This window comes from Panthera pardus, unplaced genomic scaffold (genome assembly GCF_024362965.1).
Source record: "Panthera pardus isolate Hobbes unplaced genomic scaffold, ASM2436296v1 HiC_scaffold_24, whole genome shotgun sequence".
Classification (NCBI taxonomy): Eukaryota; Metazoa; Chordata; class Mammalia; order Carnivora; family Felidae; genus Panthera; species Panthera pardus.
The window spans coordinates 24,791,608-24,860,940 of record NW_026526810.1 but is presented as its reverse complement, the minus strand read 5'-3'; the positions used below and the strand labels follow the sequence as shown (position 1 = coordinate 24,860,940).

At 54.1% G+C, this 69,333-nt stretch overlaps 2 protein-coding genes across 5 annotated transcripts in view; both read left to right on the top strand.

Moving 5' to 3' along the window:
• Nucleotides 1-12,277, top strand: part of TBC1D21 (TBC1 domain family member 21) — a 12,826-nt gene extending 549 nt beyond the window's left edge. The window contains exons 2-11 of one of the 4 annotated variants that reach the window (XM_019441515.2): nucleotides 5,927-6,034; nucleotides 6,166-6,269; nucleotides 7,500-7,594; nucleotides 8,137-8,247; nucleotides 8,358-8,458; nucleotides 9,412-9,508; nucleotides 9,886-9,986; nucleotides 10,990-11,106; nucleotides 11,697-11,780; nucleotides 12,128-12,277. In XM_019441515.2, the coding sequence (XP_019297060.1) occupies nucleotides 5,927-6,034; nucleotides 6,166-6,269; nucleotides 7,500-7,594; nucleotides 8,137-8,247; nucleotides 8,358-8,458; nucleotides 9,412-9,508; nucleotides 9,886-9,986; nucleotides 10,990-11,106; nucleotides 11,697-11,780; nucleotides 12,128-12,160 (951 nt within the window). In that variant the 3' untranslated portion in view covers nucleotides 12,161-12,277. The other 3 variants (XM_053888700.1, XM_019441516.2, XM_053888701.1) reach the window with 3 other exon arrangements.
• A 31,913-nt stretch (nucleotides 12,278-44,190) lies between these two features.
• Nucleotides 44,191-68,280, top strand: LOXL1 (lysyl oxidase like 1). The gene is made up of 7 exons (XM_019441514.2): nucleotides 44,191-45,674; nucleotides 59,441-59,549; nucleotides 62,432-62,569; nucleotides 63,043-63,199; nucleotides 64,007-64,102; nucleotides 65,760-65,875; nucleotides 67,940-68,280. The coding sequence occupies exons 1-7, from the start codon at nucleotides 44,528-44,530 to the stop codon at nucleotides 67,944-67,946; spliced, it is 1,770 nt and encodes a 589-aa protein (XP_019297059.2). The 5' UTR covers nucleotides 44,191-44,527; the 3' UTR covers nucleotides 67,947-68,280.
• The last annotated feature ends 1,053 nt before the right edge of the window (nucleotides 68,281-69,333 follow it).

The following is a 69,333-nucleotide window of genomic DNA, read 5'->3' as shown; positions in this document are numbered from 1 at the left end:
GTTAGTAGGTGGTTTCAAGTCCACTTAATAAAATGTATCTATTCATTAAAAGGCAGCCTCAGTCATGAAAATTTTCCACACAGTGTATTTTTTAAAATCATAATAACTGATTATAATGACCTTAACCAGTCTTGAGTTTCGTTAATCATACGGATTAAGAGAATGATACATTAAAAAAAGCAGACCTGCAAAATGAGCACCTTTCTCCCTGAGTTGTATTTTATTTTTTTATATTCCTTTTTTTGTTCCAAGTTTTTGTTTTAAATTCTAGTTAGCTAACACATAGGGTAATATCGGTCTCTCCCTGAGTTTTAAATGTTATTGCTTTATTGCAGATTACTACCAGGTCTTGATTTGGATTTTCTTTATATCTCTATTCATTTCTCTGAATGTAGAGAGTGATAATTATAAAATAACAAACTGCCACATAGCCTTTATTATGTACAATGGCTGTTCTAAATGCTTTACTTAGAGTCCCTTATTCTCACCATAACCATAATAGGAGGTGTAGGATGCTATTGTCTTCATTTTATGAAAAAGTTGCAGCACAGAGACTAAGCAACTTGCCTAAAGTCACACTGTTGTGTAAAGTCACACTGTTAAGTGGCAGAGGTGGCATTCTACATCGGTGACTCTCCAAATGTGGTGCCCAGAACTGCAGCATCAGCATCAATGGGGAACTTGTAAGAAATGCAGACTCTTGATCCCCAGGTGACCTGAACCAAAAACTCTGGAGGTGAGGGCCAATGATCCGTGTTTTGACAAGCACTCCGGGGAGTGTGATCCGGAGCTAACTTTGGGAACCAGTGTTTTAAACCATTCATTTAATCGTTCTGCTATATGGATGATCCACCCCCACACCTGGGTTGCTAATAATCACCCAGGTAACTTTCAAGTTGCATATATGCTTCCCCCCACCCCAATTTTAACATTCCTTCCCTCCTTGGGCCACCCTGCTCTCCCCTGGGTGAGAATCACTGACATGATGAGCCACTCTTACTGTTGAGAGCGTGTCTTGTCCCTCAAGGGAACTGGAGTGGAAGCGGCTGGGAACCATAAGTAGCCTGTGACCCTTCCGAGGCCTACTGGGGGCTCTGTCCCTATGAGTTTTCAGAGCAACATGGCATCAGGAACCCTCCTGGAAAGTTTGCTTTATCCTCCAGTAGCTTTCGTATTTTGTAAGAATGCTAGAGAAAATCTTCAACCCAATGAAGCAGAATAGAAGGAGGGTGGGGAGATGTATGCCTACAGCCCGGGCCTCTGGCAGGAGGAGGATGTTAGAGAAACGGAGCCACTTAGGACTCCTACTTCTGGCCCCCCTCTCTAGAGGAAACGTGGCCAAGGTGTCCCCAGGTTTGCTGGTGGGGAGTTTTAACCTACTTAAGCACACCATGGGGGTGGGAGATTTTCACAACGGCTCCGTCTAGCAGTCCTCTTCCTAAGAGACCAGGAAAAAAAGCTACTGCAGAGCTAAAGGGTATCCAGCACCTCATGGACTATGTATCTCCCCTCCTGGATCACCAGGTAATTGTACCCAGATGGTGGTGCAGGGTGTTACCAGTAAGCGGAGCCGGGAATGGGCGAATGTGGGAGTAGGAAGATGAATTTGAGAGATTATTGAGTTGACAGTCTCTATTACTTCGAAGGACCCCAGATACAGATTCTGGTCTCTGATTTCCGGCATAGACAGGTGGTGTGAATATACTGGAGAAGAGAGGGAGGGGCCCTCTGTGTGGAAATTTTCCCTTTAGGCCTCTGCAGGTCAACAAGCTTCTTGTGTTTGTCCTTGGCTTGCTAGCAAATGTCTTAGATGTTCTTGTGGTTGGCCTGTAGTTTGTTTAAGTTTTGCCCACAGAAGTGGTGGACATAGAGAAATTGAGCTTCCTGGAAGGAGAAGTCAGCGACTTTTTCTTTTCTTTTTTCTTTTTTTAATGAGAGAGTGAGGGCGGGGGAGAGGGGCTAGAGAGAGAGAGAGAGAGAGAGAGAGAGAGAGAATCTTAAGCAGGCTCCGTGCTCAGCATGGAGACCTACGCAGGGCTCAATCCCACAACCCTAGGATCATGGCCTGAGCCAAAATCAAGAGTTGGACACTCAACTGACTGAGCCGCCCAGGCACCCCACAAGTCAGTGGCTTTTTGTAAGCAAATTCAGCCATGGCAAAGCAGGAGGATGGCCAATTGTTGCAGGTAGAGGTTTAGTAATATAAATTCACTGAGCACTCGGCAAACACCTTCTTGTGACATTTCTAATTATCTCTGCCTTATTGTGCTGATGCCATACCTCTTATTATGGTTTCTGTGCACATTACTTACTTTGCCACCCTTTCATCACATTTGACCCTTTTTTCATATCTTTGTTCATCATTTATTTTTTAATCTTTCTACGACATTAGATTTTAAGGTATGCCTTTTGTTAACAGCTTGTATCAGGTATCAGGTATGTATTTTCCATTCAAATGGAAAATCCTTGCTTTTTACTCTCCCTGGTAGCATGGGATTGGGGTTCAACTCCCTGATTCTTGCACCAAACAGCTCTGGATTCAAATCTCAGCCCCAATATTTACTGTATGACTTCAGATATACTAATCAACCCTCCTCCAGCCTCAATTCCCTGATCTGTAAAACAGTGTTATAACCACACCTACCTCACGGGTGGTTGCAAAGATTAAGTGATAAATATAAAGTGCTTAGAACAGTGCCTGGCACCTCATCAATGCTTCGTAGATGTTTACAACTAACCAGAGAATTTAATGCATTTATTTTCATAATTGATTTCTTTGGGTTTGTATCATTTTTTACATTTATGCTTTTCTTAATTCCTTGTTGTTTCCTGTATTACTTACTTTTATTTTTAAAGGGGATTAGAAGGGAAATGCCTTGTTCCTATAAATCTCTAATTTTTTGAGTAAAAAATAAAACAAACTCTTCTGACTCTATCCTTCAATCTAATAAAAAAATTAAATTTATAGTTAAAAATCTTCCTACAAAAAAATACCCTAGGCCTAGATGGCTTCATGGGTAAGTTATACCAAATATTGAAGAAAGAAATAATATCAATTCTATCCAAACTATTCTAAAAAATTTTTAAGTGAGAATACATCCCTGCTCATTCTATGAACCCAACATTACCCTGGTACCAAAATCAATGAAATTATAAGAGAAGAAACTTGTCTATATCAGGGCTGGTAAACTTTTTCTGCAGAGGTCTAGATAGTAAGTATGTTAGTCTTTGTGTATCAAATGTTTCCGTCACAACTACTTAACTCTGCTATTTTAGCATGAAAGCAGCCACAGACAATACATGAATGAATGGGCATGACTGTGTGCCAATAAAGCTTTATTTAAAAAAAAAAAAACAGGTTGCAGGCCATATTTGGTCCATGGGTTGTAGTTTACTGATTGTTGACCTCTATAATAAATCCCATGGAATCCCACAAAAGCCACTAGGACTAATAAGGGGGCAGAATACAAGATCAATATACAAAAATCCATTGTATTTCTATATATAGCAATGAATAGTTGGGAAGTTGAAAAACACCAACTTTTAAAATAACATCCCCCCCAAACCAAAATAGTTAGGGATAAATCTGACAAAATATACGAATAGCCTATATACCGAAAATTATGAAACAATGCTTAGAGACATTAAAGAAGATCTTAATAGAAGAAATATACCATGTTCATGGATCAGAAAGCTCAATATTATTATCATTGCTCCCCAAATTGACCTTTAAATTCAGCGCAATCCCCATCAAAATCATAGCTGTCTTTACTGTAGAAATTGACAAGTTGACTAAGATTTATATGGAAATGCATTGCTAAAGTCCATGCATTCCTTTTTATAATTAAGGATCCCAGGACACAGCCCAACTTTGCCTATTCCCTCCTGCTTCCTGCCACAGTTCATGCTGAGTGTTGCAGTCTGAGTACAGGTTTGGAGAACATGATGGCAGTTGGAGGGATGGAACCCTGGCTTTGGTCTGCCCAGACAACAGTGTCTGTGCACTTGGGACATGACATCAGGACAGACCCCGCTCCCCAAGGTTAGGCCATCTCCAATGAGGGTGGGATTTTTCTGATATCTTCTTGGGCCCACATGTCCTATTTTGGTTCAGAAGACAGAGCATGTTTGAGTTAAAAAAGGTGCTCAATCCATCCCTATCGAATGTGGAGTCGGTAGAAATTATCCCAAATCTGGGCCTGTGGGCTCTTATTGTTTCATTTCCAGTGCTGAAGGGATTTCTAATAGCTTGCCTCTCTCTCGTGATCAGAGGACCAGTAGCATCAGAAACCTCCTGGGGGCGGGGCGCCTGGGTGGCTCAGTCGGTTAAGCTTCGGACTTTGGCTCAGGTCATGATCTCGCGGTCCGTGAGTTCGAGCCCCGCGTCGGGCTCTGTGCTGACCGCTTGGAGCCTGGAGCCTGTTTCGGATTCTGTGTCTCCCTCTCTCTGACCCTCCCCCGTTCATGCTCTGTCTCTGTCTCAAAAATAAATAAATGTTAAAAAAAAAAATTAAAAAAAAAAAAAGAAATCTCCTGGGGGCTTGTTAGAAATGCATCACCCTGGGCCCCAACACCCGACCTTCTGAGTCAGAATCTGCATATTATGAAGATCCTCAGGTGACTCATATGCAAATTTGAATTTGAGTCACACATGTGCATATTCAGGTGTACTCAGGAAGTTGGGAGTGTATATATCAGGCAAGTCTAGTCACCTGCCAAGCTCTGTCCATTAACATGTCTTCATGTCTGCAGTGTGGCATTTCAAGACACGCTTCTCTCCAATAGAAGATTCCTGACAGGAGCTCTTACCTCCTGGTTACTGTCTTATGAGCATTTTTAATTACTTTGCATGCAGCACACTCTTTTCCCCCCATATCACACACACACGCGCGCGCGCGCACACACACACACATGCACACACGCACACACACACACACACACACACACATCTCTTATGTAAACCAGAAACCACTCCTTATGATGAATTGTTTTACTCTTCCAAGAAAGGCAAAATGGAGCCCATGGGTGTGTTTAATTTGTGCTTATTTTATATTTTTCCATTGTCAAAGCAGTAGACATTGTTGCAGAAAAGTTCAAAAATACAAGAAAAAGGAAAAAAATTATGTAGAATCCTATTTCTCGAAGACAATCACTCTTGCTTTTAGTGGGGATTTTTGGTATTGGTGGGGCTTTCTTTTCAGTTTTTTTTCTACCAGAATCTTAATCAGGTTAATTCACTCTATATTAGAGTATATGAGGTGTAGTTTTTATAATATATGACATAGGTATACAAGGAGGATAGCACATAGAGAAGATAGAGGATAGATACGGAATGTGTAATTTTGTATTCTGCTTTTTCTGTTAACATTTAAATTTTTCCAGATTATTATTCATTCCCTGTCAGCATCATTTTTTTTATGCCTCACAATATTCCATTGAGTATATAAACTATAGTTTATTTAACTATTCCCTTATTGCATAATGTTTAGAGCACGTGCGTTTTTCATTTTGGTAAGTAATGTGCAATGAAAATTATTGTGCTTTCAGCATTTTTGTATAACTTTGCAGTAATTTCTTCAGGATAGATTTCCAGAAGTGAGTCAGAGACTGGGAACTTGACTCATATTACAAACTCCAGAGTATAACATTGAAAAAAGCACACTTAGGGACACTTGGCTGGCTCAGTTGTTTGAGCATCCGACTTCGGCTCGGGTCATGATCTCATGGTTCGTGAGTTTGAGCCCCACCTTGGGCTCGCTGCTGTTAGTACAGAGCCCGCTTCAGATCCTCTGTCCCCCTCTCTTTGCCCCTTCCCTGCTTACACGCTCTCAGAAATAAATAAAACATTAAAAGAAAGGGGAAAAAAGCACACTTAAAAGAAAAGCCAAAGCTTCTTAACTAAGGCTGAAGTGATTGTCCTTGCCAGGTGAAGAGAAAACCACCCATTGACAAGACGGAATGGGATGCCTTCTTTGATGAGAACGGTCTGTTGGCCAAATCACGAGACTCCATTTGTGTTAACATCCTGGAAAGGGTACAATCCCCAAGGCCTTGCCCTGGCACTGGGGGGCATGGGTGGGCAAGAGGGCAGGCAGGTGTTCGGAGAGGCCCTTTCAGCAGGCACCCCAAGGGCCTGTGACCTCTCACCTCTCACCCACACCTCAGGGTCTGCACCCCTTCGTGAGGACAGAAGCCTGGAAGTTCCTCACGGGCTACTACTCATGGCAGAGTTCCCAGGATGAGCGGCTCACGGTGGACAGCACAAGGAGGTAGAACATTCCAGATCCTGTCAGGGGAGGGTGGATGGCAGTGCAGGTGGGATGGAGTGCCCACCCCAGCCTGGCAAGTTCAGTCTTCTTCCCTCCGATGGATTTCTTATTCTGAGAGACAAAACCCCCACGTGCTCCCGACCCAGGGCCTGAACACGGGAGGTGCCAGCACATTCCCACCCAGCTCCATTTAGCAGCCCACACACTGCCCTGCATGGGCTTCACTCCAGCAACTCCTCTGGCCCACCACCATCCCATCCCATCCTTCCCTAGAGCCTGTGAGCCTCTCTGAGCTGAAGATTCACACACAAGAGGCCAGTGGAGAATGATCCAGGGCCGTAGGGGAACTGAGGCTCCACCTGGAATGCTCTATTCCTGACAGCCCTGACAAGGCCCGTATTAGTTTCCTGAGGCTGCTGAAACAAGGCACCACAAACCGGGGGCTTTGCAACAGCAGAAATGTATTTTCTCGGTTCCAGAGGTCGGAGGCCCAAAAGCAAGGTGCCAGCACAGCCACGTTCCCTGATGTCTCCAGGGGACAACCCTTCCATGCCTCCTCCTGCTGACTCTGGGTGTTCTTCCAGTCTCTGCCTCCATGGTCGCATGGCCTACTCGCCTTCTCTCTGTCTCTCCTTTGTGTGTTTCTGTGTGTCCTTGGAAGGACGCTCATCATTGGATTTAGGGTCCACCTGGATAATCTAGATTGATCTCATCTCGAGATCCTTAATTACATCTGCAAAGGCCCTTTTAAAAATAAGTTCATAAGCACAAGTTTCGGTGGCTAAGGCGTAGACATATCTTTTGGAGGGCCACCATTCAGCCTCCCACGTGCCCTGAGCACGTTCTGGTAATGGACACTAGACACTGCCTCATCCAATCCTTCCGATTCTAAGGCGGAAGTGCCAGTATTCTCCCCATTCTACAGAGGAGGAAACTGAGGCTTAGGTATAGTGATGTCCACAAGGCCTGACCCTAGTTGCAAACACCCAGTTATTAATTTGTGGAGCCAGGATTCAGGAGCAGCCATGGGACCCCAGAGCCACAAGATCGAACCTGCCTCCGTGCTGCCCTCCAGGAGCACATTAGAGTGTGGTTAGGGCTGGCACCGGTGGGGATGAGAGGGGGCATCACAGCGAGAGGGTGCAGCCTCCTGGAGAGTGCTCCGCAGAGTTCCCTTGATTTGCCAGGAGGGGGAGGCTGCCTCTTTCAGCCTCAGCTCTGTCTTCACAGGAAGAACTACGAGGCCTTATGTGAGATGTACGAAAAGATTCAGCCCCTTCTGGAAAACCTGCACCGGAACTTTATGAAGACTCGGAATAACATTGGTGAGCGGAGTTGGGTGGGCAGGGCGGGGTGGAGGGGGGGCTTGAAGCCATGCCTGCCCCCTCCTCAGTCATGTCCAGGGGCCGATGGGTCCCCTGGTTCCTGGGAGCTGCCTCCACAGGGGCCTGGAATTTTGCTGGGTAAACCTTGGTTAGCCCATCCCCCATCTCTGCTGGGGGCCCCTAGATGCCCAGCACCATTTTCCCCCCGGGGTGATTCCTATTCCTGCCACTTCGCCTTCATCTCTCCCCTTTGGGCCTTGAACTAGGCTAGATTTCAGTTGGACAGAACCGGTGGGGTGGGATGGGGGGACATTCCTGGCAGAGGGTACAGCCTCGTCAAAGATTTGGAGGTGGGGACACGGCCGAACAGCTCAGGGTATGGTGAGGGGTAGAGCCTCATGGGCAGATGTAGGCCGATGTACTTTTCACAGCCCCCTCCCCAGGGTGCCTTGGGTCTTACCCTTTGGGGGAATGAACTCATTCATGGCCCCCCTGCTGGAGGTGATCTGGTGCCCCCTACCTGTCTCTTTTCCGCAACCTAGCATATGACATTCAGAAACTCTATGACAAAGACCACCTAGGCAACGTCCTTATCGACAAGAAGAGACTGGAGAAAATCCTGCTCCTGAGTTATGTCTGCAATACCCAGGCAGGTGGGCCACGGGGCTGGGCCTCCCCGCAGCCCCCTTTTCTCACTTCCTTCCTGGAATCCCTTCCCTGCCCCCACCCAGCCCCTCCTCACTGCCCTCCCCCTCCACCCCAGAGTATCAGCAGGGTTTCCACGAGATGGTGATGCTTTTCCAGCTGATGGTGGAACATGACCATGAGACCTTCTGGCTTTTCCAGTTCTTCCTGCAGAAAACGGTGAGGGCTGGGCCTGAGTTCAGGGACCACCTCCCTACCACTCCCCAAATAACCCCTTGAGGTCAGACAGGCATTGGCAGCCCGGCCGTTTCCTTCAGCCCTGAAACAGCCCTCAGGGTCCCAGAGGAGCCTGGACAGGCAACACTAACACCAGTGAGGTTTTGGGGGACAGTGCTGTGTGTGTTGTAGGCATCAGAGTTGAGGAGATGGCTAGAAAGGTGCTCTGGGTCCAGCTCTCCCCAAACTTTGAAAGAGTGTAACTGGCCAGTCCCAGTGAAAGCTTCCTCTCCTGGCATTGCCCTCCCCAAACATGGCTCTGCTCCCACAAATCCTCCATGGCTCCCCATCGCCTCCAGAATAAAATCCAATAACCTTGGCCAGGCAGTCAAGGACGATCTTTGCCCTTGTCTCTCGCTGCCCCCTTCACACGCCCTGCACTTCAGGCACAGCAGGGGACCCGGTACTCCCCAGATGTACCCCACAATGACCACGTTGAGGGCTTTTAAAGTTGCTGCTCCCTGGAACATCCTCCCTGGAAAACCTTTCCTTATGATCTGTGAGAGGCTGTTCAGCATCTACCCTCACCCCTCTCTCCATCCCTGCAGCAAGGTGCTCACTGCTCTTTCCTTGTCCCAATTGGTTCTGACCCACAGCATGTGTGTAGAGGCAGAACTGGATGCATTGCACGTGAGCCACATCTGGAACATCCCTGCATCCCCACCACACACACACACAGGTACATCCACATGTGCAAACAAACACCCCTACAGACACAGATCACATAGACACGCCCAGACCCAGGCATCCAGGCTCATCCAGAGGCATGAGCCCAGCCTGGAGCCAGCCCCGCGCAGGGCCGCCAGAACCAAGATGCTGTGAAGCAGGGCTGGCTCTTCCGGTGCCCCCACACGGAGAGAGGTGCCGTTTCCCTCCCTCCCACCCATCTTTCTCAGGAGCACAGCTGTGTCATCAACATCGGAGTGGGCAAGAATCTAGACATGCTCAACGACCTGATCGACTTCTTGGACCCCGTGTTTGCTGAGCACCTAAGTGAGTGGACCCTCCACCTCCTGCAACAGTACGTCGCCCCCCCCCCCCCACCCACCAGGGCAGGCATGAGGGGGCACCAGGACCCAGCCCCAGGCAGCCGGGCCCACTCATGGTGGGCGGGAGCGGGTCATTTGGTCTTCCCTCCAGGCCCTGGGAGCACGGTTCACCCGGATGGCCTTGGCATCCGGACAGTTGAAAATTCACCCCAAACAGTCTCCAAAGGCGGTTGGAACAGTGAGGGCCAGGCATTTTGTGCTTCCCCAGCGTGTTGGCGTGCTGTCGTTTCGCCCTCTGTGTGCCTTTGCTCTGTCACGTGAGCTGTCCCTGTGTTCTCCGACCACGGCCTCTGGGCTGACGCCCCTGTCTCTTCTGCACAGGAGGGAAGGGTGCCGGGACCGTGCGGTCCCTCTTCCCCTGGTTCTGCTTCTGCTTCCAGCGTGCCTTCAAGTCCTTCGAAGATGTCTGGAGGCTGTGGGAGGTGAGGCCTCCTTGGACAGAAGGGCTAGGCCCCACCCCTCCAGCATGCAGCGGGCAGCCCTTTCCCTCACCTCCCCTTTATTGCTGGCCCGGGATGGACTTCGGCAGCTTGGGGTTTACTGGGCCAGCAACCCTGCTCCCGCCTCATGGGAGGAAGCTGGGACATCAGCTGGTCCATCTGTTCATCCAGGCCCACCAGCACCTCCTGGAGGGCAATCAGGGTGGAAGGAGGGGCCTCTGGCCAGTGTTGGGGGTGGAGGGAGCCTGGCCTGCTTTCCCGCCACCCTGCCCAGGTGGGCCGCCTTCTGCTTTGCTTCCCCAGCTGCCCCTTCCTCTGCCTTCCCCTCCATCTGAGTGCTGTTTCCCTACTGGCCCCTCACTCCTGGAGAAGGAGGGCCCCCCCACCAAAGGGCAGGTCAAAGGTGCAGTTCTCTGCTCCGAGGCCCTTGGGCCATCAGCAGATGAAGCTCCCTGGGAATGGACCCACCACCCACTTTCTGCCCTGCCCAGCCCAGCCCAGTCCTCAGCCTGGCATTCAGTGCCCCCCCGAGTCAACTCCCACCTGCCTTATCCCTCCCTCACGGCCTGCTGGTCTCCATGCCCAAGTCCATGGCCACCCCCAGACCTCTGCTGACACCTCTGGATCGTTGACTTGTCATCAACCGTTGCTTTGCCAAAGCTCCACTCAAATGCTACAGACAGTCACCGGGTCATTCCCTCACCCTCTCCTCCCTCCCTCCCTCCCTCCCTCCCTTCCTCTTCCCCTCCTTCCCTCTCTCATCCTCTCCTCCTCTTCCTTCCCCCTAGCTAATGAATTCCCTGAAGCCTTTTTCTCCAAGCCTGCAGTAGCCTCAGGACCCCCGAGGTAGCACTTGAGGGAATGAGGGAGTCAGTAGTGAGGCCCAGGAACGGCTGACCCCGGGCGGGTGCCTAGTCAGCGGGTGGCTCACCATCCTCCGGAGACTGCTGCGGGGCCCAGGCTGACACTCACCGGCCACCTGCAGGTTCTGCTGACGGGGAAGCCCTGTAGGAACTTCCAGGTGCTGGTGGCCTACAGCATGCTGCAGATGGTGCGCGAGCAGGTGCTACAGGAGAGCATGACCAGGGATGACATCATCCTGGTGAGCGCACCCGCCCTGGGGCCAGGCCAGCCCTTCGCCCCTGGCAGGAATCTGTCATGTCCTGAGCACTGCGCTGGTGCTTCTGTAGAGCAGCTCCTTTAAGCCTCACGACAAGGCTGATGCAGTGGGACATAACCATCCCCAGCACCCCTGTTTAGCACAGGAAGAACCCGAGGCCTTGAATGTCTCTTACTGTCCGCGCTCGCTGCCTCACAGTTAATCCCTTAGCCCTAGGGTCCTCCTGCGGCAAAAGACAGAGAGTTTTCTGGCATTTCAAAAAAGCAGCTGAGGTCTACGTTCAACACGCTCTAGGGTGGCAGCCCGATTATAAAACGGGTCCTCCTTAGAAGCCCCCGCATCACTCAGTGGAACCCTGGTACTCCCTAGAGCCCAGCAGGAAAGCTACATTTACCATCTCCCCCACATATCAAGTTCCAGTGGTGAAATATCAGGCACTGTGCTGGGCTGGTTGGAGAGAGATCAGGTGGCTCCAGTGACTGCCATGGGCAGCCGCCTTGTCCCTTGAAGCGGGAGGCAGCCGCCTGTGCCCAAGGAGACCTGCTTCGTCCCAGCTTCCTCTCTCTGCACAGGCCTGCAACAACCTCATTGACCTTGATGCTGATGTGCTGATCTCTGCTGCCTGCTTGATTTACGCTGAGCTCATCCAAAGAGATGTAAGTTGCCCCGATTATTTGTCTTCCTCCTCTTCCTCCTCCAAGAAGCCTTCTCTGATTTCCCAAGCCCAGCCCAAGCACCCGGCAGGCATATTCGGCTTCAGAGACACAGTTTGTGTCTGGTTCTTTGCTGCTTTCCATCTGCAGCTCCTGCCTCCCCAAGGAGACTGCACTGCCCGAGGACACGGCCCTCGCCCCTGGTTCCCTGTGTCCCTCCCAGTGGATCAGGCACAGTACTGAGCACCCAGGGGTTCTGTAGAATGTCACTAGCTGGACAAACGTGAAGAATGAGCTCAACAGAACAATTTCTGTCCACCTCAATCTGCCAGAACCCTCCTCTTCCCCAGGCTCCTCAGCCGTTAAAGGATTTCTTTCTCTGAAGACTCTCATGATGGACAGATGCCCTCAAAGGACAGAAGGAAGGTGGTGCTTCAGCCATGAAGTCTGACGGGGCGTTAGGGTGAGAGTGTAGGTAATACAACTACAATAGAAACAGGCTCTGGACTCACAGTTTGTGGTGGGCAGTGTATCTCCTGGCGACACCTGACGGCAGAGAGGATTGTCTGATAAGAAGAGAGGCCTGGGGGGCGAGAAGGGCCATCACGAGCTGGAGAGAGGGCAGGCCCACTAGGGAGACCTTTCGGGTCACAACTCTTCCACAGCTGAGGGCTTTCCAAGGCTACGGTGGTTCCACACTCGGACGCAAATGGGTAAGGATGTGACTTTGAGAGCCTCCCTGCCTCCTGTGGAAGACAAACTGAACGTGTCTAATAGGCCTGATCAATCCCCGAGACCAGGTCCCGAGAGGAAGGCCTGACCACACGGCTCTGCACGCACGACCCGCGTCTTCCCCCTTCCTCCCAACACGGCGGCCACACATTAAGGTGTTTTTCCAGGGCTTTCCCCGGTTGTCTGAGGAAGGACACAGCCCAAGTCTCTGGCTAGCAGGCCATTCCCCAGGACAGGCCATTCCCCTTCTGGGTTCAAAGCCTCCCGGTCACGCGGTCCCTTCTCAGCCTGGAATGCATCCGCAAACCAAACTCTTTTCTTCAGCCTCACTCAGTTTCTCCAGAGAACTGTCCCCTGGCCCAGGCATATTGATTGCCCCCTGGGGCAGAGTCTCATGCTGGGTTCCCTCCCCGGACTGTGCCACAGCCCTGAGCCCCCTGCCCAGCCTGCTGTGCCCTGAGGGCAGACGTGAAGATTGGCCAGAAGGGGCTGAACCTGCAGAAGGGCTGGGGCTGGCCTGGCGCCCCCATATCTGCTCTGCAAGCGTGTTCATCTGCTCGCCTGTGCGCACATGCACGCACACACACACCCCTGCCCAGGGGCTACACCTTTTCAGAGGGGCTGACGGATGGGCAGGAAGGATCCACCGGGTTTGCTGTCTCCCTCGCCCTCAGGAGGAGGCATAACTATCCTCCTCACTCATCCCCAGCTTCCCCCTTCTTTCCCATCCTGTCATTCTCAGTGACTGTCACTCAAAAGGCACTACGTCCCCAACTAATGTCTGGTCTCCTTCCCTTCAAGTGACAATCCCCATCCATGGCTGGCTCTGAGTCTCTTGGCTGCTGTATGTCTTCTGGGGGTGGGGGCTGTTGCTGAAGAGTGCGGCCCTGTTCCCCCACCAGCGTCTTTTCTGCATGGCCAAAGAGCCAGTGCTTGTCGGGCAAGAAGGCACATGGCTAAGTTCATGTACTACGCTTCTTGGGTTTATGTTCCCAAGACAGCTTATTTAAGTAACGGTTCCTGCATGGAATACTGTTCTCCAGAAACAAAACTGTGTTTTCATTATACCAAAGAACCAGAGTAAGAGACATTTCGGCGCGCGAACCGTGACCTTGGGGAGAGTCCATAAACACGGGAGATGTGCTGTTCCTAACGCGTCCTTTGGCCTGGTAGCATTAGTTGGCCTATGATTGTTGGCTCAGACGTATACACAATGCCGGACATCTATTCCAAAACCAAAATACTCAAGAAGTCACTCTCTAGGCTGATGGTTTTCAAACCTGTTTTTAAAAGCGTGTGTTTTTAAGACCACCGTTATACAATTTTCCTCAGGAGCCCAGTGTTTGAGGTCTGGGTGGGGAGTCCAGGGCCCTCCTCCCCGTGATCTCCCTCAGGCCCCTCCTCGACCCTCGCGTCATTCCCTGTGGAACCTCTGGCCTACTGGGAGCACGTTTGAAAGCTCTGTTGGTGTTACACATGACCTGGATTAAGTCCCGACCCTGAATTGATCCAGGGTCAGATAAATTCCAGGCTATGTAGCGATGGGAGTAAAGATCTTAGAAGAGCGGACTTTTCTCGGCTCATCTGCAGCACCCCTGGCCGGTGGGGTGTGGATTAGAATCGGCCCACTGTGCTGCTATGCATATCACTGGGACAGCCCAGACTTCTCCTCACTTCGTTTATCACTTTATCATCCAGTGTTATGTTTTTCTTAGTAAGGTCCAGACCAGAGATAGAACTATGGGAAGCCCTGGAATCCTAGAGCCTGGGGCATCCGGCTGGCTCAGTTGAATGCCTGACTCTGGATTTTGGCTCAGGTCATAATCCCAGGGTTGTGGGATTGTGCCCTCATTGGGCTCCACGCTGAGTATGGAACCTGCTTGAGATTCTCTCTCTCTCTCTCTCTCTCTCTCTCTGTCTCCAGAGGTGGTTCGTTCTCCCTTCTCTGCCCACCTTGAGTGACCCCAAGCCCACTCTTTGTTCCTGGAGCCAGGATAGTGGCTCTTTACCCACTAAGAGCTTTGCAGAGGCAGCATGTATAAAGATCTAAGTTCTCGGGGCCGCAGAGCCTGTGTTTCAGACTCAGAGGGGGAAAGGAGGTGGAGGAGGCCCACAGAGCCTGGACCTGGGCTGCGGCTACAGACCCGTGTCCAGCGAGGGGGAAGGGCTCCCCCTAGCTGCAGGAGGAAGCACGTAGCTAGTGAGTTGGGGGGGGGCGGTGCAGGGGCGGGGGCTCCACTCCCCAGGACCCAGCCCCAGTGAGCAGACTGGAGGCTAGAGCACTGGCCTGTGAAGAGGACAGTGAGAAAGAAGGAAAAGAAGGAAAAAGAGAAGTTTTAGCAAATGGAGGGAGGGAGTGAAATAGGAGGGAATATGAAGTCTCTTCCTCAGCTAACTAACGCCTGCCGCTCACGGACCATCCACAGAGCCAGCAATGTAGGTGGAACATGGCAAAGTGACAAATGGCACCTGTGTAGTGATCCTCAAGGCCACTGCTGCTCACTGATGTGTCTCCCAGACCCCTCCCCCCCCCCCCCAGACCCCATCATACACTCACACTGCAGCCTCCAGGTACCCCTGGAGATTTTGTTGTTTAACCGGATTGGGATGTGACTACGTCTGGTTTGGAAACGTCTTCTTTTTGTCTGCTTTTCAGAAAAAGGCCGTTTGGATCCATCTAGACCAAAGGAGCTCTCCTCCTCCCTGACTGCAGGCACTCGCCACCCCCCAACACACACACTTCATTCAATTCCTCACCTGAGTCCTGCCTGTTCTCCCCTACGTGAACCAGCCGTTTCTGGAACTGCTGGGGGAGGATAGGTGACGCCCTGCCCTCTGACCCTCTTCCTTCTGGGCGGATACAGGCTAGGGTCTGCAAGGCCAGAGCTCATCAGTGCCGAGGCTTGAGCCATGGTGGGAGGCCATGCCTCGGTGCCATGGCCAGAACCCCACCAAGTAGCCTGGCCCTCGAATCTGGAGCTGCAGCCCCCACCCCAGAGGACAAGGGAGCACGTCTTCCCAGATCCCACCTTCCCACTGATCCCCGAGGAGCCCGAAGCCCCAGAGGGAGGGGACCATGACAATGAGGAGTGGGCTGGAGCTCCCGGAGGTCAGGAACAGGGAGGGTGCTGTGGCCCTAACCCTCACGGTTGTCACAGCTGCACTTGCTGAGTGATTACTATGTCCCAAGCCCCGCGCTAAGCGCATCATAAGCCTTCTCTCCCATGGCCTCATTCAGAAGACAGACACCATCACTACCCCCTTTTTCCTGGTGAGGAACCAGAGGCGCTAGGGTGCATGGCCCACGATAGCAGAGTCAGAATATGAACGCTGGCAGGCAAACCCGGAAGCTTACACTGTTAACACCACAGTACTGGCTCTGGGGCGGTGCCCTGTGTTCACCTCCTGGGTGCCTGCTCCCAGCCTCACTCAGGTGTGCCGTCTACCCCATGGCCCACACCCGTCTCCCGTCCGGTCCTCTGCCAGACCCCCCACCTCACAGGCCACCCCTGCCCTTGGCAACTGAGGACCCACGGGGGGTAGGGGGGGTGGGGAGATGATGTAGGGCTGGACAACTGGGGAACATGCCGGAGACTCTGTGCCACTTCCCTCAGCCTGCCCATGCCTGCTATGACCCCCGGAAGTTTGGAGAAGGCCAGACCAGAGCCATGTTTCCCACATCTTGTTCTGCAACCAAGTTCAGGTTACTCCGGTCATTCCTTCTATGGGGCGAGGGCTGAGCTGGGGCTCTGGGGTTATAAGGACGTCGGTGCACAAGGGTGAACATGAGGACCCAAGAGGGGCTGCCGAGCCTCTTTGCCAGGTGCAAAACAGTGGCGGCAAAGCCTGTGAGGCCAGAATGAGCCAGACATGTGAGTGTGGGAGAAGAGGGGTAGAGGAGAGCCGCACAGGATTAACCCACCCCACCCCAGCCCCTGCCACCCCGCTCTGGACCGGCCCTGGGCCGGAGGTGGAATGGAACGAGACCAAAGTGGAGAGTGTGGAAGTTCCAGTCATTGCCAAGTACAATGCCACCATACCCAGCTTCCTCACCCAGGAGGGGAAAGGAGTTATTTCTGAGACCTGAAACAAAAGCACTAACAGCCACACTGTCTTGCCAGACCCTGGGGCTAGTGAGCCTATAGTGGGGAAAAGATTAGCAGCAACCAGAAACGAGGGAGGTGGGTCAAAGGGAGGCAGCAGAAGGCTGGGGGCAGGGTGGGAAGGTAAAGTCACAAGCAGTAGCTTTTAATCTTGGTGACCCAATGGAATCACCAGGAAGCTTTTAAAAACAACCCATGCCCAAGGCCCACTGATGAAATCGGAATTTCTGGGGGTGGGGCCAGGACACTGGTATTGTTTAGAAATCCACCCCCCCCCCCATGATTCCAATGTGCAGCCAGGAATGAGAACCCCGGAGCTCAGAGCAGGTGTGGATGGAGTGGGATTCGTGGTTTAACACCCTCCTTCCACTCAGGATGGGAAGAGACTTGCCCAAGGTCACACAGCAAGTGAATCATGGCCTGGAGAGGACAGGAGTGGCGACACAGGGCACTATCCTGAACTGACACCAATACCATGGGGCAGAGCCCACAAGGTCACTGCAGCCGAGACCCCCACCACTGGTCCAACCCTGGACCACACCAAAGCCTCCGGCTGCCCCTGCCTCGCCAGCTCTTTCCCGAACTGCCCCACCTCCCCACCTTAGAGCCCTGAAGCTGAACGACTCTAGAATTAAGCATCCCACCTTCTTTTCTGCACCAGTACATTAAAAAAAAAAAAAAAAAAAAGATCTCTTTAGGGAATTAAGTGCCCAAGTCTCAAAGGCCTGACCCTCACTTGCAGTGATATGCAAATGGCACCTGAACACCCACAGTGCAGCACTCAGAAGCTGGGAGCAAATGGGATGCAAATGTATGCAATCATTATGCAAACAAGGGCAGCCCCGGATTAATGGCCTCCATCCTTCAACCAGACAGCAGCTGTCTCTTCAGGTACAGGCATGGCCGACAGGGAGGGCTGAGTTGTCTCCCGTCAGAAGCATCCCGAGGAAGGGTCAAGAGAAGCGATTGGTCTGACACTGGCCTGTTGATGATCTTCTCTGAGAAATCTGGGGGGCGGGGAGGGGTGCGGTCCGCCAGGCAGGGGGATGTTCTTTGACTGGGCTCCTTGCCCAAGTCCCAGGTTCAAGGCCAGGCAGAGCTGTGGAGGAGAGAGGTGGTGACACAGATGGCGGAGGTGGCTGAGGCAAAAGGAGAGGTGATAGTGGGAAGGGATGGGGTGGAAATAATTGAGGATAAGGCAGAGGTGAGGGGGGTGGTGTTTCTGGCGATGGTGGTGATGACGGGGTGGTGAACATGGGCTGGGAGGGGATGGTAGCGGCAGTGGTGGTGACGATAACGGCATTGGCAATACCGCAGGCGACACTGGGGGCAAGGTGGCGATGACAGAGGTAATGTTAACAGTAGTCGTGAGGGAAAGGAATGCAGTGGGGAGGAGGAGGACAGTGATGCAGGGGTGCTGGGAGAGAGTGAAGGGCAGTGGTGGTGACGGTGGTGGGTGACCGTGGCCACGATGCCGGTAGCATAGGTGGCCCGGGTGGAGTGATGGGTGGTGACGGTCATTGTGTGACCAATATGAGCTGACCGACGGGTGGAGACGAGACAGAGGAGGTGAAGATGGGGAGGGGGAGTTGGTGAAAACGGGCTCTCAAAACCCTTCACCTCAGCAGGGGAGGGTGTTTGAGAACCTGTCAGATGAAGGCAGGGGGACCAGGGGGGAATGTGAAGAGGACAGACAAGGTCTTCCGTGATGGGGAAGGGAGGGTCGGGGGAGGCCCCCAACGACAGACCCAGAGAAAGCTCAGAGACAACTCCTGACTTCTGTCTCCTTGGGAAAGACTCGGCTGTTACACCCCAGTTCCGCTCAGGGAAGGTGTGCAAGTGACCCCATGGTTGGAGAAATCGCAGCCCCACTGAGCTCTGTGAAGTGGGAGGAAGTGTGACCACCAAGTGAACAGGTGAGTTTGTTTCTCCTTCCGTTCCCAGCAGAGGTGGCTGATGGCAGGGTCACGGACTCCGGAATGAACCTGCCTTGTGGCAGCGGGGAAGAGGGGTGAGTGTCGAAAAATAGCACACGGTAACTGGGGCTTGGGAGACATTGACAAATGTCTCCTCGGGAGAACTTGGAAACTCCCAGTGTCTCTCCTACCCCATGGCCCAGATCCTCTGCACTTCTCCATCACCCTCCCCTCATCTCGGTCCCCTCAGTGAAGGGTTCCAGAGCTGTGGGTCTGACACTATGCTCACAGCTCTATTTCCCTCCTAAACGGCCACACCCTATAGTCCATAGGCTCCGGAATCAGATTCCAGGTAATAGCTGGGTGAGCCTGGGCAATAAGCCTCTTTGCGCCTCTGTTTTCTCACTTATAAATTAGAAATAAAAATACCTACCTTATAGATAATAGTATGGATGTCTATAAATGCGTTTGGTCCAGCAAACGTCAACTTAGAGACCCCATAGCTGTCGGGAAGATACTGCAGGAGTAAGGTGCACCAGTATCACTTATTCTGTAACCCCAGAAGAAGTAGCCACAGGAGAGGGCATCTCCAGGACCCATGACTTCCCACAGCCCCAAGGTATAGCCTCTACAATAAGCCACCTCCTTCTTGTGGAACCTGCACTTGCACGTTCGTCCTGTAGAGGGCGCGCCTCCTCCACGAACCAGGATCCCACCCGGAAGGCAAGGCTGCTCCAAGGAGAAGGCAACCTGCCCAGAAATTTCCCTGCTCTGGCTGGGTGTAAGGGTTGCAGGGGAGGAAGCCTAGTCCCCTGGGCCAGAGCTGTTTTGGGGGACTGGAAGGGGAGCAGAGGGAAGGAATCTGTTGTTCTTGGCTCTCAGAAGTCCTAAGCCTTCTACTCTGGCTGCAGATTTGCCGGGAGCGGGCCGTTAGCTTGAGAGGGAGGAGCCCCTGGGATCCCCTCGGAAGCATCTCTGGACAGCCCCAGAGCCCCATGAGCAGGTGCAGGGAGCACCGTACCCTCTCTCAGGCCCCCTTTCTTGACTGGGAATTCCCTCCCTTCCCAAAACACGCACACAGTGCGTGGTCCAGCATCATTCACTGTGAGTGATGAGAATCGTCCTGATGGCCTGTGGACCATCACCACCCAGGGTGGCCTGAGGAGAGCGGGACCTAGCAGAGTCATCATCTCGGGGTAGTAATGAGGACCACCTGGAGAGGATCTGTCAGACTCCTCCCTGGGCCCGCAGGCCTTCATCCACGACCCCCGCCCCTCTCACACACCCAGGATGTGCTGTCCCCACTAGCAAAGGCATGCTCCAGGACACGCCCCCACAGCCAGCAGCCACGCCAGCCCTGCCCTCCCGCTGCAGGGTGAGCCTCAGGGCCAGTGCTTGCGGCCAGTTCCAGCTGCCCGCAGTTCCCCATGTGGGGCTGGAGTGGGAGGCCGCCTCTGTTTTCTCTACCCAGTTTCTAAACATTACCTGTTTCACCCTGTGAACAACCATCCAGGGACCTCCCCTATGTTTTCTCCACCCAAGACCAGCAATGTCCAACAGAAATATAACGTGAGCCACAGAAGCATCTTTTAATATTTTGGTAGCCACATTAAAAAGTAAAAAGAAACGGGTGAGAAGATTTATTTAACCCAATATAGCCATAATATTACTGTTACAACTGTGTAATCAATATAAAGAGTATTTAAAAAAATTTTTTTAATGTTATTTTAATTTACATTTGAGGGGGGGGGGGGTAGGGGCAGAGCAAGGGGGACAGAGGATCTGGAAGCGGGCTCTGTGCTGACAGTACAGCCCGATATGGGCTTGAACTCATGAACCGCGAGATCATGACCTGAGCCAAAGTTGGACGCTTAACCGACTGAGCCACCCAGGCGCCCCATCAATATAAAGATTATTCACGAGATTTTTACATTCTCTCTTTTTTCTACTAGGTCTTCGAGATCCAATGTGTATTTTACATTTTCGGCACATACGTCTTAATTGGGACGAGCCACATTAAAAGTGTGTGGTAGCCGCCTGTGGCTAGTGGCTCCTGGATGGGCCAGTGCACGTTAGTCGCTCACACTTGCTATCTTCTGGTCCCCAATCTCAATAAATGTGTGTTGACTGGCTTACAAGCTGGTGGTCTCCTGGGAATCTTGCAGCAGCGGTGACTGAAAGGCCTGATGAGCTTTAGTTTCTCTGCTTTTGGTTCTCCCAGTTAGGGGGCCCTGGGAGCCTCCTGGGGCCCTGGAAGCCACTCAGAGCCAGAAGAGCCATCAACCCTGCTGGAGCAGGCTGCCATCTGGTGCAGGCCCCACAGAGGGCACACCAGGGGCGCTCTTCAAACCCAGTCCCCAGGGCACTCAAGGCACCAAGACACACTCCCCGAATCCTTGTCCTGGCCCATTGCCCAGCTGATGCCAGATGTCATTCTGCCCCGCAGGAGCAGAGGGCCTTTGTGTAACACGTAAGGGATGTTAATATTTAGATGGTGGAAAGGATAAGGAAAGAGTTCCGGGAAGGCAACAGTGTGTGCAAAGGTCTGGAGGTGGGATCTGGGGGACAGGAGATGGCAGGGAGCCAAAGGGAAATGAGGGGAGAGAAAGGAGCAGCTGTTGGCCTTGGAGGGTGTGTGTGTGTGTGTGTGAGAAAGAGAGAGAGAGAGAGAGAGAGAGAGAGAGAGAGAGAGAGATGTGCACTAACCACCAGTCTAGACAAGGTGGAACCATGGAAGTTTCTGAAAGTCTGGCTTTGAGGCACAGCAATCTGGAGCTCATGCAGAGAGGACTGGGAAGGGAGAAGGGAGAGGTGAGTGGGGAAGTGACTGCTTTGGGTTAGTTAATGTGGACTTGTGCCCTTCTGTGGTTGGCAGAGAGAAGCAGTCAAAGGCTCAGAAATGGGCCACCCTGGAGTCCCCAGGCTCCCCCCACGTATCTCTGGGAGGGCCTGGGTAACACCCACAGAGGGATTCCAGTGGCTTCTGTTACTGCGACAGTGAGTTGGTAGGCATTTGCTTCTTACTTCCCTTCTAGACTCTGGATTCCAGGCTCTGAGGTCTGAGCTGTAACACGGGCCTCCCGCAAACCCAACCCATCCCTGCCCACTGAGAACCATTGCTAAACTTTTGTGACAATGTGAAAAGGCCATCCCCCCTGGGTAGATGCAGCCCCTTGGCAGATGGTGCCTTTGTGCCAAGCAAAAGGTTGAATGGCCTGCTCCACATAGCACAGCTGGCAAGAAAATGGTGAGTGACGGGAGGCAAAGTCACAGAGCAGTGAAGAAGTGCCAGGCAGACCTAGGGAGCATCTTGGCCCTGAACTTGGGCATTCGTATCACCCTTCTGAGTATCCATTTGCTCATTTGTAAGATGGGATGATAGCTAGGGTTCTTCCCAGGATTAATGACAGCGGTGCCTGGACGGTGCTTGGCAGCTGTAGAAACTGGGAATAGAACCCCAGTTCCCTGCTCAGGGAAAGATGTGGACACACTGTGGAGCTCCTTGGTAGGTGAAGAAGCCTAGAATGTTAGAAAGTGGTCCGGTGCCAGGCCTGCAGACCAGAGGAGGAAGGCTCAGGAGGGGGCACCTTCCAGAGCTGCGGGGATACTGAGCTGTGCCCCCAGACCCCCTTCAGGACCAGGTGAGTGTGGCCTGCAGAGGGCTCACGGTCCCTCCCCAAGAACTGCTGTCATCCAAGGCCACACCCCCCACCCGCGGCAGCCCCGTTCCGCGAGTGTGGGTCATGTGCCAAGTGCTCTTGCGTCCTTCTGGAACTGTCTGTGACTCCCCAGCAGTTCAGCTGCTCCCTCTACCCACCTCTGCTCCCTTCACTCCCTGCAGGAGAGGGGCACTCTCTAAGAGCATGCAAATCTTCGTCACTGGGTCTGCTTCCTCTGGGGCTGGAGCAAATCACGGTAAACTTGGTGACTTAAAACACACATAAAAAACACATGGTTATTCTCCTACAGTTCTGGGGACCAGAAGTCCAAAAGCAGTCTCAACTGAGCTCACATCAAGGTGTCAGTCAGTAGGGCCGGTTCCTTTTGGAGGCTCTAAGGGAGAATTTGTTTCCTTGCCTTTTTTAAAAAATTTATTTTAATGTTTTATTTATTTTTGAGACAGAGCATGAGCAGAGGAGGGGCAGAGAGAGAGGGAGACACAGAATCTGAAGCGGGCTCCAGGCTCTGAGCTGTCAGCACAGAGCCTGACACGGGGCTCAAACTCACAGACTGTGAGATCATGACCTGAGCTGAAGTCAGACGCCCAACCTACTGAGCCACCCAGGTGCCCCTCCTTGCTTTTTCTAGCTTCTGGAGGCCGCCAGCACCCTTGGCCTACCTCTGTTTCTGTTGTCATATGTCCTACTTCCTCCTTGGACCTTCTTGCCCCCCTTTTATAAGGGCCCTTGGCATTACATCGGACAAGTAATGGTCCAGGAGAATCGCCCATCTCAAGATCCCTAACTTAATCACATCTGCCTAGTCCCTTTTGCCATATAAGGTAACAGGTTCTGGGGGTCAGGATTTGGATATTTTGCAGGGAAGGGAGGGTGTTATTATATAGCCTTTGACACCAAGAAACCGAACCCAAGCAAGCAGCCTTCTCCCCTCAAGCTGGAGGCCCAATGTGACGCTGCTCACCTCCTCCCAAGCACCCTCTTTTGGACATCTCCCAAACAAGGACAGGCTGATTCCATCCAAGGAGTGGGGGAAGGGTCTGGCTATGGAAGTAGATCCCTGGTCTTGAGGGTGTGTGATAACCAGCTACCAGGAAGGCTTAAGCAGGCTGGGGAGGCTTTGAAGTCCAGGAATGCCCACTCCTTCTTTTCTCTGCTTCTACATGTTCATCTTTCAAGGCTCAGCTGCCCCAGCCCAGGCAAAACAGCTGCCTCCTCTTGGGCCTCCACCATGCTCACTGGCACCCCCACTGGTGCATATGCCCCTAGCCTGCTGTGTGCATCTCGTTGTTCACCTGCAACTTCCCTAGACTGTGAGGATGAATCTTCCTCATTTCCTCTCCCCCTTCGATGCCTGGCATGGGATCTGCTTCCCTGGAGAGAAGAGGCCTCGTCTGTTTCCACTTGATCAAATAAATGCTTGCAGAACTGGGTCATGCCGTGCCTGTCCGTGGCTCCCAAGGAGAAAGATGGGGGTACAAGGTGTCAGCTCCATGCTCTGGCTGTTCTATGTGAGTCAGTGCGGGCTGGGGCTCCCTGGGGAGGGCCGACCCACCCTTCCATCCGTCTGGGGCTGCCAGCTGGTTGAGTAGTACATTCCTGCCCCTGCGGTTCACCCGCTTGCTCTCCCTGGCTGTGGGCAACTCCCCAGCCTGCTCCCAGCTCCCCCGCTCCCCAGCCCCGAGTACCTTCCAATAGGGCTCCCATTTTCCATGCTTCTCAGAATAGCTTCTATTCTCTGTATTGTCTCTCCTTCTCTCCATGAGTCAGTCCTCTTTGGCTTCGCCCCCTTTATCCCACTGAGACCATCCTCCCAGAGTCACCAGCAACCTCTGTGCCACCCGGTCCAAAGGCATCACTCAAAAGGCACTGACCGGAACAAGCTTCTCTGCTGCTTCCCACCCTGGTGCCCACGCCATAGGCTTCTTGGTCTCTCTTCACAAGGGCATTCTCTGGCCCTGGACTGAACTTGGCCCACACATAGGTCAGACTGGAATGCCAAGGGCATTAACCCCCCAGGAACAACCCCCAACCAACAAGGAATGAGAATTGGTGGATGCTTGCCCCTCAATTGGACAGTTCTAAGGCACGTCCCCACTGGGACTGGACCCCCATCACCAACAGCAGAAGGAATAGTACACATTTGCTCTGCTTCCCTCGCCATCTGGTCTCACTGCCCCACTCCCTCACCTGCTTCCCGAAATCCTCTCCAAGCAAAGGACTGAACTCAAATCCTTATCAACAAACCTGTTTCCTGGGAAGCCAAACTAAGGCAACAGATCATGTTACTCTCCTCATTGCCCACCGGGAAAGATCAGACTCCTTCATTCAGCCTTCAAGGCCCTCAGGGATCCTGGCCCGCGTCTGCCTCTTCTGTAGCACCTCTCACCTTTCCCGTCCTCAGCCCTTACACTCAGGCCACACTGAACTGCTCACGGTCACCTGCGCCGCCCACAACAGTGATTTTCCCTCCACTCTGGCTCTTGCCCTCCACCTGGAACACCTTGCCTCCTCTACGCTTCTGTTTTATGCTCAGAGGGAGACTACAGTGGCTGCTCGTTGGCCAGCCCCGTTAGCAGACCCCCAGCTCCTGCAGGGAGCTTCCCCTTGCCCGGTGGTGTGCTAAAGTCAGCTTGCACCGGCTCGAAAGAACCAAAGTACATCTTTTCCCACTTCTGCATTCAACTGACATTGTGTCAGTTAGCCTGCGTCAGTTGTGGTGAGAGTATTTACACCGTGGAAATTGGCAAATGCTGCAAATCAAGTATTTAGTTTTCTTCAGCGAGCCATCATGGCCTTTGGCCCTCCCTCCCCCCTCCCCACAGCCTGTGGCTCCCAGGTGTGATGGCATCTCAGTATGTCAGTATGTCGGTATGTGGTATGTCAGTGGGCTCATGGCACAGGACTCCGCTCAGGGCTTCCTTCAAGAGGCAGGGCTGAATTAGCGGGGGCGGGGAGGGGGAGCGCCTACTGGGCAGCATGGTGCCTGGATGGATGCAGACAGGAGCCAGGGACCAGAGTGCAGCCGGGTGTCTGTGTGGGTCTGTGTGTCTGGCAGGGGGGTCTAAGTGTCTCTGTGTGTCTGTGTGTGTATCTGTGTATTCGTGTCTGTGCATGCATGTCCGCATGGGTCTGTGTGTGTGTCTGTGTGTGTGTGTGTCTACATGCATGTCCGTGTCTCTGCGTGTGTCTGTGTAGTAAAGAGAGACTCCAGGAAAAACAGAGACTAAGAGATACGGGGACGGCAAGGAAGAGCCCAGGAGAGAAGAGAAAGAGAGACGTAGAGAGATGAAGCTCACAGACAAACAACATACACAGAGAAGAAGAGAAGGGAGTGAGACAAGGCAAACAGGGAGGCAGACGGAGAGGCAGAAAGACAGCTGGAGAAAGGGAGAGGACAGAAACGTGAAAGCCAAGGGCAGCGAGGGAAGAATCCAGTGACAAAAAAGGACAACTCAGGAGTGGTGCAAAAATGGAATAAAAACAGGAGCAACAGGGGAGGCCGGAGAGGGTCCCGGGCCAGGGGAGCCCCACAGAGGCTCTGCCACATTCAGGGTCCCGGGGTGTGCGCGGCAACTTGCAAGAGAGGCCCAGAGAGTGGAGAGCAAGGCCCCACAGCCACGGTGTGGATGCTTCCCCAGGTATCAATCAACTACTTGACCCAAAAAGCAAACGTTTGATTGCTTCTTCAATTTAGGTACTAAATTCCTCCGTAATTCAATAATGCGTTGCCCAATTACTCACATGACGAGTGATTTTAAATTAGGTAAAAAAATATTTAGGCAATTAAATCGCGAAGTGATTTGATTGTTTCTGAAAGAAATTCCTTCCCAATGCTCTCTTAGGTTTCTCATTCCCCCTTCTTAAACAACCCGGGGGAGGGACGTGTAGATCCACAGATCTGCCTGGGGGCTCCCCCACCCTCCACCATGGGATTCTGCGAATCTTTGAGGTTAGGACCCCCAGATTCACCCGCCTTCCCCTTGGTCGGTGGCATGCCGCAGTCAGCTTGTCCTGGCTCCGAAAAAAATTATTTTCACAGCTTTTCCCAATTCTTTTTTTTTTTTTTTTTTTTTATTATTTTTTTTTTAAATTTTTTTTTTTCAACGTTTTTTATTTTTTTATGTTTGGGACAGAGAGAGACAGAGCATGAACGGGGGAGGGGCAGAGAGAGAGGGAGACACAGAATCGGAAACAGGCTCCAGGCTCCGAGCCATCAGCCCAGAGCCTGATGCGGGGCTCGAACTCACGGACCGCGAGATCGTGACCTGGCTGAAGTCGGACGCTTAACCGACTGCGCCACCCAGGCGCCCCAGCTTTTCCCAATTCTGCATGTAGGGGCATCATGTTGATAGCTTGAAATCAATCATGGGGGCAGTATTTACACCATGGGAATTGGTAGCTGCGACAAACGGGTTCTTTTTCTTCGTTCAGGTGAGTTCCTTCACCCACCTCCCCCACCCCCACCCGTTTAGGGTTCCCAGGTTGCTCAGGTGTGAGCCTCCCTCAAGGGGCAGAGCAGAATGCCCTTTGGGGAAGGTCAAGTGGCAGAGCCTGGGTGGGAGTGCTGGGCCCTCGTGCTTCCCCTCAAGGCAGTGTGGTCTGGAGGGAAAAGCCCTGGCCCGAACGGCAGGCAACCGCAGAGAATCCTGAGTGTCAGTCAGGGAAACGCAGGCCGGGCAAGGGAAGTGGCTGGCTCTCAGTCACAAGTGACACGGATGGGATGGGCCAGGCTGGTCTCCTGGTCTCCAGCCCAGTGCCTCTCTGCTTGCCTAAGAGAGTTCTGGAAAGTTGGTGCAACTTCTACACATAGAGCAGTTCTGTTGTTATTTATAGCTTCACTGCCTTCTCGGGAAGCCGAGGCCTGGGGACCGGTGGCCTATGTGCTACCCATCTTGAGGGATTTGAGGACAGGCAGGGAGGCTGGAGTGGGGAGAAGGGTGGAGACGGGGTGGAGAGAAATGCCCAGAAAGCATGTCAAGGGCAGGCGGGGGCAGAACCACAGACCTCTGTGTGAGAAGGCCAGAACTCATCTCTCAGTTCCCCTGGAAGCTGACTGCTCCAGAAAACCAAGCCCAAGCATATCTAGAGCAAGCGTCTGGATTTCCTCTTGTGGGAAGAAGAGAGATGTCCCCGCCCACAAAGAGGGGCAACTGAGGTCAGGTAAATCAAAGCCTGACCACATCTAGGACATGTTTGTAGTGCTGAGAGACTCTTGTTTGGACCTGAGCTGTGCCAGGTGCTGGTGGAGAGAGCCCCAGCACCCCCAAGCTGGAATGGCTCGTACACCAAAGTCACGGATGCGGAGAAGACACCCTCAGGCCTGGAAGATTCTCTTCCGCAAGCCCTGTTCTCTGTCCCATGAGCCTGGAGGTACTGCCGGGCCTTCCCTTCATAAAGAGACCTCAACCAGCCATCCTGCTTCCATTCAAAGCTGGCGACAGAGACCCACTGTGAGGGTGAGAAGCCAGGCCAGGCAGCCGGGCACCTTATATTCATTCTCCCTCTCTTTCTTTCTCTCTCTCTGTCTCTCTCATTTCTGTCTCACTGTCTCTGCCTCCCTCTCCTCTCTCCCAGCTTGGGCCCTTATGCCCTATCAGCTGACGAGCCCACAGCAAACTGTTAAATATAGTCTCTTACTCCTTGACTCCTAGAAACTGGCCACTAACAGTCCATCAAGTTTCATTTCTCAGCTCAGTCATTCCAGCCACGAGCCAGCTGCGGCTCCGGAAACTTCACTGTCGGGGGTCTGCACGTAAGGAAAACACGAGTTGGAGAAATCCGGTTTTGAGGATGCGAAACCGGCATGTACTTTGGGATCAGAGAGACCAGGGTTCAGATCTTAGCTTCACCACTTTCTAGCTGTGTGACCTCAGACAAGTAATTTAACCTCTCAGAGCCTCATCATCCACAGCTGTAAAGTGAGGCTACTATTGCCCTGGCTCACAGGACTGTTGGGATGGTCAACCAGGATGACAAGGGTGAGCTTATTATAGCCAAGACCTACCTGGCCAAGACCTCCGGGGTTGGTAACCTCCCTTCCTGCAAAGTCATTCTTTGCCTGCCCCACAGTAGGACAGAAACTAGAATTATACTGCCTGCCCAGAAAAATGGCTTTACTGGGATCTGTAAAATCAGTGGATTGTTATGGACAGAGTATCTGTCCCTATACCCTGATTCTGACCTTCTTGGACCGCTGCAGGGGCACCCACGAGGGCATTCGTGTATCTGTTAGCTCAGGGTGCGGCTCAGGGTGTAGGGGTGCAGACCTCAGGCTGACTGAAGCAGGAGGAATGGGCAGGGAGCCTCCAGCTGCACGCCCACCCCCCCCCCCCACCCCCCCAACCCCTGCCCTCGGCCAACCTGCCTCTCTTCTCTCCCCTCCTGCACCAGGCCTGGGCCTTGGGTGTGTGAAGAGGCTTTGGCGCCCTCTGCTGAGGATAGCACTGCCTGCAGTCTACAAGGGACCCAGCTAGAGCCCTTGTAGCAAACCCAGGTTTGGAGTGGGGGTGGGGGGTGGACAGGGACAAGGAAACCCCTCCCTCTTGTGCAGGAGGAGGGAAAGCCAGAACCTGGGTTCCTTCTACCCTCAAAGCCACCAGGATGGAGGGGCCAGCCACGCAGCCACTCCACCGACCACAGCAGGGGCTTCCCACAGAATCATCTCGGATGCTCCTAACCACCCTCTGAGACCTCACGGTGATGCAGCCAGGTCCAAGGGAGTTTCCCAGGCTCTGGCTGTGATGCCTGTAAGTCCACACAGTGGAACTACACCCCGGATCAGAAAGATTCTCCTTCCTTCTCTGGAAACACCAGGGCCCAGCCGTTCAGTCTGGGAGGCAGGAGAGCTTGACGGTGAAAAAGGGTGGGGTGGGGAGCCAGACAGACACGGGCAGAGTGCCAGGACAGCCCCTCACTAGCCACATGACCTTGGGCTCCTGACCTCTCCAAGCTGCGGGACCCTCATCCTCCGAATGGGTGTAAGTAATAGGGTTTCTGTGAGGAATAAACGACATTTTTCATCCAGAGCACAGCCCAGGGCCTGGCACACAGTAAGCACACAGTAAACACCAGCTATGATTACTAGTTATATTATTGTTGTTTCCCTTGCCATGGGTCTCATGAGGCTGAAGGGCACAGTGTCATCAGAACCTCTAATGGGAGCCACGTCTTTGCAGGAGGCCAGCGTCAGACTGTCTGATGGACAGCAAGCCTCTTTCTCCCGGGATGGTCCTTCGCTGCTTCTCTGTGGAGCTGCCCTCCTGGGGCCAGGCTAACTGTCCAGGCCTCCTCTGGGGCCACCCACTGGCAGTCAGTCCTGTCTTGTGGCGGAACCTCCAAACTCCAGCGCTTGGAAGCTGTCAGTGGTGGTATTTTCTGCCCTGCGAGGAGACCAGTCTACAGTGAGAGGAAACAGCGAGACTGGCCTGCAGCAGGAAGTAAAAAAGAAGGGGGCGCCTGGACGGTTTAGTGGGACTCTTGGTCGGACTCTTGGTTTCAGCTCGGGTCATGACCTCCCGGTTCAGTTCCTGAGTTCCAGCCCCGCATCGGGCCCCACACTGGGCTCCGCGCTGACAGTGGGGAGCCTGCTTGGGATTCTCTAGCTCTCCCTCTCTCTCTGCCCCTCCTGCAGAGAGAGACAGCAGTCTCAACTGTCAGACTCTTACTTAGATTCTGTGAGATGCTCCAGGACCCTTCCAATAAATCCCACTTCTGCTGAAGCTAGTGTGAACCAGGCTTCCGTCACTTGCAAGCAAAAGGGCAAGATGTCTCATCCACCCCCTCCGTCCCCTGCTGATGGCCTCTCTCCGTCTTCACTCACAGATGCTCCCATCCCACACCTCTGTACCAGCCCCACCCTACAAGGTTCCAAAGCTCGGGTTTTTGTTTTTTTTTTTTCCTTTTTATTTTTAAGAATGATTCTGTTCCCGTGTAATACATTTATTTGAGTCGCAGTTTGTTGAGGTATAAAATTGCTTTCTAACAGCCACCCTCCTCACCGCACTCGCACTGGGTCCTGCTCAAATCCCCTCTCCTGCTGGGTGGCAGGGCTCTCAATGACAAGGGCTGAGTGGCACAGCTCCCCGCCATTTTCCCCTATCAGAGCAGTCTGGTTTCTGTAACTGGACCCGAGAGCAGAGCCTCTTCATCCCCTCTAGGCACCCCCGCCTTTGCTCAGACAGAGTGCTGCCCCCCTAGCCGCAGGACCCAGAGCAAGGGGGATCCGGCTACACCCATCCTCCTGCTCTCTCTTCCGGGGATCTCTGGGACAGAGGGATGTGGAAACAAATCTCACAAGACTGTCCTGTCCTGGGTGGATTGTCCCTGCATCTCTGGCTCCTCCAACTCATCCTCTGCTCAAAAGCTGGCTCCCTCTGGAGGGCCTGGGCACACCTTAAAGCCCTGCACGAGGTCCTTCCAGGCTGGGCACCAGCGCGTGGGCTTGAACCCAGCCACCTCACACCGCTCTCTCCACTTGCCATCTGTCTCCTCTTTCCCTTTTCCCTATTCAGGCAGCTCAGAGGAGCGTCACAGGGTCCGCAGACGCCCTCCCGGGGGAAGGACGTGCTGGTCTGCCTTACTCAAAATTCCCTGTGGCTTCAGGGAGAAAAGGCAGCCCTCTCCTCTGAAGAGGGGAGAGAACAGCCTCTGCTACAAACCCTGCACAAGGCAGATGACTCCCCACCCCCCTGCCCCACCCCTTGCGCTGGCTGTGGGAGGAGGTGGTGGTTGATGAGAAAAGAGCCAGCACAGCCCCCGCCCCTGCCCTGGGGCCAGCCCTGCTGAAGGGAGGTGTCCGCTCACTGGCAACTCCCTGAGTGTAAGGACACAGGCTCCCTAGTGTCTTTCATACACAGTTTTGGGTCTTAGCTGCATTCCAGAACAGAAGGAAAAGTCCCACGCAACATCCTGTTGTGCTGGTGCAGGGCTCTCCTCCTGCCCAAATCCCAGCTGAATTGATCAAAAGAATATAAAGAAGGGAAAGCCTGTGTTGGCCGGGAAGCCAGGGAAGGCGCATCCCTAAGCCAGAGACGCTGGGGATCTGTGGGAAATGGGCAAGGTCCAGACTGAAGGGAGACCCCGAGGGCCGGTTCACAATTCCAGTTTCTGCAAAAGCAAAACTTCCCTCATGAGAAGCAAGTGGATGAGATCCTGACAGCATCGGCTGACTGCCCCTGGCTTTGGAGGGCAGGTGGGAAGCACGGGATCTACAACATCTGGGAGAAGCTCACTGAGAGGTCGGTGTGCACAGAGTTGCTAGGCCAAGTAGTTAAGCGGGGCAAGCTCCTCCCTGGATCAGTTTCCCCTGTGTTACCATACCTCTCCTGCCATGCTAGGGTGAGCTCAAGCCTTGGCTTCATCAGTTACCTAGAAGAGGAGCCTAGCATACAGCTCGCCCTGGTGCACAGGCAAAGTTCCCCACTGTGCCTGCTCCCTGCCAGGTCCACCCCTTTCCCTTAGCTAGATCCCTGAGCTCATCATGGCCCTGGGAAGCCTTGACCTGAGTAGGGAAAACTGTGTGTGCATGCACATTCACACACAAACACATATACAAACTCTGCAGCCCCAGAGACCCACATGTCAACTCAGGCAATGGGGGGAGGAGGGGGAGGGACATATGTCACAGGCAATTTGTGTTCCCAGCCACCTGGTGACATGAGTTTGCATTGACCAGCCCTTCAGCCTAAGCTATGACAATTGGAAAAATGTCCAGGTGGATGGTGAGCTAAAGACAAACTTCTTTCCCTCCTGTTTTGGGGAAATAATAAGATTTTACAAAACACTCTTTTTTTTAAGGAGGAGTGAAAGCAAACACACACCCCCCCACACACACACACCCACATGCAAACACATGCTTGCAAAGCCTTTGGAAAGATTCTGTATCGTGAAGGGACAAGATCACGTCCCTCAAAAGGCAGAGAAAAAGAATTCCTTTGAAAAAGGTTTATCACAGAAACACGAATAACTTTCAGGCCACATTCGCTTTGTACTCAGTTCATTTAATTAACATGTGAACTCCAAGAAAGGAGAGTTGAAAACATGATGGAAAGAACGACGGGAGAAGGTTTGTGGGCTCAGAAGCAGGTGGAAATCCAAAGCAAACCATACAAGGAAAAGAAAGGCTATAAAGAAACCAAAAAGCAGCAGCGGAATTTAAAATTGCATTTGGATGGTGAAGAACGCACTGACACGGCAGCAAAGAGAATCCATAAATGTGGCAGATAGGAGCGCTCTGAGAACGCACAGGGAAACCCAAAGGGAGAGCCACATGGGAGAGAACGTAACAGACAGTGAGGCTCAAAGAAGAAACCAAACCAAAGCAGGAATCAAAGTAGAAAAGAGACAGCAATGCTCCTGAGCTGATGAAAAGCCTGCGCCTCTAAAGTTAAAAGGTTCCTTTTTATCTAAGTCTAATTAATAAAACGAAAGGCGTCCTTGGAAATACCACGCAGGATTTTGTCCGTTTTAAGGGTAAAGAAATAATCCTATAAGCACCCATGTGGAAGGGAAAGATGCAGGGAACACCTACAACATTTCTGAAATTGTATAATCAGAAGAGCGATTCCGTGGAATGTCGGGAAGGGCTTCTCTGCTGGAGAAAAGAGCCTTCTGCCATAAAACAAACATGGGAAATGCTGAATGAGACAAAAAAAAAAGAGAGAAAATCCCAGACTGAGGCTGTCTCAAGGCTTTTAAATTGTGCATATTATTAGCAAGATTAGCAAGCACAGTTTTTTCACATTTATTTGATGATGAAACCCTTTTCCACTGACCGTGTGGCAAGCTGGACTACACTTTAGGAACCCCTTTTCTACAGAATTTTGAGAGATCACAGCTCTGACCTAAAATTGCAACAACCTGCCAGGGGCATTCGTACATGAAGACAAGAGAGAAAGACTTTCGTACATACCAGAACTTAGGACACATTGTCACGCGTGGCTCTACCTTCTGTGGGGGAAACATATTCAGCCATGCACTCTTAGCAAGCATGAGAGGATCCAAATAAGCAAAATCATAGTGAACAACAAAAAATATCTGTATGGGGAAGCTGTTGTGTAAAAGACCTGGAAATGGATATTTAAAAGGTGTTAGGCACATGATTCTGCAGGGATATGTGAGGCTCCAGTCACGGAAACTACATCCTTCCCTGCCTAGTCGCTTGCATGCAGGGGGGAGAGGGGGGCGCTGACCCCACAAGCTGCATTTATCAGGCCAGGCTCGGGTCCTCCAGCTTTGGGCTGGGTTCTCACAGCAGGAGGAGTGGGCAGGAGACTGGAGGGTAAGAGGAGACAAGCCTTAGTAGATCCTTCCTGCTCCCTCCCTACTTTAGTGCCCTCTCTCTATGCACTGTCACCAGCTTCAGTGCCTGTGTGGATCTATCTCCCACCCTGTCCTCATGGCCCCGGGGATGGCAATGGCTCCTGGTCATTGCTAGTCTCTGGGTGTCTTGCCATCCCTTGTCTGTTCCCTTCACCTGATTCGCACTTCTGTAAGTAGTCCCTTCATTAAAGTCTCTTTATTTAAAACCATTTGGGGAGAATGTTTCATGCCAGGACGCTGACTCACACACTTCTCAATTCTTTTTGTAGAGCCAGAATAACCCTGTTATTAAAACCCGACAGGGCGCCTGGGTGGCTCAGTTGGTTAAGCATCTGACTTCAGCTCAAGTTAGAATCTCATGGTTCTGTGAGTTCAAGCCCCGTGTTGGGCTCTGTGTTGACAGCTTAGAGCCTGGAGCCTGCTAAGGATTCCGTGTCTCCCCTGCTCATGTCCTCCCTCTGCCTCACTCTCAAAAATAAATAAACATTAAAAAAAATTAAAAACCTGACAAATGGCACCAAAGAAAGACAGAATGAATGAATGCATCATATACTAGTCTTATTTATATCAACGTAAAGTCCTAATAAAATTTTAATCAGATTAAGTGGAAAGTTTAAGTCCATGAGCAAACACTCCTGGAATGCATGGAGGATGCTATATTAGAAATGCAGGAGGGGCGCCTTGGTGGCTCAGTTGGTTGAGTGTCTTACTTTTGGTTTCGGCTCAGGTCGTGATTTCACAATTTATAAGATCAAGCCCGCATCAGGCTCTGTGCTGACAGTGCAGGGCCTCCTAGGGATTCTCTCTCTCTCTCTCTCTCTCTCTCTCTCTCTGTCTCTCTCTCCCTCCCTCCCTCTTTCTCTGCCCCTCCCCTGCTTGGGCATGTGCTTTTTTTCTCTCTCTCTCAAAATAAATAAACTTAGAAAAAAGTTTAATTAAAAATATGCAGTAAGCTGATTAACCACAGCAATAGGTCAGAGAAGAGAAAAATCATTTTATATGCCAAATAAATGTTTGGTAAATGTCAAGATCCATTCCTCATTTTCTTTTTAAAAAGCTCTAGCGAACTGGAAATTGAAGTGTACTTATTTCACATGATAAAAAATACTAACTCTCAAACCCATAGCCCGCGGCAAAAGAGTGGAATTCAAGAAGCATTCTCATTAAATATGGAGACAAGGCAAAGATTTTTACTGTCTTGTTATTCAACATTGTTCTAAAGATCTTAGTTAATGCAATTAGACAGGGGAAAAAATTATAATATTATAACATATCTGTAGATATGATGATCTTCTTGGAAAAACTAGGAAAAGAAATACAAAATACCAGAATAGAAGAGTGGTCAGACATAAAATAACTACAGAAAAGTTAATGTCTTTTCTACTTCCTACTAACCTGTTAGAAAATATGCAGAGGGGCGCCTGGGTGGCTCGGTCAGTTAAGCATCTGACTCTTGATTTTGGCTCAGGTCATGATCACACAGTTCATGGGGCCGAGTGCTGTGTCAGGCTCTCTCTGCCCCTCCCCCACTCGTGAACATTCTCTCTCTCTCCCCCCCTTTCTCAAAATAAACCAATAAATATTTTTTTAAAAAGAATATATGGGGGCGCCTGGGTGGCTCAGTCGGTTAAGCGTCCGACTTTGGCCCAGGTCACGATCTCATGGTCTGTGAGTTCAAGCCCCGCGTCGGGCTCTGTGCTGACAGCTCAGAGCCTGGAGCCTGCTTCAGATTCTGTGTCTCCCCCTCTCTCTCTGTTCCTCCCCCGTTCATGCTCTGTCTCTCTCTGTTTCAAAAATAAATACACATTAAAAAAAAAAAAGAATATATGCACAAAAGATACTATATTAATTATCCATTGCTGCATAACAGATTACCCTGAAGCTTAGTGGTTTAAAACATTTACTATCTCACCGCTTCTGTGGGTCAGGCATCTGGGTGTGGCTCAGCTGAGTTCTCGGTCTCAGGGTCTCTCACGAGGCTACAATCAAGTTTTTAGCCAGTGCTGTGGTCTCATCTGAAGGTTCACCTGGGGAAGTGCACTCAGGTGATTGCTGGCAGGATTCCATTCCTCATGGGTTGTTGGACTGAGGGCCTCAGTTCCTTGTTACTTGGTGGTCAGAAGCCACCCTCAGTTCCTTGCCACATGGGCTTCCCCTAAGGTGGCTCACGATGTGGCAGGTGGTTTCATCACAGCAGGCGGGTGAGAGGGCCAGAGAGAGTTGTAGCAAGACAAAGTCACAGTGTTTTATAACATAATCACAGAAGTACATCTCATCACATTTTGCCATGTTCTATTCATTAGAAGGCAGTCACTAGGTGGAACCCACATGCAAGGGGAGAAGATCATACACGTGAGGACTTTCAAGGATCCTTGGGAGCCATTTCTGGAGCCACCAACCACAGACACACATTCTATATTTCGTGAAAAGAAGCACCAAACACACTCATCTATAAAATAAAACTTCACTGAAGAATAACAATAAAAGAGACCTTCACAATAAAAAGAAATGCCATGTTTCTGGATGAAAACACTCAAATGGTACAAAGAAGTTGATCATCATTGAATTAATCTATACATTTTAGCCAATTCCAATTCCCAGAGGGATTGTTTCGTTTCTGTTTACTTTGGCAAAGAAAAAAAAATCTAGAGTTCATATAAATGACAACCGCAAAACATAATTTAAAAAAATAATAAAGGGGACTTGTCATAATTATTGCAATGGACAGTATCAGTGCAAGAATGATCTGATAGGCCAATGGAACAGAATGGAAAGCCCAAACACATAAAATATATTCAGCATATGATTAAAAATGGCCTTTAGATGACTCAAAAATGATTAATTCATTTATGATCCATATTGGGATAGTTGCTTAAGTTGTTTTAAAGCTATGTTCTTACTTCTCACCATACGTAAAGACAAAATACACTAAAGGCTTAACAAATGAAATCATAACATCATGAAAGAAATTTTAATTGAAAATGTTTAGAGGGTGCCTGGGTGGCTCAGTCACTTACGCGTCCAACTCTTGATCTCAGCTCAGATTTTGATCTCACAATTGTGAATTCAACCCCAGCACTGGGCTCCACACTGGGCATGGAGCCTACTTAAAAAAAAAAAAAAAAAAAGTATGTATGAGATGCCTGGGTGGCTCAGTAGGTTAAGCATCTGGCTTTGGCTCAGGTCATGATCTCATAGTCTGTGAGTTCAAGCCCCACGTCGGGCTCTGTGCTGACAGCTCAGAGCCTGAAGCCTGCTTCGGATTCTGTGTCTCCCTCTCTCTCTGCCCCTCCCCTGCTCACATTCTGCCTCACTCTCTCTCAAAAATAAACATTACAAAAAAAAATTTCCTTAATGTATATATTCTTGAAAGCAAAGGCCACACAACAATAAATTCTGGGATCATAAGGTAAAATTAATAATTTGACAGCTTAAAAATGAAGTGCTTTGGCACATCAGCAAAGTATAAAGAATGCTGATGCAGGGTGCCTGGGTGGCTCAGCCAGTTAAGCATCCGACTCTAGATTTCAGCTCAGGTCACGATCTCACGGTTCGTGGGTTCGAGCTCCACGTAGGGCTCTGTGCTGACAGCTCAGAGCCTGGAGCCTGCTTCAGGTTCTGTGGTTCTGTGTCTCCCTCTCTCTGCCTCTCCCTTACTCATTCTCTCTCTCTCTCTCTCTCTCTCTCTCTCTCTCACACACACACACACACACACACACACACACACACACACCATTAAATAAATAAATAAATAAACATTTTAAAAAAGGCTCCCTCTCACAGGTAATCAAAGAAATGCAACTAAAAAAATACATTGATGTGTTTTTAACCTACCCAATGTTTAATGCTCTTTAAGAAGATAGTACCCAGTGGCGATAAGAGCCAGGGCACTCTAGAGACAGTTGAGTAACTTGTTTCAAAACCTTAGAAATATTCAAACCCTTTCTCCAGAAATCCAGCTTCTAATAAATGAATCTAAGGAACTAATAATGCCTGATGCTTATTGTTTGTAAGCACCAGACTCTGTACTAAACACACCCTATATGTCACCTCATTTAAGTCTTTACCGTTATTCCCATTTGACAGAAAGAAAAAAGGCATAATGAGTCCTGCAGCTCACAAAGGAGGGCTGGACCCAAACCCAGGCACTTGAGGCTCCTACATAGCAGAGGCAGACAAAGGTTTACGTGCAAGGTTGCTTATTACAGCCTCGTTTATAAGAGCTAAGAAAGTAAAATGAAACCAACAAAGGGAGGTTACTAGTTAAATTATGATCTAAACATAGAATTCAGTCATCAAAAATCTTGTTGAAGAAAAATCATTTTGGATGTAGCCAAGTGCTGACCTAAGCAGAACTTCAAGGAGCTTCCTGCCGGAAGTTGCCAGCTGCTGTGATGTTCCATTTCTCGATCTAGGTGGTAGTTCCATGGGTGTCTTCACTCTGGGATCGTTCATCAAACTTTACACTTTGCATGCTTTTCTGTGTGTACATTATAGTAAAAAAAAATTTTTTTGCAAATAATTTATTTATTTTGAGAGAGACAGAGAGAGAACAGGGGAGGGGCAGAGAAAAAGGGAGAGAGAGAATCCCAAGCAGGCTCCATGCTGTCAGCACAGAGCCCCATGTGGGGCTCTCATGTTCAAGATCATGACCTGAACTTAGATCAAGAGTCGGATGCCTAACCAACTGAGCCACCTGGGCTCCCCTATAGTAAAACATTTTTAAGTTATTTTAAAAATGTTGTCAGATGCTTCTCCTCCTGGGGAACTCAGTCACGTCTATGGAGCTAGTCTTCCGGGGTCCCCAGAGTCCCTCTTGGTTCTGCAGGCATAAGGCTGGCAGCCACCAGCCTACTCCTTGGGGACCTTCCATCTTGACCAGTGGGTCAGGATGCCCCAACTTAGACGCGAGATCCCCCTGCCAGAGTGAAACTGAGGATCTGACTGCAGCCTCAGGATCCAGGTTCAGTCCTGCAGGGGAGGAGGGCTTAACAGGGAAGGCTGGAGCTAGGCCCAAACAGAGGCATCTAGAGGGAACAAAGTCTTGGCCACCTCTTCTTCTGGGCAAGGAGGAGCTCCGGGGGTCAGTGTGAATGCTGAAAGGGGAAGCAGGTCGTGACGGTTACCCTGACATGAGAAAACGGTCATCCAATATCGTTGCGTAAGCAAAGCAGGTTATAAAGCAATGTGTGCAGCATGATTTCAATTTTTTTAATGAAGGAAAAAGCCTGAAAGAGTGGTCACTCTAAAGAGTGGTTACAGTGTAAGGTTTTTTTTTTATTTTTTTTTTTGATTTGTCTATATTCTAAATTTCTTGTAACTCATTTCTTTTGTAAACTGAAATAAAAAGCTACAGAATACGTGAAGGAGAGATTGCTAGCACCTTGCCTCCACTCCTCTTTCATAAGCTGTGACCCCTACTTCCAGGCCCCGGGTGGGCAAAACTAAACTTCTGGAGGGCTCCTGGGGTGGGGGGGTTGGGGGCAAAGGTGGTCCCACACACTAAACTACAGGAAATACCATCAGTGAAGAACCTTGTTTTGTCCAGTCCCGTGGCATACAGTAGGAGCTTAATCCATACCCATGACCACCACTAACCGCCTGCAAAGCTACACCCTTTGAGTAGAATCCCAGGCGTCAGACTCACGCCTCAGAAGCGCACTGGAGCGCTGGGCCCTGGCCACCTGCCCCAGAACACTGGCCTGCCCCCACCAGAGGGAAATAAGCAAACTGCATGAGCCCTAGGGAAAGCGAGAAAGCGAGCCACCTCCCAAGGGTGAAGTCACACACAGAGTCACACATGGACAGGGACCATGGTTGGATGGACAGACAGAAATTCTCTTGAAGGTCACAGAGAGTTGGCACAACGCCCTCGCCTCCACTGGGGACTTGTCACTCTCGTCTTGTCTATTGTGTTGCCCTCACTAGATTGCTCTTTGGGGCTCTTTGGGGACCAGCCAGGTGAGGCTTCTGTCACCCCTGCCACCAGCCCAGGGCCTGGCCTTCAGCAGGTATGCAGGGGACATGCTGACAGAATGTGAAGATGAAGAGGGGCGCCTGGGTGGCTCAGTCGGTTAAGGGTCCGACTTCGGCTCAGGTCATGATCTCAGTTTGTGGGTTTGAGCCCCGCATCGGCCTCTGTGCTGACGGCTCAGAGCCTGGTGCCTGCTTCGGATTCTGTGTCTCCCTCTCTCTCTGCCCCTCCCCTGCTCACACTCTCTCTCTCAAAAATAAAAAAAAAAATTAAAAAAAAAATGTGAAGATGAGTAGTTGGGAGACAAACTGGGCAGACAGAGACAGAGTGAGTGGGGAAGACAGACAAATGGACAGATGGATGGAAGAGACCGCAGGCCTCAGAAATGGAGATGGAGAAGGTAAATGAGTGAATGAATGAGTGAACAAATGAATAACAAGATGGGGGAAGGTGTGGAGAAAAAAGAAACAAAAAAGCTAGAGAAACCCAATGAGACCCAAATGAACAGGGGCAGGAAAATAAAAGCAGGGAGAGGAGAGGAGAGCGACTTCCCTCAGCCTTGCCAGGATGTTATTAGTCAGCATCATTGGGTTCCTTCCTCAGTTTCTCTCCTCAGGGTTTACAGGGCTGTAACCCAGGGGACTGGCACCCTGCTTGGTCTGGCTGGCTCTCTCCTTTGGGCAGGGGACTGTTAACCTCCTTTTCCCGCCCCTGCTTCCTGGCTGAGGTCCACCCCCCACCTTGACAGAAGGGGCTCTCCCGCTCAGCAGGCCCCAGACGGCAGTTTCTGCACAATCCCTTCACTGAGGAAGGCCCCGGGATGAGATCCCCTCTCTTCCTTCCTGGACTGAAGATCAGCTGGGCCTCTACCAGCTCCGGAGCCCTGGGCCAGAGGGGTCTGGGTGGGAACAGGCAAGATTACCCATTCAGCAGGCCGCAGCCCCGCCTGCCTCTTGAGTGGGGGAGAAAGTCAGGAAAACCAGAAGATGGCCAGGCGGGTGGCTGAGGGGGATCTAGGGGGCTTCCTGCCTCCATGGAGACTTGCCTCTGTGCCCAGACTGTTATTTCAGCTCTGGTATTTCCAATTCCCCAGGGAACCACAGGGGAAGGGGCCCAGAGAGCTGGGAGGGAAAACCGAGTGGGAGGTGGCCAGGGCTACTGAATTCCCCTGGGTCCTAGAGAAGGATGGGTTCCTTCCCTCCCCCCACCCCCACCCCATCTGTCCCCCCCCCCAAAGGTCCTGACCTCACCTCCCCCCACTTCCGGACTTCTCCAGAGTTCCAGCCCTGAGGAGAGACACTCCAAACCAAAGGGCCCCAGTCCCCACCATGGGCCCCTCCCTTGGCCTGGCTCTGGGGACCAAAGCCCCCCTGCTTCCCCAACCATTGCGCCAGATGTGGCTGCTGGGGAGCGGAGAGCACAGGCCTCAGCTGGCAATGGTCACTCGGTGGTCCTCTCCCTGCAGAGTCAGCAAGTTCCGTGCCAGCTCGCCAGGCCTCCTCGTTCAGCACTTCCTTCAGCCCCCTTTCCAGAGGCAGCGCCATGTAGTTCGTGGTCCAAGGCTGGCTGGGCTGGGCCTTCTGTTCCCGATTCAACACAAATCCCATCAATGCCCTTTCCTGAGCTGCCCGCCCAGGTGCCAGGGCCTGGGCTCAGCAGTCAGGGATCTCAGGGAGGAGGGGGAGACCAGGCCCTGCCCTGTGTGGGACACATCCCTACCCCCCAATCACAGAAACATTCGGACCCACAATGGGCCTCCTTGCCTCTACAAAGCAGTGAGGCGTCCCACACTCGGTCCCTTCTCTGTTCCCCTCTGCTGGTCAGCACTGACACTCTCTCACTCCTGCATGGATTTTCCAGAACCTGGACTTCCATCACAGGATCACGGGACACTAACTGCTCCATGAGAGAGCCCCAGCCACAGAGCAGCCCAACCCAGATCCAAGAGCATAGTAAGTGCTTAGCGAAATCGTGCGCTCTCAACAAGCTTTCAGCCCTGCATCGCCAGCCCTCCGAGGTCCCTTGAGACTGGTTCCTAGTGCCAGGGACTGGTAACACGTCTCAACCGTATGGCTAGATCTTAAAAATGTGGGTGTGAATCCCAGCCTGTAAGGACAGGACCTAGACAGGAGCCCCCACCCCACCCTCTCAGGTCCAGACAGCTCAGCTCAGCCCAGCCCAGCCTGGTGACTCAAGGCCTTCCCTGGAGCCAAGCTCTGCACCCTCTACAGCCCGCCCAGGTCTCTCTCAGACGGCCACTCTGAAAGTTGCAGTCGAAGGATGCCAGGACACCTCCAGCTACTGAGGCAAGGCCTGGCCCTGGGGCTGGAGAGGGGGAGCCAGGCAGGCTCCCCTGGGCTCCCAGAGCTGCAGGAGATCCAGACAGGAAGGGAGAAGGAGGCTGAGGGAGGGAGTGGAGAGGAGGGAAGAAGAGGGGTGGCGCTCAGCCCCAAACTAGGAAGGATGCTGAAGACAGATAAAAACAGGAAAGGGACAGAGAAAATGGGGGGAGGGGGAACACCCTGGGGAGGTGCCGAGGGAAGAAAATGGTGGCCGCGTGCCTGGCACTGTGCCTGGGGGACTTTTCATAATGTCATTTCATCCTACCAAATTGACCACAAGAAAGGTATTGTCACCCCCAAGAGACAGATGAAGGCTGAAGCTCTGAGTTTAACAGGCTTCTCCAGGGAATGGCTGAGGGCCAGGCCAGGTCCCCAGCAGGGTCACCCTAGGGACCGCAGCTCTCTGGTCTCTGCAGAGATGGCCAGCAGGGCCACAGCCCTGGCCCGGAGGACCTACGCAGAGGCCCAAGCTATGTTCCGAGTGGAGTTTATTCCAACAGAGCCTAACAGGAAACTTGGCTCCTCTGACTCACTCTGATTCGACCTTATTAAGAAAAAAAGGATCGGGAGCCAGCACTGGGTAGGGTTTCACGCCAAGAGCTGGCTCCGAGGCAGGGGCCAGCCGAGCACGATAGCCTGTGCCCTGATCTCCCCACAGCCCCCAAACGCCCGAGGCAGCCCCTGCACGCTGCCTGGCTCTAAAAGAGGGGGTCCTGCCTTCTCCACTCTTAGCTAGTGGGGCTCCCCTACCTCACAGCCATCCTCTGTCCACCCTCCATCCTTTCCCTTCCCTTCCCCTCCCTGACTGGGGGTACCCTGAGGCCTGTTTCCACTTCTTCTCCTCCTCCTCTCCTGGCTCTGCTGCCCTTCTGGCTGGCGGGAGGGCCCTACAGGACCCCAGGGATTCCAAGCAGCTGGGGCCAGCACTGCAGGGGGCAGGCAGGAGGCAGGAAAGGCTTAACCCTCCAGGTCCCGGCCCCCAGTGAGCCTGGCTCGGCATCGGCATCAGGCTCGGTCCTGTCTGGAGTATGAAACCTAACCCCACACGGGGTTGCTGAGGGGCCCATGTCCTTCTGTTGCTGGCTGGATTAGGAGAGTAAACAGATGCCAGAAGTCACCTGAATCAAGCCCCACTCTGAGGCACAGCACAATGGGTGAATGAATGCTGAGGGCCAGGGCTCCAGGGCTCCCCCAGGAATGTCTACACTGGCCATCTTCCCCCAGGGGGGCTCCAGGAGTTTCCAAAGTAGAGGAGGATCTGCAGGGGCCAAGTTAAGGGCAAGTTCTTCCTAGGTGGTGTATAAGCACAGGAGGGAAATTTCTGCCCTTCAGTTCATGAGCAAAGTTGGAGAAGGCAGCCCAGAGGAGGCTTGCAGAGGGTGACTTCTTGGATGCTAAGACATTCAAACTTCTGGAACCTCCCAGCTCTGCTGTCCTCAGAGAGGACAGAGAAACTCCCAAAGCACTCTTGAGGACCATCTCGTCTCATTCTCCAGAGATCAGATGTGACAACTGGATCAGAATGGAGAAGAGAGAGGTTTGCCCAGGATGACCCAGCAACTTAATCACAGCAACAGGACCGGGCCTAGTTCCCCTGAATCCCGCTTTCTGCTTTTCTATGCTGACAGCACTTAAGGCCTCCTATCTCCTGTCAAAGATAGCCCCTGGGTCTCGTTTTTAGCAACGTGCACACTCAGGTTATTGCCAGGCTATGTTGACTCAAAAGACACAGAACCGAAACCTCGAGTGAGGTGATGCGTGAGAAGCTGACCTCTCCCAGGATTTCACAAGTTCTGCTCACCACAAGGGCATGCCCCCATTCTATAGACTGGGCGAGTAAGGCCCAAGAAGGAAAAAGCTAAAGCTCCAGCCCCTTTGTACTCAGCCCAAGGAACTGAGGTGCACCTGGGGTCCAAAATTCACCATCTCCCCAAATAGCCCACCAGCAAGGAGGGGGGGGGGTCTCTTAGCACTGACTTGGGAGAAGGGGAGCTCTGGAGGTCCTGGGGAGAGGCTGGAGTGGACAGGAGTCAGGGGCTCAAGCCCAAAGAGACCAGCAATGCTGGGTCCAAAGCAGGGAGAAATGGCCATAGTGGTAGAGACACCCCAGCCTTGCTCCGCCTGCCAGGGCCCCACTTACAGACACACACCCTCAGAGGCTCCTTTCTACTCCCTGCTCCATCCCTTCCTCAGAGGCAGGTCGGTGGCTTGGCTAGGAGTTCCAGGGACTGAGGGAGCACAGCAGCTGTGGGACAGGCAACATAGCTAAAAGCCGGCGGGCCATAGGGCCCCGCGGAGGAGGCCCCAGCAGGCGGACCAGGCTGCCTGAAACCTCCCAACGCTCCCAGCCTGTTGCTTATTCATTCAGAGTGGGAAAGCGCCAGCCCAGCGGCCAGCCAGTACCGGGCTGGCCATGTAAGGCCCCCAGGCAGTCCTGCCTGTCCGGTGCCCTGCAGAGAGCCTCGTGCAGCCCTGGGCACCGCCCCTGCCCTGCCCTGACCCCTTGGCCTCGAAATGCTGTCATCGGAGGAGCCGTCCCGCTCGGGACAAGGCCAGGATGGACAAAGCTAGAGCTGGGGCAGGCAAGGAGCCGTCCTGTCCTCGAGGCCGTGGGAAGAGAAGCACGTACAGGAGTACACTCCTGAGAGCCTCTCGGTCCACCAGGCCTCTGCAGAGGGGCCACCATGGCTGTAGCCCGAGCACGCTGGCAGCTGGGGGCCCTGGTGTGGGGCGCCTGCCTCTGCGTCCTGGTGCACGGGCAGGAGGCGCGGCAGGGGCAGGGCTCGGACCCGGGGCGCTGGCGGCAGCTGATTCAGTGGGAGAACAACGGGCAGGTGTACAGCCTGCTCAACTCCGGCTCAGAGTACGTGCCGGCCGGGCCCCAGCGCACCGACAGTAGCTCCCGGGTGCTGCTAGCCGGCGCACCCCAGGCCCCGCAGCGGCGCAGCCAAGGAGGCCCCCGGCGTCGGCAAGCCCCGTCGCTGCCCCTGCCAGGGCGCGTCGGCTCGGACACCGTGCGCGGCCAGGCGCGGCACCCGTTCGGCTTCGGCCAGGTGCCCGACAACTGGCGCGAGGTGGCCGTCGGGGACAGCACTGGCATGGCCCGGGTCCGCACCTCCGTCTCCCAGCAACGACACGGGGGCTCCGCCTCCTCGGTCTCGGCCTCGGCCTTCGCCACCACCTACCGCCAGCCGCCCTCCTTCCCTCAGCAGTTCCCCTACCCGCAGGCGCCCTTCGTCAGCCAGTACGAGACCTACGACCCCGCGTCGCGGACCTACGACCAGGGCTACGTGTACTACCGCGGCGGCGGCGGCGGCGGTGGCGCGGGGGCGGCGGCCGTGGCCTCGGCGGGGGTCATCTACCCCTTCCAGCCGCGGGCGCGCTACGAGGAGTACGGCGGAGGCGAGGAGCAGCCCGAGTACCCGCCGCAGGCCTTCTACCCGGCCCCCGAGAGGCCCTACGCGCCGCCGCCGCCGCCGCCGCCGCCCGCCGACGGCCTGGATCGCCGCTACTCGCACAGCCTGTACCACGAGGGCACCGCCGGCTTCGAGCAGCCCTACCCCGACCCGGGCCCCGACGCGCCGCCCGCCGGCGGCGGCGCCTACGCCGCCGACCCCCGCCTCGGCTGGTACCCGCCCTACGCCAACGTGCCGCCCGAGGCCTACGTCCCGCCGCGGGCCGTAGAGCCGCAGCCCCCGTTCCGCGTGCTGGAGCCGCCCTACCTGCCGGTGCGCAGCTCCGACGCGCCCCCGCCCGGTGGGGAGCGCGGCGGCGCGCAGCAGGGCCGCCTCAGCGTGGGCAGCGTGTACCGGCCCAACCAGAACGGCCGCGGTGAGTACCGTTCCGCGCCCCGCCGCCCACCCTCCGGGGGCACGATCGGTCACGGTCATGGCCGGCGAAACTGTTCCATGGGCCTCCCCTGAGCTAAGAAAGGAATTCCATAGCCACCGTGCGTCTCACCTCCCAACCTTCCCCGGGTCCTCTCATCGTTAGTGGCAGCATTTGACCAGGGAGGCCTGGGCTCTGACCCTGGCTTGATGGGTAGGGGCTGGAGGCCAAGCTTTGGGAGGAGGCACCTTCCATACCTGGTTTGGGTCATCTGGGGACAAAGGGAAGGAGCCCTTCTCCCTGGCCCTCCCTCATTTCAATCAGGGCACCCTTGGAGATGCCCCCGGGCCAGCCACACAGGGTGAAGCAGGGAGCATCAACATCAGAAAACTTCAGGGTCAGCAGGGCCCTAGGGGATGCCCCTGGAGGTGTGGCAAGGTCCCAGGCACTCGCATCTGTGAGCTTGGCCTGGTTGAGCAGGAGGTTAGGGAGGAAGCCCTTCCCCTAGGCAAGAGTCCAGACTAGATGACAGGAGTTCCTTCAGAGGGACAGGGCCAGGGCCAGACTAGAGAGGTAGTGAGGCATTGGCCTGGGTGCAAAATTTAAGGGGATGTCAAAAAACTCAGTAATCAAGAAAAGTAATATTTTAATGGCATTTTTAGATCAACAGTAATGCAAACATTTAAAAAACCTGTGATGAACAAAATATCCAGCCTTTAAGAAGAGTTAGTGGTGCCATGCCAAGCCCTATTGGAGCCTGAGGCAAACTGAAAGCTCAGAAATACTGATCCTGCCTTTATTTAAACTTTTGATATTTTGTTCATCACAGATTTTTTGGCACTAGCTTTGGTTTTTAAAAGTATTGCCTCAAATACTACTCATCTTGGTTCCTGAATGTTTTGGCGCCCAGGCCAGTGTCTCACTCGTTTCGCTCAGCTCACTCTAGTCCTGGGCGTGGGGGAGAGTCCTGGGAGGGAGCTGCTGACAGGCCTCCCTTTTGGCATCTTTTGGGGGGAGAGGGGACGTGAAGACAGGACCTAGTCTAGGGAAGGCCCAAGCCGTCTGTACATGAGAACACAGCGAAGGGGCAGATTTCCTTCTTCAGATGGACAACTCCACACATGCTCTTAGCAGGCAGGCTACTGTGGTGAGGGCCCACTTGTGGTCTGGCCAAGGTTAGCTGACTGTTGGCCCATCTTCTGCTGTCCTAGAATTCCCCCTTTCTGCCTCTGTAGCTGCCAGTCCAAAGTCAGCTTTGGTCAAGGTTTTCTGTGCAGTCCCCTGTGTGTCCACATCGCAACCCTGGCCTGCCTCCTCGAGGCGGCAGTCGGTGCCCCGATTCTCTGCTCGGTGCTGAGGTCGCTGCGCGGGACTCACCAGGGGAGGGCTAAGCCCTGCAGGGCCCAGGGGCACAGGTACACCGCCCACCCCCCTCTGCCAGCCTTTGCTACTCTGGCTCTGTCAGCACTGGGACTGCTGTCTTGTCTCCAGCCACACTGACCTGGGTGAGAGGCTGCCTCTTGGGGGTGGAGGTAAGGTTTCTGCCTCCCTAGGGGCAGCTGGAGCCCAAGGCTAGGGGTGAGGAAGGTCCACACTGGTAGCACCCACTCCTTCACATCCCTGGCATAGCACTCAAGTTGGGTGCTGAATCCCACTTCGAGAACCTGCAGGGGCTCAGGACAGGAGCTGGGGGCAGCGGGGGACTTCTGTGATGACGAGCATCCTCCTGCCCAGCGTGGCCTCACACACAGCTGGTCGTCACCAGGACCATCCTGCAGCAGGGTGCTTCATAGTTGTGCCTCATCTGCTCCTAGAGCTCCTTGGAGGAGAGGCCATCCCATCTAGAGGGAGCTAAGCTTTCACGGTGGCTCTTCTTAGAATACACAACCTCAGAGTGGTGCTCAGCCAGAAGTGCCCCACTTTCTGGGCAGGGGAGAAAACTGAGACCTCAGATGCCATAGCACTGCTGGCAGAGTCAGGCCTGGGGCTCCCATCTGTGCTCCAAGCCGGTGTGTTTTCTAGGGCCCCCTCTTTGGCCTGACAGTTCTTAAAGTTCAGAGGCCACCCGCCAGGGCAAGGCCAAGTCTAGATTGGGGGTGCTTGGCGCTTATCAGGGCCTCTGGTCTTGCTCTTGAGCCCCGCAGTTCATTTGGGGTTAAAGACATTTCCCCCTGAAGGTAGACTACCAGGCGCCCAGTGTGCTGATATGCATCCAATCCAGGCCGTGCTCTGGGGGAGGCATAGCATAGGGGACACATCAGTGCTATGGTTGGGCAGGCATTAGAGGGATGAGCTAGGGGGGCCCACACAAGGGGCCTCCCCAGTCAGGGGCTAGGGACTCAGAGAGGACTTCCCGGAGGAGGAGGTACCCATGCATTGCTGCAAGCGATGGCCATCAGCATCCTCCAGGCGCTCCTTCCCCTAGTCATGGAGGGGATGGTGGGAGGGAGTTGGGGGGGGAGGGTACAGGCTAGTTTGGGGCTCACTGAGAAGCCAAAGAGGGAACAGTACCTTGTCCCCGATCGTTGGTTCCCCCTCCCCACCCTGCTAGGCCCAGACCATGGAAAATCCCAGTTAAGAGAAGGCCAAGCCTTGTGCTTGAGATCAGACCCCCAGGCCCGGTGTGGGAGTCCAGGGCAGATTCTCCGGGACTGACCTCATTCCTCCTGGCCACACACCCAGGGGTCTGAGGCTGGGTGCTGGCAGCCTGTGTGTGTGTGGGCGTGGATGTGTCCTCACAACACCAAACACATGTGCGCACCGCCCACGTCCCTCCATGTTTGGGCAGTTTCCAAGCGCCTGTCCAGAGCCCGGTTTATTCCTCTGGCGCCTTCACCCTCTTCCCTCCCACCCAGGGCTGGGGCTGCCCAGGCCTCCTGCAATACCATTGTCTCTGACTCTGAAACTTGTAACTGGAGAGAAAACCAGGAAACAGAGGCCCAGAGAGGGTCACATACTTCGCCTGGCTCTCGGCAAATCCATGCAGAGACCTGGAGGGTGACTGGTGGATTCCCAGGCCCAGCTGTGGCCCCTGCCTTTCCCTCCACCATGGCCAGGCCCTCCTCTCCCAGCCCCTTTTCTCTGCTCCTGCCTCCCCATAGCCTCAGCTTTTCTGAGCTGGTGGTCTTTGGGCTAAGCTGACTCCTGGTCCCAGAAAACTACAACTCTTCTCGCAGGGCTCCCCTTTCCAGCCCCGGCCTCATTCCCCGGCCCTGGCAGCCCTGTGAAAGCAACATGGAGCCGCCTCCCTGGCCATTCTCCCGGGGCATCGCTGATGGCTGTGCCAGCCTTGCCTGGCGCCGTCCTCCGTCCCTGTCCTTGCATGGCCAATCAGAGCCCAGGAGGAAGCTGGGGCTGCTCTCAGCCTGTCCCCGGCCAGTCCCTCTACATGTGGGGCGGATAAATCCTTGCAGTGTTGACCGTATTATTCTCCCGCTGGAGAGAGTTTTATAACTCCCGAAGGCCTTCAGGATAAAACTTAAATGCCTCAGCCTATTGCTCTAGAACCAGAGGCATCTCTTTCCTTTTCTCCTCCCTGTCTCACGCCCCCACAGTCCCATGGGAACTGGGCTGCTCCTCAACCTGGATGTTTCACCTCCCTGCACACCCAGGGATGTTCCTAGGGTACACCCCTCTCCATCTAGCGTCCTGCACTCAGGAAGCCAGACGGGGCCCCTTAGTCCCTGAGAGCAGCCCCAATGCCTGGCCCAGCCCCTACCCCACCCCCCCACGCCCTCCAGGCCACCTCCCCATCTCCAGGTCACCTCCCTACTTCCACAGGGCTTGGAGTAAATGCAGGGAAGGACAGAAGCAGACCTCTACCCAGAAAGTGTCCAGAGTTCAGGCCCCAAGGCAGGGAAGATAATAACAACCCAGCCATTTGCTGAAGGGTACCCGCTGAGCTGGGTGGCTTAAATGTGCGATTTCATTCATTCTCACAGCCTCCTGGAAAGGTAGAGGTTATGCTCCTCTGGCACAGATGAGAAAACTGAGGCCTAGGGAGGTCTCACAGCTGTGCCGCTGAGCCAGAATTCAAACCGAGCCCGTCATCTCTGCCTTGCACGGAGATGACCCCAGGAGGACCCACACTCCACCTACGAGCGGGGGGTGGGGGGCAGGGAGAGAGCCTGGGCCTCCTCCACCAGCTCTCTGGGCCTCAGTTCCTCCAACTGCAACCCGGGGACAGAGAATGGCACTAGCGTTTGTGGGCACTTTGCACATCACCCTTCTTCATTCCCGCAGCAGCCCCACCAGCCAGCTACTGCTCTTTGCCCCATCTCATAGATAAGGTGACAGGCTCATTTGCTGATTATCACACGACCTCTTAGTAGTGAAACCAGGATGGCGGTCCCATCCTGGGTTCTTAACGGCCATACGTAGTTTTTTAAAATGTTAGGTATTCTTGCTTATCCCACACTCCTCATTTATCCACTCATTCATTTGGTACTTCAACAGAGATTTGACTGTCTGCTGTGTTCCAGGCACTGTGGTGACAGGGTGAGATGGGACAGTGGATCTGCAAGGCCCTGGACGCAAAGAGTCCCTTCTCGGCGTGGTGTCCACAAAGCCTTGCAATTCTCACTGCAGGTTCCAGGGCATTTATTTCACAAGCACTTCTGTCATCGCTTACTAAGTGTCTTATACTCTTCCTGGAGCTTCAGGATCAGAGGCACTGAATCCTCAGGACAACCCTGGGTATCATTCATCCCCATTTTGTCGATGAGTAAACTGAGGCCCTCAGAGGTTAAGTGACTCGTCCAAGGTCACATCGCTGGTGACCACAGCTCAGCCTCCCTTCTTCCTTCCCTGAGGTTGCTTCGGGTGCTCCTTCAGGAAGAAATGGAGCCTTCAGGCCGAGGAAGCTGTTGTGAAGGCTCAGGCGAGCTGTGGCAACAGAGGGGCCTGGGTCCTCTTCCTGCTCCCTGTTTGGCAGTTGAAGGTCACTAGTGTCGGAACAAACAAGTTGTGTCCCAGGCAGCCTCGGCTCAGGCAGACTTCCTGTCTCCTCTGTTATCATCCAGTCGTAAGGCCACATCCTTTCTCCCCTGCTCTCAAACCCTCCATCCCTGCAAAAAGAGACAGTTCCTATTCTAAATAATAATAATAGCCGCTGATATTTCTTGAGCGCTGACTATGCCCCAGACACTATGCTAAGCATTTTGTTTTCTTTTTCTTTTTTTCTTTTTCATTTAATACCCCCCAGCAACCCTGTGAGGTAGAGAGTATTATCACCGCCATGGTGCAGACCAGGACTAGGCTAGAGAAGTTCACAGTCCCTCATCCAAGTACCCCAGCCGACTCTCTGGGAAGGGTATGGCTCCTGTCCATTGTTTCTCCCAGGTCTACACCTCCTGGAAAGCCAAAATTTGGACTTCTGCCTCAAGTTCGCAGGCCCCACACTGCCTTCGAGCAGGGTGGGGCGTCATCAGAGCCTTACGGGCACCAGGCTGCGGCCACACTCGACCTGGGAGTTCTGGCCTCTTGTCCCCCCTCCTCCTTCTCCCCTAACCCCGGAGAGCCCCCATCTCGGTGTCCTCTCATCTCTGAAGGGGCCCCCCCGCCCCCGCCAGCAGCCCCGGCCTGAGTCCACCCCACTCGTGTCCAAGCCGGGAACACATGGGAAACTCCCCAGGGCAGTGTCGGAATGGCAGGAGAGGAAGGGAGGGAGGAGGCGGGTGGGCCGCCCAGGCAGCCCACACCTGCTTCCAATTCCCGCGCCGGGCATTCCTGCGGAGCGGCAGTCGGCTCAGAGGCCGGAAGGAAAGGCTGGGTCTTGTCGCCTCCCCTGCTCTGACCTAACAGCCTCCTCGCCGCAGGCAGCCGGACCCAGAGGGCCTTTTTGTACGGATTCGGGATCACAGAGCTAGGGTTGGGTCCGGGTCCTCTCCCCCTTGCTGACGGACACTCCGGAACTGGGCATTTTAGTGCCACCTAGAAATGAGGTGTCGGAACGCCAGAGCAGGAAGGGACTCGGGTGGGGAAGCCTTTGCCATCAGAGCCTCAGGAGACAACCCACCCTTCCTCCTGCTTGTAGACCAACTGGAACCATGAGTTTTCCAACCCCAAAGCTGATCCTTTGTCAAAAGAAAGGACTTTTGGAGTCAGTCCCAGCCTTTGCTTGGTAATGAAGTCTGCTCGTGCAGGCAGATGCCGCCAGACCCTGCAGGTACTGAGGCATGTGCTCGCCAGGGCACACAGGTGCCAGGCCCCGAGCTGGGTACAGAGAAGTCAGGGGTGCATCAGACCCAGCCCTGTCCCCTTCGAGATCTCGGCCCAGCAGCCAGAAACCAGGCTACGGGGTGCAGGGGCCCAAGCCCACCACTAGCTCACCCGTGTCTCCAGCCCCCACCTGCCATGCACCAACCCCCGGACCCACAGCTGGGTGGCAGGTTTCTCATGAGGAAACTCATCCATTCAAGAAATATTTATGGGTTGTCTTACTGCATGCTGGGCACGGTCTAGAGCTGGGTCTTCATTAGTGAAATGAAAGAGACAAAACCGTTGCCTTTGTGGACATTATATTTTCATGCATAAACATAATAAATAGGTAAATAATAGAATGTGGTGAGCACTGATAAGATCTGGAGGGGGAGGGGGGATGAGCAGGTTGCTGGTTAAGGTCGGCCTCAGGAAGGTGACATTGGAGCAGAGACTTGAAGGAGGCGAATGAATGAAACACGCAGCAATCAGGAAGGGCATTCCAGTAGAAGAGACAGCCAGTACAAAGGCCCTGAGGCAGGAATTCCTGGGGTGGGGGTAGGGGGGTTCAAGTGTGTTCCCGGTTTGCTCACAGCAGAGTAGCCCAGGAGTTAGGGGCGTGATAGGAGGCAGGTCAGAGAGGTAAGGACCCTGGAAGACACTGTGAGGACTTGGGCTTTTACTCTCTATCCACTGGAGAGCTACCGCAGGCTTTGAGCTGAGCAGTGACATTTAAACAAGGTCTCTGACCACTAGGCGGGGATGGGCAGTGGGGAGGCCGGCAAGAGGCTGACAGGAGGCTGGTACAGAGATCGAGGCGGAGGTGACAGCGGCAGGCAGGGCGGGAACGACGGGGGTGGGGGGTAGTCAGATTCAGGATCTCTTTTGGAGAGGGAGCTGATGGGGTTTCCTGATGGGCCGGATGTGGGGTGTAAGAGAAAGACAGGGGCCAGGCGTAACACAAAGGCGTGTAGCCTGCACAGCTAGGTCGCAGCTGCCATACGCTGAGATGCTAAGGCGGTGGCTGAGCAGGTTTCGTAAGAACGATGAAAGTTCAAGTCCCTGTGAAGGGTCTGAGGGGCAGGGAGGGACCCAGGGGACAGAAGCACCCACAAAGACTTCTGGAGGTAGGGGCAGGGGGCACCCCGCCGGCCTGCAGGGGAAGGGAGGGCAGCAGGGGCGGAGGCTGTGTTCACACGGAGCAGAGTGTGAAGGGGTGAGGCGTGCAGGGAGGCAGCAGAGGGAAGGGCGGCTGACCTCCCCAAAGGTGAATGTCCGCCTCCTGCCAGCTCAGCCCCAGCCTGTTCCCATTGTCACTCATCTGAACGCACAGCCCCAGATCCCCTCCTCGGAGTTGGGCCCTGCGGCAGGGAGGAGTGAGAACTGTCTCTCCCAGTCGAGTGGGGGGCAGCAGACGTGAGCTGGCAGAGCGGCGGTCAGGACTGACAAGGTAGGCTTTGGGGCCTGAGGACTGTGTGCCCCTGCAGGGCTCTGGGTGCGTGTATAAGCCCGGAATTCCAAGACGAGACACCGTGGTGTCAGAGGCCAGGGGCAGAAGAGGTCAGGTTTGCTAGCGAGTTGCCTCCTGACCCTGCGGGCTATGAGATCTGAAAGGCCGGGTGAAGGCCAGACCACAAAAGGCTTCAGCTGCCACCCTGAGAAGTCTGCGCTTGATTCTGTAGGCAGTGGGGACCCACTGCAGGCTCTGGGCCTGGCTTTATGGCTCTCATGGCTCCTTCTCCCGGGCCGGGATCGCCCCTTCATGGTAGGATGTGGCGAACCCCACAGCCACCTTGCCGACCTGCTCGCCACACAGGGGTGGCACCACCGGCCCAACCCTGACAATTTAATGTCCTGATTATCAGATGATGATTTCACAGGGCTGGGAGCTGCCCGCCTCCACCCCGGAGGGCCTGTCAGCTCATCTCTGTGTGAGCTTGCTGCTTTCCCTACCTAAGGGCTCCTCTGGAGTCTGGCTGCTGAGCCAAAACATCCTGCTGCACACATATTTCACAACCCACTGACCGGTTCCTGCTGGACATTGTTTATCCTCCAGCCCCAGGCTCAAGAGATTAGGGCTATTTTGCATTCCACTTTCCTTCATCTGCTTCTTGTGAGCAGGAGGCCTGGGGAGGAAAGAGTTCAAAGGAGCTGAGGTTTATGGAACCCACAGAAAGGGGCAAGCCAAGAGGGAAACAGGTGAGATGTGGGCAAGGGACAGGAATGTAACCACAGGCCCTCTGCACTGGGCAGCCTCCAGGAACCGCTGAGCAGGAGGGAACAGATTTCTCATGAAGCAGGAAGGATTTAGGTCAGACAGTGGGAGAATTTCCTGGCTGCTGAAGTATCGTCTGTAGAGGTTGTGAGAGGTCTTGGGCTCTTGCCCGAGGCTGGGGAATAGACCAAAGAGCTCCTGAAAAGTCTTTTAATCTCCAAGTGTTTTGGGAGCCATCAAACTGCTCATGGGCAGGTTAGGCTAGTGTGTCCATAGTCCAGATGGGGAAACTGAGCCTAAGGAAAGGGAAGGGACTGTACAATGGGGGATTGGATGGGACGGCAAACTTGCCTTCTGATGTCTTTCCAGAGAAGGTCCCAGCCAAGTCCTGCCAGGGAAGAGGGAGACAGGCCTCAGCTTCCCCCAGGCTGGCATGTAGGCCAGCTTGGGGTGGGGAGCATGACCAACTGTCCAGAGCACCTTGTGAAGGGGCCCTGGATGCCCACTCAGAGGAAGCTCCAGGGACGAGCAGGAATGCAGAAGAGCCTTATCCTCGGTTCTGTGTTTTCCCTGCCCTGGAGGGTCTGACGGGGTCCCCTCCAAGGCTGCCTGCAGCATGGCCTTGGGACCTGATTCACCTATGCCCAGCCCCTCCCCGGCAGAGCAGCAGCCTGGCTTCAGCTACCCCAAGGGCCTTTACTGCCCTCTGACTCAGTGTTCCTCTAACCCTGGCCCAGACCCTGGGGCAGCCTGAATCCCTATGTGCCCAACCCCCACAGTCAGCACATTGCTTCTGGGGAAGGGTGCCCAGGACTGGCCCAGAGCTCCAAAAGGCCTTGAGTAGGATAGAGAATGATCAGAGCTGGATAAATGGAGGCAGTGAGGCCTGGAGAGGACCCAGTCCTGCCTCGGGTCACGCAGAAAGTCTGTGACAGAATGGGGTAAGAGGCCAAGCTCCTGTCTGCCTCCTGGGAGTGGAAGGCAGGATGCTGTTGGTGACCAGGGACTCCTTGGGTAGCCTGGGCAGACCGTACAGCCACACTTGCCATGGTTGGCCCCATCTTGGGTGTCCAACCCAGAAGACTGGCCATATTGGCCACGGAAGGTGCACACTGTGGAGTCCTATTTAGCAATGACAAATAACGAGCTAGGTAGATCTTAAAAGTTTATACATTGACTGAAAAATCAAGAAACAGGATGAGACTGTGAAACAATATCATTTATGTACTTTAAGGATACATACCCACCCCCAACACGGTGCAGATTTTATACAGAGACACAGATGTTCAGGGACATATCTGAAGGTCAGGGGTGATGATGAAGGTTAAAAAAAAATGTTATTCTGGGGCACCTGAGTGGCTCAGTCAGTTAAGCATCCAACTTCAGCTCAGGTCGTGATCTCACAGCTTATGAGTTTGAGCCCCACCTGGGGCCCTGTGCTGACAGCTCTGAGCCTGGAGCCTGCTTCGGATTGTGTCTCCCTCTCTACTCCTCCCCCACTTGTGCTCTGTCTCTCTCTCTCTCTCTCTCAAAAATAAATAAACACTAAAAAAATGTTATTCCAAAAGGGGGAGCCTTGTGTAGACCAGTGATAATGGTTTGTTTGCTCCGAAATGAGAATTATGCTGGATTCAGTCTCTGCATTTAAAGAAATGGGGGTGTCTGGGAGAAGTTCCCACTGGAACCCACTCTATAGAATCACCAGTGCTAGGTCCAAGGGCTGCATGATTCCATATATTCTGGATAAAAGGTTCCAGGCCCTCCTCAAAATTGTATCTCCACGACTTGAGGGTTCTCCTGCCTTCCAAGTAAGCCTTACCCTCTCTCTAGAGACTTCCTTTTAAAATGCACACTTTTGGGGATGGGGGATAAGCACATGGTCCAGTTATAACTGTCTTTCACTCCACATTGGCCACCCTGCCTGGAGGGCCTGGTTGTACCCCATAAGCCAGAAACGGGAGACCAGTCCCCTATTCCTGCATCCGCGAGCCCCCGCTCAAGCCTTCCCTCACCCCCTTGTGACAACACATGGGCTGCCCCCCAAGTCCCGGCCCTTGGGGGCTGAGATCTCAAGCCTGCAGGTCCCACTGCTGATGGAATGCCTCCTGGGAGAGCAGGCGGAGAAGGAGGCATTGTTCCTTCCTAGAGAAACATGCCAGCTGAGGGAAGGGCCTGGGGTTCCCAGGGGATCCCCTCCTCTGAAAGGCATAGGGGAACCCAGCCTGAACTCCCAAGGCTACTTTCTTTTCCAGCAGCTTCCCCCAGCGTGACAGAGGTGGAGTATGGCCAGGGGAAGCCAGTTAGGGGAGTCACAGGACCCCTGTGATGATCAGAGATACAGAACAAAGAAGATAAAATAATAGGAGTGATTCCGTTTAAGTTCTAGAAAAGGCATAACTGTCTAAGGTGATTGAAAAGCAGATCAATGGCTACTTGGGGTGGTTGGGGGAGGAAAGAACTTACTGGGAAAGGCAGGACAGAACTTTCAGGGATGATGGAAACAATAATTAGCTTGATGGTCGTGGTAGTCACGCTGTGTATACCATTTGTCAAAACTTATCAAACTGTGTATCTTAAATCTGCATTTGACTGTGTATAGATTATACTTCAAAAAAGTTCATTTGTAGAAAAAGAGTGATAAGTAGAGTCCTAGGAGGGGGTGGGGAGCTCCTCCTAGGGCTGCTGCAACTCACTGTGCAACCGTGGGCAAATTCATTGCCCTCTCTGAGCCTTGGTTCCCTCCAGCACCTCCATGTGCCCTGGTGCCTTGCAAGGAACAGGGTAAAATATGAAGTATTAACCCACTAATCACTAAAGAAACTTGCCTGACAGAGGCCAATGGGACGGGGCAGTTAGTCAGCCCCAAAGCATGGTGGGTTGCCTGCTTAGGGGGTGAGTGGTACCCAGTGCAGGATCTGGAGGGAAGTAGACACAGGTAAATACGATGAAATCTAATTATAGATCAATACAGATCCAACGGGGAGACAGGAGAAGTATGTGAGCCTGGAATGTCACTGGCAGTCAAGGGAGACTTCTTGGAGCAGAAGGCACCCGTGTGAATCTGCAATTCCTCAACAGTAAGAGGAAGATGGTCACCTGTGGCCAGGGCCAGGGCTCAGATTGTGACCAGCAGCTCTGAGCTGTCTGTCCTTAGTCTTCCTCCGGAATCCCCACATGTAGATGCTACAGGTGCCCCTCCCCCCATGGCTTTGGAATTTACAAAAAAAAAAAAAAAAACACACCTCCACCCACTCAGTTATAACCAACAAGGATTAATGATGTCAAAGCAATTCCCTAAAAATGGTTTTAAGTACAGAGTTTTTGGTCCATAATCTTGAGGTTCCGAGTTGTTGATAGGTGTCAGACCTCAGCGTGTGGCCAAAATTAGGGCTCAGTATAGGAGCAGGGTCGGGGCTCAGTCACAGGCCAGGAGTGGCACCAGCCCTCGCTGGCCCTGAGTACTTCTGGCCTCTTCCATAGCTGGCTTTTCTAACTTCCCTGGACTGCACAGCCACTCCATGGAGTGGCCTAGAGAGGAAGGGTCGGGCCAGAAAAGCTTTGAGGAGCCATCTGTGCATTGTTTATTGAAACCGGGCCTGGGGTGGGGGAGGCAGGCCGTCTGGTGCCAAATACTGGATCTCGTGAGGCTTCAGGCCCAGCTAACCCACCCCCACATGTTGCTATGGGAAAGGCACTTTGATGATGGGGAGAGGGACCATTCCCGTCTTCCTCACCTCCCCCGCCCCCCCCACCCCACCAGAGGCTTCCGGGGACCAGAGTGCGAGAACCACCTTGGCACCGAGGTGGACCCTCGCTTTGAGGGCCCTAGGATCCCCTGGGAAATGACTGCAGGCATTCCTGGAGCTTGAGTAATGGGACCGAGGCTGGCCAAGACGGCCCCCCTCAGCCAGGAGCCACCTCATCCTCACCCACCCTTGTGCTCCAAGCTTCCTCTCCATTCCGAGTAGGTGAGATCACGCTGGCTGCCTGGACCAGGCTCCCGCATGAGGCCCAGGCCCAGGGTGAGCGGGGCTGGGGTCTGGAGCCCAAGGGATGTGTGTGTGTGAGGGTCTGCCTCACCTTCGGGACCTGGAACCTGACAAGGGTTTTGGCAGCAAGAAGAGGGGCCGGAATCCGGTCTGTGTGACTCAAGTCCCCGTACCTTACTTGTCCCCCAAGAGCAGAGAGCTTGAAAGAAACTAAGCAACCTGTAGGCTCATGTCATTGCTTATCTGCCAGAATCCCCGAAGCCTGAGGGTGAGGGGACAAAGAGCCCCCGGCTCGCAAACCTGAAGTCAGTGGCCAAGCTGGGATGGAGCTGAAGGCTCTGGAGTGCCCCCTGCCCACCTCCTACCCCGCCCTGCCCCCACCACTCCTGCACACCCGGCACCAGATCAGATCTTTCCTTCTTTATTCCAGTGCGGAGACGGTCTAGACACCTGAGTTTGGTTTCTGCTAATTCCTAATTACGCTCCCTGGGACCAAGTTGTGCACAGAGGTGGGGGAGGTGCAGGGTGGACAGATCCCTGGCTGTAGCATGTCCCAGGGTACAAATGATCACAGGAGCTGAGCAGACTCCCGACTTCCCTGGGTCCTGCAGGGGAGGAAGCTGGGCCCCTCAGGTTGCAGGCCAGAAGCTGCAGACAGGGGAGGGTGCGGTCAGGTCTGGGGGCCGATGGCAGGAAGAAAGGAATCCTGAAGAAGGTCGGGCTGGGCGCCCAGTCCGAGAATCCTGCCCTGTCAGCAGCCTGCTCTGGGGATGTGTTTTCCCACTAGCCCTTCCCTTCCTGTCCACCCCACTTGTGCCAACCAGCACTTACCTGGCCCTGCCCATGAGCTCTCTGGGACCCACGTGGGGCCAGAACCCAGGGCTCTCCTGGTGGTTCAAGAAGAAAGCTGTCTGCAGACGGGGGCTGGGGTCCGAAGGCCTGGGGAACAAGGACAGGGAGGTAGTGTCCGGAAATTGCTTGCTTCAACTTAGTCCTGCCTCCAGGCCCTTGTTCATGCTGGTCGCCCTGCCAAGAATACCCTTTCCTCTTCTCTGGCTCACCAAACCTTATCCTGCCTCCCAGACCTCGCTCACATCCCAGCTCTTCCAGGGGGCGCTCAGAGGCTCCCACAGCATGGAGGTCCCCCACCTCTCTGGCCCACACCTGAGCCCAGGGGAAACAGTTCCAGTCACACCCCTGGCTCAGGTTGGGAGGCTTCCTGGAGGAGGCGACAGCCTGTGTAGAGGAAGGAGAACAGCAAAGGGTGCTTGGGGCTGGGGAGGTCTCTGGGCATTAGCCGTGGCCAGCCTGACACCCCTCAATGCCAACTCTTTCCCCCACCTCCATCTACCCCACTCCATCCCCAGGTCTCCCTGACTTGGTCCCGGACCCCAACTACGTGCAAGCATCCACTTATGTCCAGAGAGCCCACCTGTACTCTCTGCGCTGTGCTGCGGAGGAGAAGTGTCTGGCCAGGTAAGGAGGTGACGACGAAGCATGGAATGTCCGGACAGGCTCTGGGGCTCACCCTGAGCCTGTGCTCATGCCAGCCAGGCTGCCTACAGTCTGAATGACCCTGGCCAAGCCTCTGAGCCTCTCAGGACCCTGACCTCTTCATCTGTGAGCCTTGCCTGCCCTCAGGGAGTCAGGAAGAGAAGGGAACAAGTGAGCATTTCTGTATAGGTCACTATACAAGGAACTTTACTGGGGCATTTAATCTTCACTCCAGCCCTGAAAGTATGAAGTCGCCCCACGCAACTGGGGAGCAAAGAGAGGAACTAAAACTTTTCCAATCTGAGCTGCCTCACGAGAAGGTGCTCCCACAAGGACCCAGGGAAGTCCAATGGGGGAACGAGCCTTCAGGATAGAGGGCAGGAGTACAGAGCCCTCTCCAAGGAGGACAGGTGTGGCTCTCCAGCAGGGGCAGTGGGTGCGGGTGACAAAGGGGCCCCAGTTATGCGTGGCAGTAGAGAGACCGGGAAAGGAGACCAGGTTGCAAGAACCGGAAGGTGAGCACAGTCAACTCTCCGTTATTCCTGGGCGACTCTGCCTCCTGCAGCCCTTGCTTCTGAATTTATTAACGGCGAATATTCTGTTCAAATACATATGCTTTGGGGACATCTCCCTGTGCTAAAAGAATCTGTTAGAGATTACATTGTCCTGCCTCGTTTGTTGACATCTCTCTATGTTGAGAACATCTATTTTTCTTAATTACTTGCTGCCTTCCGCCCCCCCCCCCCTTTGGAGTCTTTATTTACTTTCACTTTTCAGTATCTGGGAAGCCCTTTGGAATTTCCACATTTTCCCACTTACGGACTTGCTAGTGCACTGCCACTCAGTAGCTGACCACAAGGCCTTCTCTGTCTGTCACGGGATAAGATGCTTACACCAGATTGTAACTTCACCCACCGCTTCCTAGGTCCAGAATGTCTGGCCCTTGATCATGGGTGACCAAAAGCACGGAAAACGAAACTGTGGATAAGGAGGTCCACTGTACCACTCAGCTGGCCTGCCCAGTCAGGTCTGATCTCCCCTCAGTTGTCCCTGGGAAGGGAGCATAATGATCGTGTTCCTGCTGTCACCAGTCCCTCCAGCAGTGAGCACCTGACAGCCTGCAAGGCAGTCCACTGAAGCTGAGTTTTGAGGAGTTTGAGTCAAAGCTAAATTATCATCCCATCTTCATGAAGCACCCTGTGGGCCCAGACCCGAGCTCCCAGATGGGCTGGGGAAGAGGCAGCCCGGCCCCCTGTCCTGGGCCACTGGAGAGCAGCCCCTCAGCCGTCCCGATGACAGGACCCAGTCACAGAGAGTGGGAGGAGAGCTGGCATGAGTGGCTCACGGTCAGAGGAGGAGAAAATGGTCAGAGGAGGAAAGGCCAGCAAGGGCCGAGGCGGCAGAGGAAGCTGGGCACGGGGCACAAAGCTAGAAGAGCCAGCGGAACTGAGGCCTGGGATGGTGGGGCTCCCCGGGATCACGGGCGGCGTGGGCTGCAGGCAGGGCCCAGACCAGGGAGGGGACGTGCTCCAAGTCTCACCGCGAGTTTGTGGCCAAGCCGGGCCTAGAACCTAGACCCTGACGGGTTCCCACGGTGTGCTGGGCTGAACAGAAGGGCAGGATTTAACTGAACAGAGGGAAGGAGGATGTTTTGTTCCAACCCAGACACAGACAGATTCCAAGCCTCCCCCAGACAAGGCCAAGGGCCTTACGTCCTGGCAGACAGGAGCCTGCACCGCCTGTTGTGCAGACATCCTCTCAGAGAGAGCTGATCCCCACAACTGGCCACCTCCTGCCTCTGGCTTTAGGGCCCAGACCTTAATGAGTGCCAGGGGAGTGCCCCTGAGGCCGGCCTGGACGATTATCAGCAGTACTCTGACGAAGGGGGGGAGCTCCAGTCAGCCCTTCTGCACGTGTGTGTCTCTGCTGCCTCCCTCCCCTCGCTGCTGTCCCTCACGCCTCTCCTCCCCCTCCCTTTCTCTTTTCACAAAGCCCATGTCAGCTGGGAATTGGGGGTCAGCAAGCAAATTGTGAGCAGGCAGTCTGCCTCAGACCTATGCTCCCCAAACAGAAAAGGGCAGATCGTTGTTCCAGAAGCCACACCGTCAGGGAAAGGACCTAGTCACACCCACCTAGCTCAGAGGAGCATGTGGCATCAGGCTGTGCCATAGGCAGTGCTGTTAGAGCTGTGATCACAGGCCATCAAGGGTCTTCTTGGTGGGGCAATCAAGGCAGACTTCCTGGAGGAGGGAGCCTGTGTCGCGCTTAGGAGGCTGGGTGAGTTCTGGGTCCGACGAACAGCACGGGCAAAAGTATAGATTAGCATGAGTGAAGTGTGTTTTTGAGAAACAGTGTCTGAAGCTGGAACCCAGGATGTGTGGGGGAGCAGCAGGGCAGACAGGAACGGGAAAGTGAAGAGACTCTGACATGGAAGAGCCCGAGCCTGTGTCTTAGTCCTGCACCTGAGACATGCCGTACTTTGGTCAACAACCGGGGCCCCATCCAGAGGAGGGACCACTTATCAGAATCTCCTGGATGGGCCCATTCTTAAAAAGCCCTCCAGAGATATCGATAGGTCCCCCCACCCCCAGAGGCTGTCCCCCACCGAGAGTGCAGATGAGATTGTCATCGCCAGACCAGACGCTGCTGTAGAAAGACTCCGCTGGCAGCTGCCGGCCACAGGGTGGAAGCCGCAAAGGAGGGTACAGCCAAGCCCGTGTGGTCAGGAGAGACGGGGAGAGACCTGAGCCCCAGCCTCAGTACAGGGAGTCAGTTGTGAGGACGGTCAGGGACAGGTCAGCTGGCTCTGGGCGTTGGTGAAACGGCACCCAGCCCCACCTCGGTCCCCCACCCTGTCCCTGCAGCACGGCCTACACTCCCGAGGCCACTGACTACGACGTGCGGGTGCTACTCCGCTTCCCCCAGCGAGTGAAGAACCAGGGTGCCGCGGACTTCCTCCCGCACCGGCCGCGGCACGCCTGGGAGTGGCACAGCTGTCACCAGTGAGTGGGGCCCTCTTCTCCCCCATAGGTGCCCGGGGAGGGGCAGGTGCTGGCGGGAGGGCCCGGGTGGGGCCCCTCCTCTCCCCCCACCTCGTATGTGCTCAGGGAGGGGCAGGCGCTCCCGGGAGACATTTGCTGCCATGGATCCACCACTGGGGCAAGAGTTCCTTAGCAAAAGCTAGACTGCAGGAGGGGGACCTAGGAGGATCCGTCTTAGGGGACAGAAATGTCTAGAGTACGGGGAATTGCCCGAGGGAGGCTGGTACAGGTGGGAGCCCAAGAAGGACGCGAGGAATCCTGAGGGGGTGCCCTCCCAGGGGACCCGGCCAGGTGGGGAGCCCCAGAGACCCTGCCCTGAGGGACACGGGGAACCAGGGAGCCCCAGGAGCCCAGACTGGTCAGGAGGCGGTGTCACAGGAAGCCCAGGGGTGACTAGGCCCCCTTCTTTCCCTCCTCTTGTCCTCTGCCCCCAGGCATTACCACAGCATGGATGAGTTCAGCCACTACGACCTGCTGGATGCAGCCACAGGCAAGAAGGTAGCCGAGGGCCACAAGGCCAGCTTCTGCCTGGAGGACAGCACCTGTGACTTCGGCAACCTCAAGCGCTACGCATGCACCTCTCACACGCAGGTCCGGCCAGGCGAGGGCACCGCGGTGGGGACACGGGAGCATGGGGGTGAAGCCTGCCCAGGGGAGTGGGGCCAGGGGGGACCAGGGAGTGGAGAGCGATGTCCAGCTGGGCCAGGCTGAAGACGGGTCAGCGCCAAGGCTCCACTCAGCTCCGTCAGAGCAAGGGTCTTCTCACGGGTCATCAGGCCACCACAGGGCCCTGTGGGGGCCGCCCACCCCCCTCCCCTGCCTGGGCCCCTCCCTGCATTGCCTCCCAGGTGTGCTGCCCAAGGAGAGAAAGGAACATTGCAGTGAAATGTAGATGGCGTGGTGTTCCATTGCCTGGTCATCCACCCAAATCTACCTTTCTATCAGTCTGTCCAAACATCCACCGAGTGTCTATCTGTCCTGCCCCTCTGTCTCTTCATCCAGTCCTCCATCCATCTCTCCAGCCATCCCCCTCCTTCAGTCCCTTCCGCCTGGCTATTATACCTCCCTGTTGTCTCTCTGGTCTATCCACCCACTGGCTTCAGAAAGGACACACCCTGGGGCACCTGGGTGTTTAGGTCGGTCGAGCGTCTGACTCTTGATTTCAGCTCATGTCATGATCTCACGGTTCTTGGGTTTGAGCCCCACACCCGGCTCTGGGACTCTCTCTTTCCCTCTCTCCCTCTCTCTCAAAAATAAAGAAATAAACTTTAAAAAAATTTAAAAAAAGAAGGGACACACCCACGCTGAACAGCTACCCCGGGCCAGAGGAAGGTGGGGCCAGACTGCTGGAAAGGCACAGGGTGGCACCCCAGCCTTGATCCTGTCCCCTCTTCCCAGGGCCTGAGCCCCGGCTGCTATGACACTTACAACGCGGACATCGACTGCCAGTGGATTGACATAACTGATGTGCAGCCCGGGAACTATGTCCTCAAGGTGGGCCTCCTGGTCTGGGCCACTCCCCCTACTATTGCTTGTGCTCAGTGCCCCTGCCTCTGGGATATGCTTTAGCCACTGGGGCACCCCCTCCTCCCCCAGCTGCTGAGGTGGCATCCTGGACATCAACCTGGAGTGGGGGTCTCCTCTTCCCCCTGGAGGCTCTTAGCCTCAGGCCGACAGAGCCTCTCTTTCCATAGAGACACCAAGGCACCTTCGGCCCAGGTGTGGTGATGCTACAGGAGGCAGTGACACTGTCTTCCCTAAGCGACAGAGGATTTGAAGTGCGGTGCACCCCCCTGTCTGCAGACAGGGCAGGCTTTGTGCCATCTGGAAGGGGACCCTGCCATTCTCTGAAGAGACCCTCCACTCCTCACAGTGACCCCTGCAAAGCCCAGGGCTCCTGTGACCAAGAGTCCCTTCTGGCCTGAACCCCTCCTGCAATGAATGCTACTCCAGAGCCACTTCCCTGGGGGTGGGGTGAGAGTGGGTAGAAAAGCATGTTATGGACACACAGCCCCATGTGGTACATCCATGCAGGCTGTGCTGGGGCCGGGGCATCACGGTCTCACCTGGGGAAGTCAAAGGTCAGCCTCCTCTGTGAAGGTGCAAAGCAAAGGTGGGGAACCATTCCACCAGGGCCCCTGGACCCGCAGCTCCACACCCCAGAGCAGCAAAGACAGAGCTGTGAGCAGTGACGATGGGGCTTGGGAGGTGCTCTAACCTGCATGAACACAGCCTGTCGGGAAAGCTGCATTCAGAACACAGCAACCCGGAAGCCACTGGTTACAGTCCGGTCCCAAGCACCTCCCAGCAGGCTCAGAGGCCCCTCTGCTCAACTCACCCAGGGGCCAGGGTGCTTCTCCTTCCCTTGGTTCATCCACTCACCAGATGTGTACAAAGGCCCCTCTGAGTTCCAGGCACTAGGGACTGGAACCGCATAAGTAATGCACAATTCCTGCCCTTGGGGAGTGTAAAGGATTTAAAAGTAACATGTTCTTCCATGTTCTGCAGATATAAGCCTGGGTGTAGCCTACCCCAGTGAAGCGCCCCCTCCCCAGTTAATCCGACGTTTAGAAGGCTTCCTGTGTCCCAGTGGTTCTTCAGACAAAAGGCACGGGTGGGCCATCATCTCACTGAGCGTCAGGTTCTCCAGCTCCGGGGCGGGAGATGCCACCTGGCAGAGGCAACCCTTCTATCGGTCATGTAGACAGGCATGGGTGGTAACAGGGTGCCAGCCTCAGACTCAGGAGACCAGCCTTGGTATCCCTCCCCAGCCCCTGCCCCCCATTCACTGCTGTGTTCCCTGGGGCAGTGACTCAACCTCTCTGACCCTGAGTGCCCAATGGAGGGCCCACCTGGCCCAGGCTCTGGCTCCGGGGAAGCTTCCCACATTCCTATAAGGGTGATCTGGCGATGTTTTCTTTGACCACGAGCTGTCTTTTCTTTCCTCTCTCTCTTTCCATGTCTCTCCACCAGTGTGGCTCTGTCTCCGTACCTCTTGGTCTTGAGGGGTCTTCCTCCATCGTCCTATATCCTTCTGTCATCTGTCTCCTCCACGTCTGTCTGTCTGTGTCTCCGGGGCCTTCCCTAATGACCAGGTGAAATGCAGCCCTCTGACCAGGTCCCTTTGCCCTCTGCTCCCCTTCTTCTTCAGGTTCACGTGAACCCGAAGTATATTGTTTTGGAGTCTGACTTCACCAACAATGTGGTGAGATGCAACATTCACTATACAGGTCGCTATGTTTCTACAACAAACTGCAAGATTGTCCAGTAAGTGCACACCCACCACCCTCCCCTCCCCAGCCCCTTTTCTACCCTTGAGGTGGGGGGGGGGGAAGGGGGGGAGGGAGAGCGGCAGGCAGGGCTGCATGAAATACACAAGATACCTGTGCTTTGGGTCACCTTCCTAGCCAAACCCAGCTGCGCCTGGGCCCAGCCCACAGGCTAAGCAGGAGGAGCCTCGTCCATGCCAGCCCCAGGCTGAGTGCTCGAGGTGGAAGCCGGGCCCTGGCGTGCTGATCTGGGGCCAGATTGTGTGGCTCCAGGTGGGAACCAGCAGGAGGCAGCATAATTGGGTGGAAGTCTGCAGTCCTGCCTCTGAGGCTTCCTCGCTCTGTGACCATTGGGCAGTTCGCCTCACCTCTCCGAACTACTTTTCGCAACTACAAAATAGGCCCTTCCCCTGTAGGCTTGTGAGACCGAAAGATTGAAAGGCCTGATGTCTGCGGGTTGGAGAATCCTTCATAACGGTGCTCAGTGAATCGTTAGTGGCCTTATCAAGTGGATTGAGTTAAACAGCCCCGCGTTAGAACTGATACTGGCTGGAATGAGCTTTCATCCACGCCTGGGCCCAGTGGTAGGGGAAGCTGATGCACTCTGGCCCAAGCCTTTGGCGGGGGTCCTCGGTTGCCACTTTGCAGAGGGACCCTCTGCTTACAAACTCACAAAGAAACCCCACCCCACCCATGTGAATTTAAAATGATCAGACCACAGCAACTCTTTTCCATTTAAAAACAAACAAACAAAAAGCCCAGGAGTTGCTTTAGGCCATCAGCTGGGTGACAAATGGCAGAGATTCCAAGGCCCAGAGAGTCAGCATATGCTTATCAATGATTGACAGGTAGGAAGTTTAGCCTGTGACCGGGCTCAAGGCTCAGTGTGTGACCAGGGGCAGGGCTCAGTGTGTGACCAGGATTAAGGCTCAGTGTGTGATCAGAGTCAGGGCCCATTTAGATACAGCCCTTTTACCCTTGGCTGCTACCATTAAACTAACTGTTCACACACACCACCCCCACCCCCACCCCCACTACACCACGTATGCTAAAAATGAGAACAGCAGCCTCTAGTTGAATACAGAGATCAGATTCCTCATAAATTGAATTTGATCAAAATTGTCAAGGTCACAGAGTCTGTCTAAAACAACAGACTCCTGCCCCATCCCTGGCAACTTGGCTCTCTCATAGGCCTGGGTTTCTGACCTCCTTCCTCCTCAGGGCCTCTCTTATTCAGCCATTCCCAGTTCAGGGGCCATCTCAGTGGTAGAGGGCCTCTGGGAAGCAATTCTGGGGAAGGAGAAAGAGGAAGGAAGGAAGGAAGGAAGGAAGGAAGGAAGGAAGGAAGGAAGGAAGGAAGGAAGGGGCACATAAGAAAAAAGGGGGTCGAGGGATACACAGGGAAGCAGGGAGCCTGCATCCCTCTCTTGTCCTGCCTGCTGCTGGGAAAGGTGGATTGAAAAGCATCCCATTTTCCGGTGATGCCATGAGCTAGGCCCCTCAGCAGGGCAGACAGAGAAGCAGCCCCATGCACCCCTCCAGCTCCCCTGGGGCCTGCGGGCCAGGGAAGGCTGAGGCCCTTCTTTCCAAGCCCTTTACATAAGTGCTTGGAAAGGCTCAGGTCTTATTAGAGCGTCTCTGCTACCCTGACCGCAGGCGGGCGGCCGGGCCAGCGCACAGGAAGCCGGACGCAGTGTTCCCAGAAAGGCCATGGGACTGACGCCTGTGGGTTTCGCTCATGTTTCTGAAAAGGAAGAAGGAGGCTTTTTTGAAAAGTACTGAGTTAGAAAAAAAAAAAAAAGTGTTTCCAGACAGTAGCAGCTCTACTAATGGCCTAGAAAACACTGTGGAACTCGGGGCATGGGAAGGGGTGGTGCAGAGACCACACCCTGCGTGGGTCAGTGAGTCCATGAAACCCCTCTTCTTGAAGCTGGGGCCTCCCGTCCCAGGGATCTGGGCTGTGGAAGGGGAGCCCTCAGCTTGGGAGGCAGAGGTGGGCTTGCTGACAGTCGAGTGAGGGGTCCTGCCCTGCAGCCTACCACTGTTCTCTTTCTTTCCTTAGATCCTGATCTCGGAGAGGATGGACACACGGCCAATGTCCCCACTTCCCAAAGCCGGCCCGGCTCCCCAGGAAGCCTCCTGCCAGGACAGACCTGGCCCCGAGGGGCCCAGCCCCCACCCACAGGCAGGGGCAGCTGGAAGCCACAGGCATCCCTCCCTGCCGGCCTCAGGGAGCAAACGCAGACCGAAACCACAGGGATTCCGGATGCCAGGCCCAATTTTGTACTTAACTCTTCTCTACAACGTTATTTTGTCGATGGTTGGTTTTTATTTTTTGTATTTTGGCCTTACCACAGAGCAAGATTGCCCAGGCCCCGGGCTGAATAAAACAAGGTTTTTCTACTCTGTGGTTCTGCATGTGGCCTGCCGGCTGGACTGGCCAAAGCAAAGTTGGGCTCAGGGGACATCCTCAGGCTTCTTCCTTCCCCTAGCAGAATGTGGAAATGGCAGCCGCCACCTTCCAGGACCACAGCTTGACCAAGAGGGCATCCAGCCCAGTGTGGAAACCCCGTGGGTTTATCCCAAGGCCAAGCCCACAGTGTGGGAAGGGGCCCACATCCCTGAGAGAGGGGTCCTGGCAGGATGGGGTGGGCAGCTCTAGCCCACTAACCCCTCCTCGGGGTCTCCTTCCTCTGCCTCCCCTCCTCCTGCAGCCTCGCCATCCCCCCCCCCCCCTCACTTTCTCCCACAGTCGCTCACTCTTCCAGCCACCTACTGTCTTACTCACATATTGAGTTCCAACTGAATGCCAGGCCTGTGCCGGGGCTGAGCATCAGTCTTGCTTTCGGGCAGTTCACAGGGCAGGGAGGAGAGTGTTCACCACACCTAGTGAGACAGCCCTGGGGAAATGGTAGAAACTTCTGAAGGCAGGTGGTATCTCCCGGGAAGGGAAGGGACAAGAATCTACTTGGCCGAGGGGAGTCCGGGCAGGAAGAAGCAGAAGGAAGGCACCTCCCCTCTGTCCCTCCCATGAGCCCTTAGGCTATCTCAGCTGGCCCCTGCCACCTGCTGCTGCTGCCAGCCTCCTTCTTTCCTAGGGGATTAACACTAGTGAGAAAGGGTAGGGCACTTGGTCCAAGAACCAGGGCTCTAGGGTCCAGGGCCAATTCTTCTGCTCACTGGCTGGGTGACATTGTGAAGGACATTGTGGAGAGGGAGGGCTTCTCGGAGCCACACAGTTCTAGAAGGGTCCTGGCCCCAGCCCACTGGAGCCCTTGGACCACTCCCCAGCCCAGTCAGCAGGACGGGGTGAAGCATGGCTGCACCCTCCCACCTTCCCCGACTGAGCCGTGAGAGGCTTCAACTCTCCCCTGGCACAGGGTGGGTGCTGAGACCTGCCACTCTCTGTGAGGGGCTGGAGAAGCCTGTCATCCAGGGGTCCCCCCATTCTGCTGT

What these genes read in the sequence shown, in the direction of transcription:
- LOXL1 (XM_019441514.2), top strand. Translation starts at nt 44,528, where the DNA reads ATGGCTGTAGCCCGAGCACGCTGGCAGCTGGGGGCCCTGGTGTGGGGC. An exon ending in GAGGAGAAGTGTCTGGCCAG is followed by an intron (nt 59,550 to 62,431) that starts GTAAGGAGGTGA and finishes CTGTCCCTGCAG; the next exon opens with CACGGCCTACACTCCCGAGG. An exon ending in CCGGGAACTATGTCCTCAAG is followed by an intron (nt 64,103 to 65,759) that starts GTGGGCCTCCTG and finishes CTTCTTCTTCAG; the next exon opens with GTTCACGTGAACCCGAAGTA.